The sequence below is a fragment of the Hyaena hyaena genome, unplaced genomic scaffold, assembly GCF_003009895.1.
Source record: "Hyaena hyaena isolate Hyena2069 unplaced genomic scaffold, ASM300989v1 scaffold_91, whole genome shotgun sequence".
NCBI lineage: Eukaryota > Metazoa > Chordata > Mammalia > Carnivora > Hyaenidae > Hyaena > Hyaena hyaena.
In genome coordinates, this window is record NW_024080725.1 from 362165 (window position 1) to 433075 (window position 70911).

At 51.8% G+C, this 70911-nt stretch overlaps 1 protein-coding gene across 1 annotated transcript; it reads right to left on the reverse strand.

Annotated features, from left to right (window-relative positions):
- Positions 1–44363: 44363 nt before the first annotated feature.
- Positions 44364–49296, reverse strand: EN1 (engrailed homeobox 1). Its single transcript, XM_039234911.1, has 2 exons — positions 48432–49296; positions 44364–45391 (listed from the first exon to the last, which is right to left on the reverse strand). Exons 1-2 carry the CDS (start codon positions 49294–49296, stop codon positions 45075–45077), a joined length of 1182 nt encoding a protein of 393 aa, XP_039090842.1. The 3' UTR covers positions 44364–45074.
- Between the last annotated feature and the right edge of the window lie 21615 nt (positions 49297–70911).

The following is a 70911-nucleotide window of genomic DNA, read 5'->3' on the forward strand; positions in this document are numbered from 1 at the left end:
ATGAGATTTACAGAAATGGAACTAATGATAGCTACCCTTGAGGAGGTGCCCCTTCATCCCAAGCACCGTACAAAGTGTTCTGCATAGTCTGTCACTTTGTCGCCATGGCAATCCCTATTAACCTTCGTTTCCTAAAAGAGAGGTTCAGTGACTTGCCCAAAGTCATACCTTTGGGATTTCGAGCCCAAACTAACGCTATTCTTTCCTAACCCGGACCACCTGGCAACCCCACCACCTCATGTTTATGTAGTACTTTTGACTTTTCTAAGACACAGCTTCTCACTCCATTATTAAAATGGAGTGTCTGTTTGGAACTAAATGGTGGTTAAAAGGGTCAATCTGATATCTTTCCTCTGCTATGTCGGTGGCAAGGACGGCGGGGGCCAGGCAGGGGGACAGGGGGCAGTGCAAGAGGCCGACACAGATAGCCTTGCAACTGTTGAGTCATGTCAAATTTGGGAGCGTACGTAAGACCCACCAACAGACACGTCTGTGCCTTTTGCAAGACTTCAGACATTCCAGGCCACCCGGCTGATCAAACCAATTTAACGGGGCTAGGGGTTGAGCAGGAGCTCAGATTTGCTCAACGTTAGGCTGTGTCTGGGCGTGCAAAGTAGTGCATTTCTCACTGACTGGTCGATACTGCTGCAGCAGGGAGAGAATTATGGAGAAGTGCAGAATAAAAACTGCACATGTTGCTGGTGTTAGATTCTCCTGCTGTTTGCTGGTCTGTTCTTGTAATAGATGATCTTCTAGAACCTGCTCTGCTGGCCCCAATTGTAAGGGGAGAGCCGTTCTTTGATTCAACTTATCCTTACGAAAGTCATTTCATGCCAGGTGTGCATAGAGGAGACACTAAACGTGATCCTTGTCCTGAACAGACGTGGAAATACAGACCGTATTCTGGTTGCCCCTCTAGAGCTCTGAATGAGGAAATTGAGTCCCTCAGCCACTAGCTGTGTGACTCAGACACCTCAGACACCATTCTGGGACTCTCCTTTCGCCTCACCAAAATGGTGACAATACAATACCTACCTCAGAGGTTCGTTGTGAGAACCTCACTAGCTGCCAACAAACATTAGTTCTTTTTTTTTCTTTTTTTTAAATGTTTTATTTATTTCTGAGAGAGAGAGAGGCAGTGTGAGAAGGGGAGGGTCAGAGAGAGAAGGAGACACAGAATCCAAAGCAGGCTCCAGGCTCTGAGCTAGCTGTTAGCACAGAGCCCAATGCGGGGCTCGAACCCACGAACTGAGAGACTTGAGCTGAAGTTGGACACTCAACCGACTGAGCCACTCAGGCGCCCCAACAAATGTTAGTTCTTATCTTCCTAATCAAACGTAAAGCTTTTGAGAGCAGATACGTCCCTTGTGCCCCCAGCTTCACCCAAAGAAGCCTCACACCTTGGTAGAGCCAAGGGACACTCAGATAATACTCATGTACTGGAAAAAGGAAGGCTACAGAGACCCAAGATAGAAGCATCCTGAAGGGAAGACTCTAGAATCTGCAAAGCAAAAGAGGAAGGCCCTTAAAACAGCTAAGGGTGGGGGGGGGGGGAGGAGCGGGGAGATTCAATAGGCTTTTGCAAAGGACTTCCCATCCAGAAGGGCAGATAGGGCTTTTATTTCGGTTACACATAATCGTAATCGTTTCTCGGCCTTTTGGCGAAGATCAAGCGTCATTCAGTTACACGTAGAGTTTTTGAGTGAGGGCCTCCCAAGAAGTCAGGGTGGGAGTTACAAAGATGAATCCTATCCTGCCTCCTCTTCTCAGAGTGTTTATATTAGTCAGAAGATCTCTGGGGGCTAGGCTCCTATCAGTTAGCCTGGTGCCTTGTTTATCATCTTGAGGCCCAATAAGGAATTGATAAAGGTGCGACCTCTGAACGTCCTAACATCAAGCATACTCTTCAAAGCCCACCCATCACCATCCCAGCTCCACTGTCACACAGCCACCCCACCCTGAGGCCACCCTTAAGCCCTCCAAACCCTTCAGACCTCTTAGGTTCACCATCTATACTAAATGCTTTGGGACCAAATTACATTCTGCCTGTACAGATCTTCCTCAATCTTGCAGCATACTTACATCCCAATAAACCCCTCATAAGTTGAAAACAGTGTGAAGTTGAAAACGCATTTAATACACCTACTAAACATCACAGCTTAGCCTCGCCCACCTTAAATGAGCTTGGAACACTTACATTAGCCTTCAGCAGAACAACAAAGCCAAGTGCTGAACACTCCATGTAATTAATTGGATACTTTACTGAAAGTGAGAGACAGAATGACTATCCAGGTACAGACTGGTTTGTAAATGGATCAGCTCTTTGTCCTGGGGATGGCCTGGCTGGCTGGAAGCTGAGGCTCACTGCCCTGCCCAGCCCAGCACCACAAGAGAGGATTGCCCCGCAGAGCCCCGGAAGAGATCCGAATTCAAAGTTCAAAGCACGGTTTCTGCTTGAATGGGTATCACTTTCACACCACCATAAAGCTTAAAAGTCTGAAATTGAATCATCGTAAGTCAGGGACCATCTGTATTGGGCACTAACTGTTATTTGCTGAGCACACAGTAAAAGCACAACAAAAATTAATGAATTAAAGTTCCCTGAAGGCAAGAACCATTCTTTTTCGACACGCCAGCCCTAGTTTATATGCTAATAAATTCTTATAGCTGAGTTTTGCGATCGCCACTGACTAGGAACATGTGAATGGCTGGGGATATGGAAGAGGTTTAATGTCAATAAGTGGGCATCCGAGCACTGGCATTGGTCATGTGTCCCAGGGCACGCGTCCAGGGCAGACCTATATATCCACACACAACTGCTAAACAGCCTGAGTGCCTGTTAAAAAGACTAGTCCTTCGGTTTATTCCCCAGCTCCGAACCCTGGGCCGCGCCTCCCCTATCTGCTCAGCCACCGCCCCACAGGAGAGCAGAGCCAACGTTCTCCTGTGAGCGATGCTGAAATCTGAACTAGCTATGTGTAAAAAGCCCCAAAGTGGAGAAAATGGTTGCTTGCTTTTCAAACAATGCATTCAAAAGTTTTCATGAGATGGGTTAGCAACCTTTAGTATCTTCATTCTTTGGATGGGGGTGATAAGCAATTCAAGGAAAGCATTAGTGTTTTTCCCAAATCAAGGGGTTCTAACCTGTTTAATTAATTAGGCAGATGAACCTGACATCTTCCCGGTGCACACGTTTAAAGAAGAAATGTGAAACAGTCTGGAGATTGGCACCGATTATTTTTCAGGGAACCAGGAAGATTTATCGCTTCAAACCCAAATTCAAGCAATTTAAGAAATTGCACGTTGAGCCCCTCCGGGCCGAGTTTGGTCTCAGATGACTTCCCTGCTTTGCGCTCGGGTCTGGGGAGGGAAACATCACATGAAGAGGAAGAAGCCACGGGCTTGTTAAGGCTGGACGTTCCTCCCACCCGAAAATTCTCTTCCGAGCTGTAAGTAGCCGAAAACCCAACCTACATTCTTAAATTCTAGTGAAAAAGAATACCTCACCCTGGTCGCAATAAATCTGATACATCTGTGCTCTGTGCAATATGTGTGATATATGTAATCCACATCAAAGTGTCTAATCCTAAATGTAATATGCATCCTGGAAAGAAACGCGAATTCTTTGCTAATCTTTTAGAGTTTATTGCATTTGCTGTCTGGGAGTCCTCATTTCTCACAAATCCACTTCTGGCCTTAAAAATCACTCATGGGCATTGTTTGTCTATCTCATAATGTTATCAATGGAGACCGGCTATGTGAGGAGGAGCCAGAATTGTCCGACAGGACTTTTTTCTCTGCTCCTTTAACAATTGCAGTAACTAAGTCATTATTCAGGAAACGAAACTCCCATTCAAAATGAATTTTAGATTATGTCCCTGTGCTTTCTGCCCATTGAATTGAAAGTCCATGAGTTTTACGACACGATTGTGAGGGTGCAGACGAGTTCTGGGAAGGGTCGGGAAGATCCGAAATCCACTGGATTGTCATACGGAGAAATAACTGTATAAAATTTTAATTATCCATCTTGAAGTAATAATAAATGTTTGATGAGATAATAATGAGACATGCAGGGAAATGTTAATGAATGTGTGGAACATAAAGAGTTTAAATAAAGGAAGAAGAGGAATCGCTCAGGAATCGGCCGTTGCTATTCATATATTTGCAACAGCGTTCCGTCTGGAAGTCCACTGGAGGACACTTCATGGGTCACACTGTAGTCAGGATAATATTGTGTTTGTTTATGGTGGAAACAAAGATCTTTGCATAGTTTTCCCCTGGCAAAACTGCTACCAAAATAACTCCTGAATTTCAGTGGGGATCTGGAGCCCTGTCCTGAAGTTCCATTTGCAGATTTTCTTGTCGTCTGTCCGGGCTGGCTCCCATACCCTTGTTGCCACCGTCCAGAGGGGGCACATACAAGAGCAAGGACAGTATCAGAAGCCTCAGGGTCACGGACGTCGTCGGCAATCATGGTGCTGGGACTGCTCGCAACTTAATCCAACAAAAATTAGAGGTGGTTTTCTCTTTCGGGAGGGTTGTTTACTTGGAAGAGCACCATATAATTAAAACCATTTTATGAGTTGTTGCAAGAACAGAAGTGATGACTCAGGCCTCAAGATCTGTCAGTGGGGGTGGGCGCGGGGGTTCTACTCAAGCGAGAAATAGAAAGTATCGGCCAGATGGGACGTTTGCAAATAGTTTTTATTTTCTCTTTACGCTCATTGAGGCCATACGCCAGGACTCCAGGAAGGTGTTTGACAGGAAAAGCAGAGTCAGAGATAAGGAGAATGTGAGAGAGCCTTAGGTCCATCTCAGGACCAAGCCCCTCTGCATGGATCCTGAAGCCAGATCGGGGCAACACCAAAGTCTTTGCATTTGGTGGGAAAGCACGGTGGGGGAAGATAATGGCTCAGAGCTGGCTCCAGTAACATGGGAGTAGCATGTTACATTCTGAGTAAGTCTTGTAGTAATAAGGGACAACATCCGAAAGGCACTTACCGTGTTCTAAGAGCCCTATTAAGCATGACGCAGGTATCAGCTCATGGGGTCCTCAGAACCCCGAGAAATAGACACACTTACCCCCTTTTGCAGATTAAGAAACCCAAGTGTGGAGAGTTTAAGAATTTGCCCCAAATCTCAGCGCCAGTAAGTGGTGTACCCAGGAACAAATCTTAGTCTCTCTTAAGTGGTCTGTGGGTTCTCTTTGCACCGGGTGACAAAGCCCCCCACCCCCCGCAAGGCCCTTCTCTGTGCCATCAGAGTGACACATTCCACGTGTCAGTGCTGAAGGCACATCGAGTACCTGCTGTGTCACCAGCCTTTCCAGACTCAAGTGGACACGTGTGGCAGAGGCTGAGGACAGACAGCCACCTGGAGTGTCAGTGGCTTCGAGGAAGCTCAAGGACCACTTGGAACAGCCCTTCACCTTTCAGAACAGGATATAGAGGCCTGCTGGGGGCAGGGGTGGGAGGGTGGGGATAGAACTGATCTCTTTGCTTAGTGCTGGGTTTTCGGGACCCAATCATTCATACACTTTCTGGCAGACTTCATAAACCAACACCCCCAAAGCACAATGTGTCAGAAGCCTTTGCAGTTTAAAGCACCCAGGTGGGGACTTGGGGAGGGGGGGTAGCAAGGAGGAAGGGAGAGAGTGAGAGGAACTGAGTGATAAAGAGAAGGAAAAAAGAAAAAAGAAAGAACAGAAAAGAGGAAAATCCGGGCCTGAATTCAGAACACATATTCTGTCTGGACTGAATTGTTTGTTTGCCATGTGTGACCCACTCAGCATTTGGGAGGATGTACCTACGTTCTCCCGAAACTATGTCAGATGCAAAATATACCATCACGACTTCATACACACCAGTATGTAATCTGTACTTAACAGAGAGGTATCTGGGACCCTCAGCCTCCTCCCCACACCACCCCTCAGATTTCCAGCCTCACGCTGGGAGGGAGGCCTCTGTGCACCTTTGTTTTCAATCTTCTGATACTGGTGACAGTTGGGACCGGCAGCAAAATTGATCAGTGTCCTCTGAGGTCCTCAGGGACACCCCCCCCCCCCCCGCACTGGGATGCTGGTTCTTCTGAAAAAAGACCCGGCCCAAGAAATGCTTCCCGGATTCTGGAATGAGCCCCCAAGGCCCAGAGCCCAGACAGAGATGGGGAACGGTGCACCCCACACTCTTCAGCAATAGAGTTACTGAATCAACGTAGGCTCCTTGTCTCCTCTGTAAAATCAAGGCTAGCCTGGTGGAAGCTGTCTCTGATGGTGGCCAGAGAGGCTGGGTCCCTTCCCAGGCCTGCTCAGTTCTGCCCAAAATGGGTTCGTGTGTCTGTGCAGCTCCTGGCCAGGCTAGACATGAGGGGCCTTGCACAGACCAACCCCCCCACCCGAGGATCTGCAGCACAAGCTGGGTGGTGGTGAGGACATAATTTAAAACTGTTGCCTAGTGTTCTCCTAAACCATGCCCTACTTTGAAAAAAAAAAAAAAAACCTTCATCCTTCATGCAGCAGCTGGAAGATTTGGCTGAATAGTGTGGCCTCAATGTGGAGGGTCACAGGGTACTGATCTAAGGGCTGAGAAGTCTTGCTCACCCAACTGTGGACACTCAGTAAACGGGACAGGCGGGGCCGGTGTGGGCATCTGAGGGGGAAAGCCCCCACCCCACCCCCAGCCAGAGAAAGAATAGGAAGCAAGTTCTATTCAAGGTTCACAGGGGTCCCCAGTCCCCTCCGCCCCCTGCCAAACCCACCAGGCCCTTTCCCTGCCTCCAAGTTACCTTGTATTATAACAGGATTAAAGTATATTTAGCTCCTGTATTAGCATACTTTAGCCCCATTTTGGCCTACTTAAGGCTTCCGGCTGGCTTTGATCAGTTTTGCGTTCTACTGGCCAACAGGAGAGCCCAGCAGGCCAAAAAAAAAAAAAAAAAAACCCCACAAGTGGGGGTGGGGAGTCAGACTGAAATTATCCTGATGCTCTTTCTCTTATTCCCAATATTCCCTTGCTTCTCTTAACCGGCCCAGTGGACACCCAGAGTGGGCAGGAGGAGAGGTAAGGTGGCAGGAACCAATAATAATTAGGTCTTAGTGGGAAGACGGGAGAAAGGGTTTGAGCATCTCCGAAGAAAAGGAGGGGGGGATCCCTATAATTTCTACAGTGTCTGCCTTTTTATTGCTTGCATTTGCATATAAATTAAATCCATATTGTAGCTTTAAGGCAAGCCCAGGCTTAGAATTCCACACAGCTCGGGGTCCCATTGTCTTATATCCCGTTCTAGGCGGCCTCGAAATGAAAAGGGAGGGCGCGCAGAGGAAGGAGAAAGTCAGCTTTGTAGCGTTTTTAATTGCCTGTTTGTTTTCTCCGCCAATTACAGGCAAATTAATATTTAAACTTGGGGAGACGGTGAGGAAGTGCTTACAAAATAGGTTTCAGACTCCAGGGTGCGGGGCCTTCTGCTTTCGGCCGTCCTGGGGTTGAAATTTCCTGGTGGTAAAATGAAAAATAATCATCGTAATTAAGTAACCGCTTGGACCTCGATCCTGTTTCGATTTCTTCTCTCGCGGTGCCAAGGGCACCGCGATTATGTGGTGCTTCTGGAATGATCAGAGGTTGCCGGGAAGGGCTTTGGCTGGGTGTCCCCTGTCCTCATATTTTCTATCCACCAGAGGTGGGGCCCAGAGCAGCTCTCCGCCTGAAAAGTGGCCTGGGATGACATTCTCATTCAGTAGGCAGTCTCTGGACTGCCAGAGAGCAGTCCAGCCCAGGGCTGGCCAGTTTCGGAAACCCACATGCTATCCTAGCAAACACATCAAGGTGAATGCAAGTGATCTGACAGGTCTGCATGAAATATGGGAGAAAGAGCCCCCATGCTTCTGTTTCAAAAACATTCAGAAGCCGTGGGGAGCAGTGAGTTTCCCCCTTGAGTTTTAGCCTGGCCCAGCCATAGGATGGAAACACACTTTAGGAAACTCCTGAATCAAGAAGCAATCAGTTACACAAAGTTCTAACAAAAACGTCGGGGCAGGCAGGGGGCCCTAGCGAGGCCCAGGTATCCGTTCTATAGCGTGTGCTGTCTGGCTTATTTTCTAAGTTAACATAGATACCTTGCGTCGAGCCACCCACTCCTCTCGCCTTCCGATAACTAGTGCGGCGGAAATGTGTCATCCAATCTGGGAGGAGACGCCTAGTGAATTATTGTCGCTACTAAACCTCTCCAACAAATCTCCATTCTGATATGACTTCCATACTCAGTTCCACAGTGTCCCTGTTCCTCTGTGGGGTTCTCCACCTATGCTAAGCCCCCTCAAAGCCAGTTTCTTTAACGTATGAAATCGCCCACACTTTCCCAGTTGTTCTGTCTGGAGGTTTTCTGCCTCTATCCACTTTTGTCCCCCTATAACATTTCCTTCCTGGAAAGAAAGTCCAAAATGCTGCAGCTTCCAAAGCATGGCTTCCCTTGTCCCTGTACTCACACTCTCAGAAAAAAATCCAGCTTCCCCCACGACGCAGACACCACCCCTACCCTCCACCGGAGCCTTGTGAATTTCATTTCCTTTTTTTTCTTTTCCCAAAGACCATTCCAAATGCTCTGTGCTCCTCGCTGAACGGCAAGGGATTTTTTTATTTATTTGAAATAAGCCCTTTGTGACTCTTTCCTGACCTGGTGCCATGTGGGCACGGCCAGATGGGAGGCAGTTTCGTGGGAAGTCTAATTGGGTGCGTTTTGCCCCTTTGTGTGATCTGTATCTCTGGAAAATGTAAGCTGCCCGCACTGGAGATGCTAATTTCAGCACTTCCCACTGTGGGTCGAAAATATGAGAAAGTTCAACCTCATAACGACACTTTTAAGACCAGTGATCAACAGACTAGATTTATCAAGCTGTTCCAAAATAATAACGATGATGATGATGATGATGATAAGAATGATAGCTAATATTCTTGATTGTTTATTCCAAGTCAGGCTCGGCGCTAGGTATTTTATGGCACAAGTAAACGCTCACTTTTATGCTCCTAACGACCCTAGATGGACTAGATACTATTATTATCCCAATTTTACAGAACACAGAGAGGTTAAGTAACTTACCCTAAAGCCCACAGCTTATAATTTGCACAACCAGGATTCAAACCTAGGCGGCCTGCCTAAGCCCACTAATTAACGTAGCCATCTGCCATGGTCCACCAATGTCACCTTAGGCCATCAGGCCACACGGGCGTCTGGGAGGGGCTCACACCGTGCGCTGCTTCCTCACTTGCATCAGCCCTAACGACAGCCCTGCAGAGTGGGTTAAGATGATCCCCATTTTGCTGATCAGAAAAGGAGACTCTGAGAGCTTACGGGTCATGCTCCTATCTATTGCTAAAAGATAAACTGAGGCATATTGAAGTGTTTAAGAGCTGGAGGGAAAATGAATTCAAATCAGGCAGCACCAAACCAAAAGGGGTTAGGAGTGCTCTCCCTCTAGGAGCTTGGAGACAGATTTGTAAAGAGAAACTGAGAAAGCAAAGAAAGGACACTCTTTGATTGGCTATAGTTTACCGGCTAGCTGGCTGGCTGTGACTGGCCGTCCTTAGTGTTTTGATTTCATAACCTTGAGGCATTTCCAGGCTTAGATTTTGGTTTCCTTATGTAGGCCGCAACGGCATTACAGCCCCCTTGCTTAATTAATTTAATGCTATAATCCTCATATTTGTAGCGCCCACGCTCAAACCCAGGTCAGCGTGACTCCAAATGCCATGTTCTTTCTGCTCTACCCCCTGCCCCCAGTGGAGACCTCACCTCGGAGAATACGGCAATGTCAGATAATACCCACCCACTCAACAGACAGCTGACTTCATCACCGTCCTTCTAGATATCTGCAGACTTGTGCTCAGTTCTGCTCAGACAGGTGACTGCAAGTCACCACGGACTCCGCGAAACACTACAAAACCGTCCCTATCCTCACAGACCTTACTCTCCCGGGACGGGGAGGAGCAAAAGTCAGACAGACACTTGGAACTGGGCCTGCCGTTTGACCCAACTGGCCATTTGTTTTCAAGATCACTGGCATTTCAAGTGCCCGATTTTGATCCCAGTGACTTTGGGGATCCTCAGACCTGCTGAGCCAGCCTAGCTCGCCATCCCCCCTCCCCCCGCCCCAGGCCTTCGCTGGCCCACAGTGCATCTGTCCCAGACACGGCCTCACCCCTGCCCTGTGCCTCACCAAGGCCATGATCACCCAAGGTGAAACTGTCATGATGGGTGAGACTAGCCCCAAGGCTCTCCTCCTTGAATCTTAGGTAGCTGAATTCAATGTTTATCATTTTTTGAAACCAGGAATATGCATACATGTTACAAAACTCAAAAGAGACAAAACAGCATACTGTGAAAAGTTTCTCTCCACCCCACTCTCAGCCATCCAATTTTCCTTCCCAGAGGCAACCACCATTATTATTTTTATCCAAAGATCATCTGTGCACATATAAACAATTTTAAAGATGTATACACCTATATAGATACACATATACATACATACATATACATGTATATATATACACATACACATATATATACTACTCTTCATGCAAATGGTTACAATTTGTTCTGCAATTAGTTTTTTCACATAACAATACATATTAGGGATTATTCCATACCCACACAAAGAGCTGGTTCATTGTTTGTAATGGCCATGGAAAGGCTTATTATACAGATATACCGTAATTTACCTAAGAAGTCCTCTATTTAGGTAGGTTCTTAATTACTTGACTCTCAACTCTTTTGCGGTTGCCAGTGTTTTACTGATATTCCTCATATGTGCCCACTTTGCAAGTGTGCTAACGTTATTTATGGGAAAAACTCCGGGAGGTGGATGGGAACGTGCATTTCTCATTTCAATAGTTATTATCAAATCGCTCTTCACGGAGGTTTTATCAATTTCTGCCTCCACCAACGTTGCATAAAAGGATCTGTGTCTTCACAGCCCAGGCCAGCACGAGGTGATGTGAATCTTTTTGATCTTTGCCGATCAGGTCTGTCAAAAGCATTGCCTCATGTTTTAAATGTATATTTCTGTTTTATGGATGAAGTTGAACTACTCCGCAAACGTTTTAAGAGCCATCTAAACTTCCTATACTATAAATGATGTATCTTCTTTGAAAAATTTTCTGTTGAGTTGTTTGTTCTTTTCTTTTTAATTTATATGGCTCTTTATATATTAAAGAAATGCTCTTTCCCGGGAAGATGAGCTGCAAACATAGTCCACAGATTTTCATTTCATTTTGCTTATGGCAATAGTTTGTTTGTTTGTTTGTTTGTTTTCCTAAGTGGTCTTTTTTCTGTAGCCTGGATTCTAGTTTCAACCCTGTCCCAAACTGTGGGTCACTTAATAAATACAGTAGTGTTAGGGGATTGCTGCTACCATCCTAAGGGATCAGAGATGGTTAAAATGACTACTGAAATTGCAATTGCCGGGAATTTAACAGCTCCAGACCAGTTTCCCAGCCTGTGGGATGAAGAGGTTAGAGTACATGATATAGAAGTTCATGGTCAGCTCTCACACCTGAATCAGAAGTAGATACCCCTGGGCCCAGTGTCTTGCTGTCCATGCTCCTTGTGGGAGAAACCATCCCTTTCCAGAAGCTTCCCCCGGCACAAGGGCGTTGACCACCCTGAGCCACAAATTCTTGTCCCCCACCTCTTGGGCAAGCCCCCTGCTCTCACCTCCACCGGGCAACCGGGCAGGTATACAAATTCAGACCCAATACCCTCTGGCCTCCAGAACACAAAGAAGACAGGAATCTGAGTTATCGCACACTGCACTGAATTTCAGCCTTCCTGCCAAAGCCTCCAAAACATCACCTTACATATGGATAGCCCCCGAAGCCCGCTGGCTCCGCCCTCACGGTTACAATTTAGACCCATGCTGCAATAATTGTGGTTGTGCACGAAAACGTACATGTGTATTTATCACCTGGATAATATACACAACATAGGCTTGGTGGGGAGCGGGGGGTGCTGGGCCAAGTAATAGGTTCCAAAGGATCTGCACAGGGCCGGCTGCACTGGCCTTTGGTACGGCCTTTGTGGTTTCCCGGACAAATGCTGATTTCCTTTAGCCGGTCTGTGTCCTCCCCTGGGAAATTTATATTTCTTCCTGGCATCCATCCTACATCTTCTCTGGCTACCAAGGAGACAAAGAACCCCTACCCTGGCATTGAGGACGGCTTGTTTTCGTCAAAGAATTCCTCTCCAGCCTCGCGGAGAAGGTATAAGAAGTCCCTTTCTCCCTCCTGCCCTGATCCACAACCTCAACTGACATGTTCTGAGGTCCGAAACGTGTCTTCTCAACAAAACCCCAACCCCACCCCCCCCCCAACCGGGCTTCACAGCAAAGGCTTGTCTCATGGACACTTCCATAATTTAAAGAGCATGAGGGTCCTTGGAAAAGGGAATCTTCTTTTACAACCCCTCAGCCGGCCAGACATTTCTATCTTCAGTATCGCTCTTTCGGATCAGAAACAAGTAAGACTATTATACCCAAATGCTCCAGTAAAATTGCCTGTTTGGAATGCCCCGGGCCGGGGCTGGATGCTGAGGACAGAGAGAAGAGCAGCCCCGGGGCCCCCCAGAGTCCCAGTGCAGGCGGCTAGGAGAGCATAGTAATGTCTAGAACGTGCACAGCATTCACGGCCCTGGGAAAAGAGCGCAGGGCAGCCGACTTGCTGATGGTCTCCTTGCTAGACCCACAGAGCGTGTGACCTTGAGAAGACAAGCTATGGGGCCGGGTAATTTCACGGCAATGACAGCTGTGTTTGTGGCCTCAAGGGGAGCAGAGAGGAGGGGGCAGCGGAAAGGAGGGAGGAGCCCAGAGCCCCTTGGCTCACCTCCCAATTTTGCCAGAAGTAAAGCCTGGGTCCACCCTTGACACCACACGGCTGCCAGAGCCAGACCCCAACCTGCCTGGAGACAAGCTAGTGCCGCGTCTGTGCCGTGTGCCCAAAACCAGGTTGTGTGTTACATCACTTAAGCCAAGCACTCCTTTGAGGGAGACGAAACAAGCTTGTATGAGTGGAATGATTTATCCAAGGTCACTCAGCGAGGAGCTAGAAAAGAGGACACTAAAACGCGGGTCTGGGGGCACCGGGGGCGCTCAGTCCATTCAGCTTCTGGCTCTTGGTTTCAGCACAGGTGGTGATCTCACAGTTAGTGAGATCGAGCCTCGCACCAGGCTCTGCACTGATAGCATGGAGCCTGCTTGGGATTCTCCCTCCCTCTCTCTCTCTCTGCCTATCCCCCCAACCAAACAAATAAATAAACTTAAAAAAAAAAAAAAGTGTCTGTTCACCCACTTGCTTCGTGGGATGAAGGCCAAAGGGACACAGAAGGCTTTATCCAAAACAGACAGGAAGCAGACCTGGACCCCAAAGACAGACCCCCCCACTGCATGTTTGAGCTCCTGCACAGGACGCAGATTAGGGTTGGATGGGACGTCCAAGACCACCTGTTTCATAGAGGTTCAAGTGCGCTCCAAAGAACACAGGAGACCCTGAGGCGTGGCCGGCACAGCGTCCAGCCAAGGCCGCCCACCAGGCTGCAGGGAGCTTTCCATCCTCAGCCAGCCCAGTGCCACTGTTGTCTCATTTAACTTTTGAATAAGATGCTATTTCTTAAATGTTTTTTAATGTTTATTTATTTTTGAGACAGAGAGAGGCAGAGCATGAGCGAAGGAGGGGCAGAGAGAGAGGGAGACACAGAATCTGAAGCAGGCTCCAGATTCTATTGCGGGCTCGAACCCACGAACTGCGAGATCATGACCTGAACTGAGGTCAGACACCCAACAGACTGAGCCACCCAGGTGCCCCTGAATAAGATGTTATTTAAACAAAGGAATCCTTGGCCCCAAATGTTTACAAGCCACGAGGAAGTCTGAGCCCCTCATAGGGCCCAGCAAGAGCTCACACACAGCGTGAATGCCATCCAGGGTCTACACATGCCACACCAGGGCCTCTGCGTGCCCGTGTCCTGGCCAGCCAAGCACGGGTTTCCGTACATGTCTAAGTGACCTCGGCCTCTCTGGGCTTCATCGTCCTCAGCTCCAAAACAGGGTTCATGCTATCTTCCCTGCAGGATCAACACTCACTCCGGGACCTCGTGTGCCTCGGTTTCCCTGTTCATAAAAGGGGCTTAATAATTCCCCCACCTCATATTCTCCCCGGAGTCAAATGACGGAATATGTGTGGAGCACCTAGAACAGTGCCTTGCTCACAGCCAGTGCTTACACATGTTAGCGGCTGCCACTGTCACGGCAGGTCATGTGAAACCCTCGTGGCTGCGTGGGGGTGCCCGGGCGTGCTCTGCGGCTCTGGCGGGTAAGGCCTTCATCTGCTGTGCTGCTTGGGGCCCCGCAGGGCACCCGGGTCACTCTTCAGCCCACCTGGATAAGCCGGCACCATCGTTCCTCTTCAGCACCCTCTCCCTGCGCACCTCTCACACGTCAGTGGGCACTGAAGTCACGCAGGGTCCCAGAGGGCCCGGCAGAAGACCAATCCTACTTTCAACTGGCCGAGCAAAAATCATAACTGTGACCACAACAGCCGGACGATGTGGGCCAAATTCAGGAGCCCCTTGACTTCCATAGAGGGTTCAAATGACGCTTTCTAGAGAACGGCCTCAACACCCCCCCACCCCCCAGTCGACCAACGAGAGAGAAGCAGGTGGCATCTTTTCTTTCTCCCATGCATAGAAGCCCCATGAGGATGTGCTGGTTCTGGCCGCCAACCTGCCTTGGGCCCTCAGCCCCTCCCCCTCCAGCAGGCTCAGAGGTGGGGGCCCTGGAAGCAGCAGGCCCCAATCCTGGGCTCGGACCCCTGCCCAGCTGCACTGGCACTGTTCCTTCCGGCCCTTTGTCTCTGGCTGTCTTCTCACGCAGCTTCCCGAGGCTTCTAAGATGCACCCTTCTGAGTGTGGGCCACCATCACGTTGCACATGCAAGTGCACATACGCACACACACACCCCACTTACCTCTGTCAGACTCATTTTCACAGCCCCCAGCCCCCCGGCCTGGGCTGCAGACCGCCTTGGCAGGCCTCCACTTGCCCCCGCCCCCATGCCCTGGCAACCCCCGACGGCCCGTGCTCCCCCTCGGTGCCTGCCCCTTCAGAAACTGTGGCCATAGGGCTTTCAAGCTAGCACTCGTGGAAAATCTGCCACTTCTGGAGCTCCATCCCCGTCCTGTCTGCCTCTGGAGCAGGTAAGCCAGCGCCCTCACCACGACGGCCCAGTTCGCTTTTACACCCATGGATTGCGCAGAGCCCTCGAGGCAGCCCGGCCATCTGACAGGAGGTGACCTACGCCATCCCTGCACGTGCCTCCGCCACACTGACTGGGTGCTCGGGAAGGCCAAAGGGATAATCCACCTGCCTCCGGGCAAGTTATCCCTGGCTCTCGGCTGTGTTTCCAGAAACTGAGACTCAAATCCCATGCAGAATTTCAGAGCTGGGTGGTCAGTCTTGGCAGTACCAAGTTACCTGTTTGTGACAGGGCAGGAGCCCAGACTTGGGAGTGAGCATGACCATGACCACGGCACGGATTACTGGGCACCCGCTACAAGCAGGCACTTTCAGTCAGCCCTACCAGGAAGGCTCTATCAGCTTCGCCCTCTTAAAGATGAGGAAACTGAGGCACACAGCTGAAGGAACTTGCCCCAGGATCCCTCAGAAACATGGATTAGGGAGTCAAGGCCAGGCAGTCCGGCTTCCACACTCTCAGCCACCAACCTGTGTGCCCAAGTGGGATCAGACCCAAGTCCTGGCTCTCCACTCACTCACTGTGTGACCTTGGGCAAATCACTTCATCTCTGAACTGCTAAGATGATGAGAACAATACTTACTTTGCAATAGTTAACAACAAGGCAGAACCGACCTGCCTGTAATGAGGGCTTCGTCAATGAACCCATTCATTCTCGCCTAGTCCTGATGAAACCTGAGTAGAGCCCACCTCTCACCCTAGTCTGGTTTTATATGGTTGCTACCCATGTTTGCATAAATCCATTATTAATAGGAACTGGTTCCCTAGCTGTAACATCCAGCCTCATGACGGAAGGTGGCCTGAGTGCTTGTGAAAAGGGAGGGCTCTGCAAGGAGACTTTCTCAGGGTCACGGGTGGGCTTGCCTATGAAGTACACCCCTAACCTGGACTGTGTACTTCATGTGCGATGCCTTCAAAGCAGCCTATGACCATCCACTTAAAGCCTCTGTGCATTTGCATATGCTACGCCTTCTTCTTGAATCCTTCAAAATTCAGTGTGGGCAGCACCTCCTTCAGGAAGTCTTCCTTGACTGCATCCATGTTCACCACCCCCCCCCCCCCACTCTGGGGGTGTTTCCTGAACACCCTGTCCCAGCCCACAAACCCCCCATTTTCTTTTAGCACTTCCCACTCCATCGCAGGGAGCTACTTCCTGTCTTCCCACTCAGGCGTCCTCAGCTTTCCAAGGGCAACTATATCCCCTATGCAGCTTTTTTTTTTCATTTTTTTAATGTTTATTTATTTTTGAGAGACAGAGACAGAGCATGAGCAGGGGAAGGGCAGAGAGAGAAGGAGACATAGAATCCGAAGCAGGCTCCAGGCTCTGAGCTAGCTGTCAGCACAGAGACCAATGCTGGGCTCAAACCCACAAACCATGAGATCATGACCCAAGCCGAAGTTGGAGCCTTAACCAACTGAGCCACCCAGGCGCCCCCAACTTTTTAAACAGACACATGCTGAGGTCGCCTCCTTGAAGCTTTGAGATAGGTGGGTCTAGACCATGGAATCTGGGTTTGAAATGCTGCAGGGGTGGCTCTGCTGTGCAACAGGGAGCCTTCAGGGCCCAGCCTGTATCCCGGTCTCCATGGTAACCACAGCATCTAACAAGAGCTGAACCAGTTAGCACCCAACAATTACCCATGAGGTTAACAGGTTTCTGCCTCTGTTCCCCCTATCGCCCAATTTGTACCACTACCCCGATGCACAATTTTGAGAATACAGAGGCAGAAGGGGAGGGAGGTGGTGAGGGAAGAGAGGGGAAATAAGGAATCTGACAATCACCTGGCTAAAGCAGGCCGCCGAGTTTGAATCGAACTATTAACCACCGTAATCCTTTTGTAAATTCCTAACAGAAGTATGGTTGATACACAGTCTTAGCTTCAGGCCTACTACAGAATGACTCGACAATTATATGCCTTATGAGATGGCTGCCACAATGAGTCTAGTTACCATCTGTCAGCGCCCAAACTTACCACAGTATGACTTTTTAATACTTATTTATTTATTTAGAGAGAGCATGAGTAGGGAGGGGCAGAGAGACAGGAGAGAGGATCCCAGGCAGGCTCTGAGCTGTCAGCGCAGAGCCCGACGTGGGGCTCCATCTCCTGAACCGTGAAATCACGACCTGAGCCCAGACCAAGAGTCAAACGCTTAACCGACTGAGCCCCCCAGGCGCCCCTTATTACAGTACTATTGACAGTCTTCCCTAGGCTGTGCTTTCCATCCCTGTGACTGACTTATTTCATAACTGGAGGTGTGTATCTCTTAATCCCCTTCACCTCTTTTCTGCACCCCAATGCCCCTCCCCTCTGGCAACCCTGTTTGTTGTCTGCAGTTATGAGTCTGTTTCTATTTTTTGTTGTTGTTTACTTATCCATTTGTTTTGTTTGTTTAGATTCCACTCTAAGGGAGATCATATGGTATCTGTCTTATTTCATTTAGCATAATACCCTCTAGATCCATCCATGTTGTTGCACATGCCAAGATTTCATTCTTTTTTATGGCTGAGTAATACTCTTTTGTATGTGTGTGTGTATATAAATATGCACGTATATACACACACACCATATCTTTTTTTAATCCATTCATCTACTGATGGACACTTGGGCTGCTTCCATATCTTGGCTATTGTACCTAATGCTGCAATAAACATAGAGGCACATGTATCTTTTCAAATTCATGTATTCCTTCCCTTCGGGTAAATACCCAGAATGACAACTGTAATCTTAATACCCTTGCTTTGGTGGGTCTTGACGATTCTCAAAAGGGGTTCTGCCTATGAAGGAAGCAGGGCAAGGATGATTAACCCCATTTCACAGATGGCCTCAATGATTTTAGAGAAGGCAGAGGTCGAAGGGATTTTTCTGGGGGTATCCCGTTCATTTTTAGATCCGGAAGAGAGGCCCACGCAGAGTGAGGGAGCTCCTGACAGCCAGAGTTAGAACTCATGTCTCCAGATGTCCTTTGTCGCTGGAGGAGACTGTGTCACTCAGCAGTCGAGGGGAAGGGAGGCCAGCAGTGCTGCCAGCTTGACAGGGCCCCTTTCCCACCACTCTGCCCCCGCCTCACTCTCTTCCTTTCTGGCTCTTGATGATGACACGTGGAGAGGGAAGTCCTGGAAGCTCTTTGAGGCTCACTGGTCCACTGAGCCAGCAGCATGAAGTTCAGCCCCCGCAGCTCTCTGGAGGTCCCAGATCTCCTCTCTGGTTAGATCCTCTACTCAGCGACATGTGGGACACAGCAGGCTATGCCTCTCCCCTGGCACTTGCCCCCTTCCCCCGGCTTCCAGGACCCCCACCTCACCCCCATCCCTGTGTCTCTGCCTCCGGTCCTCCCTTGCATGGCTGTGCTTCTCAGGACTCTCCCCTGGGCCTCTTCTTGACCCCCTGCACCCCCCAAGTCCACTTGTGCTCCCACCCATGCAACAGACCCCAAACTTACACCTCTAACCCATACTGTCTCCCAGACCTGACCCAGGACCATGCCCGACTGAAAGTCTCCCTGCCACCCAAACTCAATACGGCTGTGACACATCTCTCTCTCGATCTTCACAAAAGACAAGTCTGCCCTCTTCCTGCATTCCCAGCCCCTGGGACCCCACTCCCAGACCTGCCCCGGAGCCTCAGGCTTCATGGCCACTGAGCCGCACACCGGTCCTTTCAATTCAGGGTCATAAGCATCTCCTGACTCCTCCCTCAGCCAGCCCACCAGACATTGCCAGCCTCACCCCTCCACCCACCCTGAGTCAGGGCACAACTAGGCCACATCACCCAGCTCCAAGAGGGTGCAGGCTCCCCACTAGCCAGTATTTCCAGAGCACGGGCAAGCAGAAAGGGCTTCTTATACTGCCCGTCCCAGTGCTAGACTACGAAATAAGGTTTGTGGTGCCTTTCAAACATTTTTTTTTGCCACAAGTCACAGTCCAGGCAAAAAATTTACACTGCAATCTAGTACATATATATACCTATCTATTGGGGCGGGGCGGGGGGGGGACACTCACAAAATGATACTTCTCTTTACTATGTAGGACAAACAGTCTCCTGTTTCCCATTCTGCTCGGTTCAAATTTATCTACTGCACTTGTTTTGAAAGTTACTTGCAACCCGGGGGATTGAGCTCAAGACTCACGAAGGGGTCATGGGCCACAGTTTCAAAGTCACCCGTCTATGGAATCTGCATTTCAAGACCAGTGGACAGTGCGTTGTGTCCAGAACTGAGCCTCTGAGGGAGAGTCCAGGAGCCCAAAGGTGTGCTGGTGTGGCCTTTCGTGCTGAGAGTCTGGATGTGAGCCCATCAGATGAGGTGCGTTGCATGTGACAGTACACGAGTGTAGACAGACATCTGTGGGGTGCCAGGGTCTGGTGAATGGGGCTTGTGTGTCTGGTGACACACCTAAGGGGATCTGTACGGGGACAAGAAGCCACTCGGGTTGATGTGACCGGAAATGCCTGAGTATGTGTACACAGGTGAGGTGATAGCCATGCACTCGCTCTGAGAGAATCATAAAAGAATCATAGCAATCCAACTGTGTTTCTCAGCTTTCCCTGGAGATGTGAGCCTTCTTACCTCCATCCCTTCTTGGCAGAGACGGGGATGGAGAAGATTCTTGAGAGAAGCAAGAGGGCCAGGCCCTGGGAATCCAAGGAAGGTCATGAATGCCTGGGAGAAGGTACGTCAGCCTGAGGCCTGGGGTGTCCGTGGGCACAGGTCATTGAGAGGGGGTGCCACACCAGAAGGAAAAAGAGAGGCACCCAATGCCCAGTGGACCCAGCCCACCACAGCCCCAGCATGTCTTTTCCCCAAGCCTCACTCACTGTCCTCCACCCGGGCAGAGCCCAGACACCTCCCCAGGTCTCCCCATAGCCTCACGGCCACAGAAACATCACAACTGTGGTGTCTCTCCCAAGTGTCCTGTTGGCCGTAGCTTGTCATCTACTTACACCAGTTCACAGTCTATGTCACCCGGAAGACACAGCCCGTGTGGCATTCCCAGACAGACCCGATCGCACCTGGGGCTGCTGTTCACTACTTGCCGCTTCATCTAAAATATTTTACGGCGTGTTAAACACCTAAAGCCTGAGTCAGACCCCCAGCTCTGCTCAGAGTCCTCCGGTGACTCCCTGCACTGGAAATCAAACCCTAACAGCCTCTTCTCTGACCCGCAGGCCTGGCTGCTCAGCCTTCCGGTGCCCTTCCTCACCACCCCCTGCCCCGTCTCCCCACACCTCCTGGAGAGCTGGCCCTGGCTCCACGCGGCTTCCCCCAAAACTTCAGGTGCTGGTTCCCTCTCCTAGTGCAGAACTTGGCTCAAACACTAATTGTCGTCTCAACGGTGTCGGACTGGAAGACGGGCTTTGGGGGAAAGCACACACGAGCTGCTTCCTCTCATAAAATCCTAAATGGCTCACTCCAAACAAATACTGCAAAGAAACTCCGAAAGACACAACCAAACAAACTCCCAACATAAGAAAAAAAACATTCTGAGACAAACCCTCTAGACTGCCTTCCAACCAAATATCCTTCCAGACCCTTCCATATAAAATTCAGCTGCCTCCACTGGCCTCCCCGTTTAAGCATCTGTTATCCTTTTACAGAACTAACATGATAGGAAATTCGTATCTTTGTGGTTACCTGGTTTTTTGGTTGCATCTCAGACTAGACTGTAAGGTCCATGTTGGCAGAGGTATTGCCCATCTTTTCCAGGCCCATATTCTGGAGCATAGCAGGTGCGCCACAAGCATCTGCTGAATGGCTGGGTTGACCATTTTTCTCCAGGCCCATAGCCAAGGCCTCCTTACACGGAGATAGCTGTATTCATCAACCTCTCTGAACTGCTCCAGACCACCTAAAGGAGAAGGAAAGAAAAGAGCAGCAAGGGACCTAATGTTTATTGAGTGCTAGACACTTTGCACACAGGATCTCGTTCAATCCTCCTCACTCTTGCAAGAAATAAATGCCAGCCATCCAGGCAGTGGATGTGCCACCCCATTCTCCTGGCTCCCACCAGCCACCTATACCCCCAAGGCATCAGTCCGTTGACTTACTGCCCATCCTATCCCCCTCCCCAGGCAGCCCAACCCCTCTGTGCTCTGCTCCCAGTCTCTGCCCACCTCCTATGTCCCCTGGCGACCAGATCAGCTATAAAGGAGCCCCCCAAAGGAGGCAACTGGAAATGCAGCCATGGTGACAGGTTTCTATCCATCAGGGCACCCCTGGGCCCAGGGGGTGTGGGCAACCATTGATCATCTTGCGATCACAAAGAACAGTGTAGGAAAAAAAGTTTCTGATTCAAAGTCAAAAGAAATAAAAGGTTGATTCTACCCAACGTTTACAACACCATGTGGATGTGAACGAATGGAACCAGAAAGGGCTGTAGGAAAGCAAAAAATGGTGGTTCAGGAGTACAGCAGTACAGCTACTCTGTGAGTGATTTTTAATTAAGTTTTATCATTGCTTAAATGCTAGTTTTAAAAAGTAAATATTAGGAGGGAGAGAGGAAAAGAAAGAAAAGAAGGAAGGAAGGGAAGGAGGGAAAGAAAAAGGGAGGAGGAAGAAAGAGAGGAGGGGAGGGAGCAGGAAAATAAATCCTCTGCCAATTTTTCCTGGAATCTGACTGCTGTCCACAGAGAGGTCCTCAGTAACCAGAGAGAGGCAGAGCCAAAGACCTGGGAAAGAAACAGGTGTCCAACCATGTCACTTGTCCCCAAAGTGGTAACCATGGTGGCATCCGTCTCAACCTGACCCTCAGGGCAGGTCAGCCTTCCACCATCACCCCAGAACCAGCAGCCCAGCTCGTGCCTCTCTCCTGTACACATGCTGTCCCTAGCTCAGTACACAACCTACCCTTCCGTCCCCTGCTCCCTGTACCCTCTCTCCTTCAGTAGCCAATTTAAAATTCTCTTTTTCCTGGAAGTATTTCTGGATTCACTTTCACTCTGTGACTCTTCAGACACTTGTTTTCATTTTGTAGGTGATTTCATAAGATTGCAGCAAATCTTGACTATTTAGAAAGCGCATGGGCTTTGGGGCACCTGAGTGGCTCAGTCAGTTGAGCATCCAACTTTGGTTCAGGTCATGATCTCGCAGTTCATGAGTTCGAGCCCCACATCGGTCTCACTGATGTCAGCAGAGAGCCCGCTTTGGATCCTCTGTCCCTCTCTCTCTCTGCCTCTCCCCCACCTATGCTCTCTCTCTCAAAAATATAAGTAAATAAATAAATAAATGAAGAAATGAATAAATAGAAAGGAAGGAAGGAAGGAAGGAAGGAAGGAAGGAAGGAAGGAAGAAAGAAAGAAAGAAAGAAAGAAAGAAAGAAAGAAAGAAAGAAAGAAAGAAAGAAAGAAAGAGTATGGGTTTTAAATCCCAGGTCTGCCACCTCCTAGCTGTGTAATCTTGGGCAAGTTGCTTAACCTTTCTGAGCATCTGTGCCTGAAATTATCAAAGGGAAATAAATACTGGGGCACCTTACAGGGCTAGTCTAAAAACTCCATGAGAAAAAAAATAAATAAAAACTCAGTGAGGTAATATATATGCAAATATTGCAGAGAGTGTTTGGCAAACAGGACACAGTCAACCAATTGTCGTTCTTATTATGAGGTATGGCATAAAATTCTATGAAAGCAACCTTGCAATTGGATCCTGAATGACATTACCTCAACATGAACTAGATGTGAAACTCACTGAGGAACCGAACTGTTCCTTCTAAGTCTCACGTCTCAGGGGCACCTGGGTGGCTCCGTTGGTTAAGCGTCCAACTTGGCTCAGGTCATGATCTCCTATTTGTGGGTTTGAGCCTCACAACGGGCTCTGTGCTGACAGCTCAGAGCCTGGAGCCTGCTTCCAATTCTGTGTCTCCCTCTCTCTCTGCCGCTTCCCCACTCATGCTCTGTCTCTCTCTCTCTCTCTCTCTCTCTCTCTCTCTCTCTCTTTCTCTCTCTCAGAAATAAATAAACATTTAAAAAAAAATTTAAGTCTCACGTCTCTCCCTAATCCCCTCCCATCCCTCTTGTCACCAGAGCACGCGACCTTCAGTGAGCAAATAGTCAAGCAGCTGGACTCTCAGGCTGTTGAGGTTTCAAGGTCCAGACTGTGGTCCCCCTGTCCACTCAGCAGTCCGGGGCCAACTCAGAGCTAAGATGGCATTGGGAGAAGGGTGGGTTCTGGGCAAAACAGGGCTGGAGACTCTGCTCCCCGAGGTTCAGGGGCCCCACAAGCCCCCCCTCCCCCCCTGCCCCAGGAGCCTGCAGCCAGCGGAACCAAGACCGTATTATTTCCTGGAAAGTTCTAGAAACCAGCCACCTGGGCTCCCAAACATCTCCCCATGAATGTCCCTGCTACGGTCTACCTTTTAAGATCTCTTGCCAACCACACAAGTTATAGTAATATTAATGATAATGATGAGCACAGCTTACTAAGGACCAACAGTATGCCAGGTACTTACAAATGTTATTGATTTTTAAATATTTATTAGATACCAGCACATTCATTGTCCCATTATTAATCAAGCACCCGGTGTGGCTGCCAGCCAGAGGTCCTGGTCAGCCTGAAACAGCATCCACAAGCACAGCGAACTGCTTTTCCTCGAGCCCAAAGCAAGGAAACGTCAAGTGTGATTGGGAAGGGCAGCCTTAGCTAGCGGGGTACAGGGGTCCTTCCAGCCTCTCCTGACAATATAGGCCTCTCCTCACCAGGACACTCCTGTCCAAGACCTCAGGTAGGGGACTGCTCGGCGAATCCGATCAGTTCATCTTGCAAATGATGGGCTTCCATCCAGAGATGACAAGTGTACTACTTAGGATCACACAGCCGGTGGCAAAAGCTGGCCTCCTGACCCCAGCATGGTGTCCTGTGTTGAAAAGAGCAGCCTAGCTTCCCAGGGTCGGTGGCCAAGACTGCCAGAAGAGTTGCCCCTACGTTACACCCCTCCAGCGGGGAGTCCCCGAAGCCCCGCCTCGGCCCCTCCACGCATGCACACAGGCACGCACGCCCCTCCGGGGCTTTGACTCCTGGCTCCTCCTCCCACGCACACAGCCTAGGGCTCCATCAGGCGCTGGCTGGATTAGGGCACCCACAAAAGCAAGTCAGAGTACAACAGCCCTACCCAGAAATGTAGATATAACAAAACGTCAAATATCAGACCATTCCCCCAAATTGTTTGAGGAACCCTTGCTTTACCCAAGCCACCTGCTCAGACCCATCAGGGTGTATTCTACTCCCTTCCCAATTAGCCCTCTTCCAGCGTCCTTGTTTGCAGTAGAAAGAGTGGAGCATCCTGGGGCTGCTTAAAATATATACATATTACATTAAAAAAATATAGACATAACATATATATGTAAGAAATGCTTGAAAACAAAAAAAATATGCTTGCTGAGGATTAGAGCTTCTGTCACCAACAATGTATTCTCAGAACATGCTTCATGGCTAATGAAGTCTTATACATCATTGTTATCTGCACATCTGTATCTCTGTATCACGGTGAGAAGTCTTAAACTTGGAAGTCAAGAGTTTGCTACAAGACATACCGTTGCCAGTTTCTCCCATTTCACCGTGCCCTTAACACCAGGCCATTTGATTTGCCTCTGAGAAACCTGCGCCCTACCTTGCTTGAAATTCAAATAAATACTTGCTAGTTCTCCAGCGAGGCTCCGGGCTGGCTTGGTGGGGCGGGTTGGGGTGGAGGATGGCAGATCCCATGGCTACGTTGTTTTGAGAATGGAATTTTCACCAGCCCAGAACTTTCACATCCAAGGTTGTATTTTGTCCCCTTCCAAGAGGCACCCAAGGACTCGTAAGTTTATTCCAAATATACTGCCATGCTTAAACCCCACTAAGAACTCTTCGGGAAGTGTGTTGGAAATCCCCAGTGGTAGAGAAGTTTCTTGCTTCAAGGAAGACCTGAATTTGGGAAAGAGTCAAGTCTGATGAATAAAGTGAGTGATCACACCGGGAAAGGCCATTTTGAGCAAGAGTGAAGTTTGGATGTCAAATCACAAGGCCGCTTTCGTTTGTCTGGGACAGGGCATGTGGCTGAATACGTGATCTGGAAACTAAGTCATGAAGGTAATTCTGGAAGAGGGGCTCTTCACAGATCATGAGTAGTTAGAGTATTGTGGGAAGAAGGACATATCTGTTCGAAATCATTGCTTCAAAGAGGTCAACTGTTCCTGAGAAATACACACAGAAGTGTGTAAACCCAGGTGTGAGTGAGATCATCAACCTTGGAACCCACTTGGTGAATGAAAGCAGAGATCGCATCAGAGCCTGGAGTGGAGTCCACTTGGAAGCCAGGCCCTGGGCTGCACACATGTTGCCCTACCCCTCGGGTGGTGAGGCTGGGTTGGGGGGGTGGGGGAGCCAGGCAGCCCCTCCTGCCGGGGCTGCTGGCTTGTCTGCTCTGTTCTGAATGACACAGCTAATTAAGGTGAGTCCTACTGCCGCTCTGGGCTAAAATTGCCTGAGCAGACCAGCCTTCCTTGTGTCTCAGCTTCCAGATGAATCCATATTTCAGGGGTTAACAGCTCATCTGTAAATAAAATAAAATGTCCTCTGGGCTGCAGCCAAGTAGCCCGGTCCTGCCTTTGGCCTGAATGTGATTAGCACGTTGGGGTGGAGGCAGGGAGAGGGTGAGGGGGTCAGTGGGAGGAGGGAGTCAATACGAGACTTTTTTAAGACCTCTGAGAAGTGACTTTGGTGATTGATTTCCAAGACGGGTTACACACACTCACACACACACACACACACACACACACACACACACACACGACCTCCCTAGCGCCCAACTTTTGAAATGAAGGGACAAAACCTAACATAATATGTGAACTTACTGCTAAAGGCCCCAGAGCAGAAATGCCAAGGCAAGGGCACCAGACAAGCCTTGGGGGAAAAAGGGGAGCCGTCGGGGTCTGCCCCAGTTATTTGTCAGATCTCAAAGGTGACACGGAGCAGGACCCAGCAAGCTAGCAGGGACTGTGTCACTAGATGCAAAAGGGCTGGAAGGGAGGTGAAGTGAAATCACAGGGGTACCTCCTTGAAAGCAATCTATCAAAGCTGTGCCTTTGACTAAACCTAGCCATTTTGTGTAAGCAACCGGCTATTTGCATGCACTTAACTGTTATTTTATTTTCTAGACTCATCTTGTGTGTGAAGCCCGTGTGTGTCTCCTTCTAGGGAGATGGGTGCCCTCACGAAACTACATAAACTGCATCAAATCCCACCTCAGAAAGAAAGAAGCCTTCTGCCTCTGGAGAATGAACTCAGTGGAGGTAAACCTGTAATTGTGACAATAATCATAAAAATAGGCACAGTCTCCACCACTTTCCTGTAACCCTCAAACTCTTCAAAGACACAAAGTTGCTTAAAAAAAAATAAGGTGACATCACTTAGGTATAAGATATGCTTGTCTCGCAAATAACCAGCAGTCATACTGGGTTATGTTTTGTTTCATTTCCCAAAATACTCTCAGTGTGTGTCCAGGTGATATTTTTATGTCTATTTTATACATCTATCTATTTAGCCTCTTTAATAAGCTTGGGATGATGGCACATATGGGTTACATTAAGAGCTTGAAAAGTTTTCTCACTTCCAGCAACACAAGAAATTACTCCCACTAGATCTAACGTGTCTGCCTGTCTGCTCCCTCGTGAGTATTCCAGCCACCTTGCCTTTCTTCGCCCCAATTTCAGCATGTGGTGAAGGCATTAGCCAGGTCACAACACATTATTTCCCGGTTCCAGTTAGGTGAGGAGGAGAGTTGACTATACTTCTAAATGTGCAGTCGGCTTTGGAAATTATGTCCTTTCTTCCTTCCTTCCTCTATCTTTCTTCCTTTTTTTTTTCTTTCTTTCTCTCTCTCCTTCCTTCCTCCTCTTTCTTTTTTTCCTCCTCTCTCTTCCTTTCTCTTTTTCTTTTTCTTTCCTCCTCTTTCATTGTCTCTTTCTTTCTCAAACAGTAAGAAGCCTCTCACTTCTTAGCCTATCGTAATACTCTTAAAGGTCCAAATATTTATCAATTGCTTTCTTTCACATTAGCAAAAAAAAAAAACAACCCCACAAAAAAACGAAAACAAAAAACACACACATGCACAAACCCACAACTCAGCCTTGCTATTTCTGATATCATCTTCAAAATATTTCTAACAAATTATTCCTCCGTTGGGAGTTGCAAAGGAAAAGTTACACAGGGCAGGGGGTTTTCTGAACATCAAAACCTGCAGAGGAGCTTCCTGCCTCCGTGAAAAGGTTTCTAAAATGTGCACAGAAAATGAACTTCCAATAATTGTCTCCACAGCATTAATGGGTATCTTCTGTTGGGAGAAAATCTGTAACCTCATCAAGGAAGAGAATTCAAATAAATTTTCATTGTCCCACTGCACAAAGCTAAGCTTAGGCGAATCCTAATTTGTTATTCATTCTTCTTGTTTAATTCATAATTTGATGCTAAATGTGGTGACACGGCAGCGTCCCACAAATTCGATCGCATCTGTCCTCCGATACATTTCTCGCAACTACATGGGTTTGTGTTTTTACTAAAAATGGTTTTAAGCTTACAGATGTGCCGCATAAAGGGAGAGCGAGGAAATTATATTTCCTGCGTGCAGGGAGCCAATGCTGATTTCCCTCTAAATTCACTTTTTACTTTGTTTACTCTTTTTTACACTTTTGTTTTCCATCCGGGCTAATTGTGCTTCTCGGTATTGCCCAAACCCTTATGTGAGGCAAGAATTCATCCTGACAAACGCTTGGCGTTTACCACGAATGCTTGCCTCCACTGGGTAAGTGCCGTGGATATAGCAAGGCTTTTGCAAAATATTCCACAACTTGATTTTTAATTTACTGCATCAGCAGCTACTTTTATGATAATATTTAATCTACTGAAACAAAACCAGCCTTGGGGGGAGGAAAAGGCAAACAAAAAACCACAACAAAGAGAAAGAGAGTTTATTTTTAGCACCCCGTCCTCAAGGAAGGTGGCTGGTAAGAACAGAAACAGATTCACCTAAGAGTACTAATTCTCTCTCCTTTTCCTTTCCCACTGACTTTCTTCCTTCTTTCCATTTGTTCTCACCTCTCCTTTTTTTCTCCCAGTGGCTGAGCTAATCACGTTAAAGGTTGTATTTCACTAAATTCAGTTAACAAGTCTCAGTAAGCAGAAGGCTCCCAGAAAGAAACTATCCACTCCCCCCAACAAAAAATGTATAGCGTGATGAATTGTGCAAACATAGTCCCCCACGGCCCAGATGTGCAAAACCCTGAAGTAAGGAGGCGTTTAGTGAGTGCATCCCTCCGTGAGGTCAAGTTTAGAAAATTTGGCTCAGGTGCTCCAAGCGCCCGGCCACGATGGTGATAATGTCATTATTTGTAAGTCAGGGAAATTGGGAAGAGAGATCATGAAAAGGTTCAAAATTCAGTGGGCTCCATTAAGCTAGGCACTTCAAACCTTTCATTCCAGGCCCCCTTGGTCTAGACCCCACTTGGATGAGGAGAAATCAGGGGTGTCTGTTTCCTGTGTCTGCAAAAACAAGATTTCCTGGGAGCAAAACACTCTAGTGGGAGACAGTTAAGCCTCACACAGTGCAGACGAAAATGCTCCTAGAAAAAAACTATGCCCTGAAGATGCAAACCGTAATGGAAACGGAGCCAAGCCAACAGCCCCCTCCCTGAAAAGGAACTACTCCCCATTATAAGGGGACCCTCCTGCCAAACCTCCACGGTTATAAGCCTGGCCTGTATTCGGCCACTCAAAGCCAGTAGAACGGGGCCCTTCCCGAGTGGGAAGACATTACTGGAAGTTTTTGCCTGTGTCTTTGGGAGAAAATAGGCCTTTCCAGGAGCGCTGGGCCAGGGACTCCCTGTTCAGCAAAGTAGGAAATGTCACTGGGGCGTGAGCCGTGACAACATGCCCGCACGTAGCCTTTCCTCGGCCGAGCGGCTGCGGCTGCCTCCAAGTGCAAGGCGAGCTCAAGAAGATGAAAGAGGCCAACAAACCCACATCCGAGGGGGCTGCCCGTCATGGGCTGCTATGAGAGAAAGTTCAGGTTCTGCAGTGTGTTTCCCTGGAAATGAAGGGGAAGTTTCCTCTAAGCTCCGTAATTAGCTTCTTCCAGAGCTGTCTGACTCACCTCCCTACCCCGATTCTTACTGTCATGAATTTTGCATCATTCCGTGCACAATAATGCACATAAAATTAAATAAACAATTTAATTAATTTAATTAAAATTAAATATTAAACATATTGTGTATAAGGAACCTGCGCCTTTGATTTAATTGGGCAGGAGTACCCAAAGCAGTTTGGGTAACAGCAGAAAATAATTAAAACCAACAAGTACGTTAGCCTCTGGGTACAAGAAATAGTTGGGAGCCTCCTCTTGAGAAAGGTTTATTTAATTAAAATTAAACTAATCTTTGGAAAACATTTGATAAGCATTTCATAATACAAATCATAATCCAAAAAATGAGGCTCAGCTTGCCTCTCCACAATACAGGAAAAATCATGTTAAATAATTTATCTCTGGCGGAAGCTACTTTTCTCCTTTACATACACACACAAACGCGCGCGCGCAGTAATTCAACAGACAACGTGTTTGCTAGGTTCGGATTCTAGGTAACATTGGATTCTTCCAGAATCTAGATAAACATTAGCAAAGCCAGCTGAGCCTAATGCATCCGTGGCAAGAACCGGGAAGACTTAGGGCTTGATTTTTAACTGGGTGTGGATTTTCAGAACCAGCCAGCCCCACCGAGAAACATTTTCGTGAATTTGCTTACAAGGAAAATGCAAATGTTTTGACAAGTCAATATCCTGGTCAGTACTAATATAGCCCTCAAGTACAGCACAACCTGGGTCACCCCCAGCCCACACCCCACAATATCCTCAGATACATTTAATCCACGAGGCATCGAGGTTAGTGCTTCATACAAGGAAAGCAGGACCATTTCTATCCCCAGTTGCTTCCTCTGGTTGGTATGGATCTACTACTCAGCTGCAGAGCATTCTGTAAGATTAGGCACAGACCACAAAAGAAAGACAGCCACCAGGCCCGTGTACATGCCTCCCCAGTGACTCTTCCCAGGGCCCCCGGGACATCCACAGTCTTTACCAAACCAAGGCCTGCTTTGACACCTCTGGCCTGAGCAGCAATATCATTAAACTTTGTTTTGTGGCCCAATTTCAAAGTTCCTGAATGCACGCATTTTGGCTGACAAGTGCCTATGGGCATACCTCTGAGCCTAAATCATGTGAATTCCAATTGTCTCCCTCATACGCATCCTGCACCCCTCCAGAAGGAAAATCAAAGTTAGACCATCCCTCCTCAAATACTCTTCACTTCTATTTCAGGATGTATAATAACTTAGCCTACCAGAGGAGTTAAAATAGTTCCTTACAGTCTCATAATTCATAATGGATAAAGCAATGATATTCATCTCAAAGATCTGCTAGGAGTATGTAACACTGTACTTTGTTCTGTTGTTAGAGCAAAAGATATTCTGTATGTGTCCTGACACCAAATCGTATGCTCTGGTGGTCCCGTGTAGCCTAAAAATCGCAGTGGACTGTAACACACCCACAGGTGTCATGCACATTAAAGAATCTGAATAAAAGCGTAGTCCTGCCTACACCAAGGTTATTTTGTAGTGTCTTTTTTGCTCTGCAAAGAAAGCTCCAGCAATGTACAGCACGCTATTTTATAAGCAGTCATTCATCACGGCAACTAATAATTATTCCTGCAATATCAAGCATTCCTCAAAAAATTCCACTAAGCTCTTCACCGCTTCTCTGTTTGGTTCAACTTTTCTTTGATCAGAAGAACAAAGTACCTTTGGAGACTTCCAGTTGGGCCCAGAGACACAGCGATCCAAAGGGTGGGCTGCCTACTGCCAGAGTAAAATTCAGAAACAAAAACAGAAACAAACAAACAAACAAACAAAAAACCTGGATATTTGGCAGAGCTAAGAAGGATGCAAGCAAAGATCCCAAAGCGATCTCCAGTTCAATTAACTCTTTCACATAATTATTGGAAAAGGGGGTTTAACCCTCTAGAAAACACCCAGCTAAGAGCCCGGTGCAACCCTGGCTTCCTCTGGCCCAGACCACAGCTGCAGAGGGCTTCTCCTCTCCATCCAGGGTTTGTCAATGGTGCCCTTCATTTGCATGTCAATCCTTTTACATGATTAATATGTATTTATTGACCAGGAGGCCTTCCCAACCTAGGACAAAGGGAGACAGGCAGTCCTCTTTTATAGGGCAGCCATAACTTTCCTAGCAGGACAGACAATTGTGCACGGAAATAATTCTCTTCCAGATAGAAAGCCCCCCACCATTCAGACACACAGAGTGATAGAAAGAAAACAGTCCAAATGGAGTGCCCAAAGCTCAAGGGCAGCCCCCACTCCTCTCCCCATCCAGTCATTGTCGGCATTTCCTACCACTTCAACTGGGGAGTAAGGACAGCCACTTCGAAGACAAAATTGACCCACGGGCCCAGGAGTCTGGCCGGCACCTCCCCCTTTTCACGAAGGCCTCTGAGGCTGAGGCCTGCCCCGAGTTACCTGAGGGGAGAGACCTGCCTTCTGACTCTAGAAACGGAAGGAAACTGCATCCAACCCGTCCCCTGATATGGTCCCTCATGAATCTTTTATCCACTCAAAAACACGTCACATTTCCCAGGTTGGCATGTGTAGTTTTATTTATTAAATGGCAAACTCCATTTTTAGTAAAAGACCCGCCTTAGGTCTACCGTTAAAGATGCCTGGAAATCCTCTCCTCCTGTAATACTTCTTTGCTCCCTCCCAAACAGGAAAATAAAGAAACAACAGACTCGATGGACAAACAGCGGCGTAAACTCCCCTTTTTGCCCTGGCATCTGCCTGTTGGAAAGTCAGAGATGAGATTCTAGGTAAGCAGAGAAAAATGGTGCAGGGATTGTGGTGACCCATTTGTCCCAATGCCAAGGATAAGGACTCCGATCGTCCGAGGAGGCTTTTTGCGTCTTGGTCCCGGGTGGTTCTGGAACTTACTCTGCTTGGTCATTGGCATATCCTACTTCTGTGCAAATTAAATTCGTGGCCCCACAGAGAGGCTGACAGCGTACTATCTAGGGTTCCCAAGGAAAAATATACAGAACCATCTCTTTTAGAAGGTCTTTAACTGTAGAAATTAATAAGGAACCAAAAGGGAGCTGATTTTAAGTTGAAGTAGTTCAAGTGCAGCCTCTGTGTAGACACTGTAACCTCTTGGAGGAAACACACACACACACACACACACACACACACACACACACACACACCTTATCAAGGGCCTAGGATCTGAGTTCCAAACTTGAATACCAATGAGATACAAGCTCATCTTTCAGTTCAAAGGCCACCTCTTGATTCCTCCCCTCCTCCCCCTGGCATTTAAGATCCTCCAACTTTATGAAAGGTACTTACTAGGGGTAAATTCACTTGATCTCAAAAGGGAATTAATTCTGAAGGGCCAGTCCCCCTCCCCGAATCTGTCCCCTACCTACACCCTATTAAACTCTAGGAAGTTGGGGGCACATGGTACACTTTGGAGAAAGCCTGGCCACAGGTGTACTCTCCATGCACAGTCTGGTCTGGGCAAGGTGAGGGAAGTGGTGTAAAGAGCCAATGTGTGTGTTTGACTTCCGCCAACTCCTATTTCACTGTGTCGTTTTTATTCAAACTGGTTTACGTGTATAGACTGTGCCTGAAAGAATCCCAGAAAGAGCCCTAGAATTCCAAGAATGTAAACTTCAAGGACGAGGCCTGTGATGGGGAACTCACCGCAAGCTATTAAACACGAAAATGGCCCCGGTAAGATGTTTCGAATTTCTACCCAAGTTTTGCCCATTCAGAAATGTGATGCTTCTGATGAAGAAGGTATTTTCCTTCGTAATAATTCTGAAGAACATTACCCGAAAATAGACCTGCGAGCCATCTGACTCATGCCCTTCCGGCTTCATCTACTTCACTTGATGACCAGGAACACAGAATCACCCTGCATCCCAGCCCTAAATGCCCTACTTCCAAACCCAAGGCCACACTTCTGAGAGCTGCTCACGACTGCTCTTTACAAACACCATCCCCAGAAACAGCCATCCAAAATGTAGGCACCTGTATGGAGAGCACCTGTCAAGGAAAAGCAAACATAACCTCTACATTCTGTAAATCCATGGTATATTCCACTAACTTCAACAGATTCTATGTGGTAGAAGTAGGGAAGCAATCTTTTTCTTTTCCCGATGCTAGGGACGTCATAAACTAAGGTAGGTGCCCCTTCACTGGACTTTTGTTTTCTATTCCACAGATCGTAAGTTTAGCTAAGTTAACCAACCCAAAAAGGTCCCGGAGGTATTGTCTCTGACATTCTTCAAGTGCGGAGATGGGCTCCGATTATGTTTACACTATGCCAAACACCCAGGCATAGACTTCAGGAACCCATTCGGCTAATCTGAAAATCTGGCTATGCTGCACTCCCACGGGCACCTGGACCATACGGAATTCTTCCCGCCGGTGCCCACGCGGTACAGCACAGGCACTCGGGTTAGGCCAGGCCGAGTGATTGAATAATTGATCGGGACACAGCAGAAGGTTTTCCTTCTCATGTTTGTCATCATTAAACTCCAACCTCTGTTCACTAAGGAATACCTTTTAAGTTTAATTTACTGACCACCACCTCAGGCGTTTTCTGGGACGGGCGGTATTGGTGGGGGGAAGAACCAAAACACCCCCAAAAGCCCCTCCAGATTTGAAAGAAAGGTGGAATACTCCTGAACACCTTAACTCTCTCTCTCTGGCCCCCTCTTCATCTAATTTTGCAGGCCATTAATCCAGAATGGGCAGTAGAGCATTTTGGTATCTGCTTTCACATTGAAGTGACTGAGTAATTAGTGAGAGTTGGCAACTGTTCATGCAAACCACAAGCCCTCTTACCTCCTTTCCCGACTCAGTGCTGTGTATTCACGTGTATTTCAAGTGGCACCCCCCTCCCGCCCCACCTGGGGGCCTCACCTTCCTTCAGTGCATCAGCGGAAACTCCCAGACTCTGTGGGGTGACCTGGTTCCCAGAATCCATTTCCAGCTGCCCCTCCTGACAACTGAGGACCTCTGTGGTGTAAGAGTCATCCCCTATGAAGGGCAGAAAAGGCACCTGCATAGGCCTGACTCCCTTGCAAGCTATAGACAAGTTCCCAACTGTATACTAAGGGAAACCACATTGTTTTCAGCCTGGTCCACTGACACAAGAGGGCAAATCTCACCCTCACTCTTGCATAGCGTTTTTTGTTAAAAACCAATCAAAAACCAAAAAAAGAAAAACACACAAAACCAAAAACCAGACCCCCTCTAAAACAAAAGCCGCACTTTCGCTCTCCCTGCAACCTGTGAGCCTTGTAAGGTGAGAGGAAGAAGGGCTGTGGGGCCCCTCCTGGTTATCCACACCCCCCCCAACAGTAGCTTTTGTGTTAGAGGGGCTCCCAGCCTGGGCTGGCCGGAATGTGGAGACAACACTGTGTTGGAGTTAATAACACAGTGTCACAAAGGAATTTAAGCCTGAACTCGGGAAATTCTCCTTGGAGAAGCATATACTTTTTCTTCTTCAAACTCTCCTGCTCTGCCTCCAAAGAGTAAGAACCCTCCGTCATTTTTCTCCCGGAGGCCATTTTACTTCCTTCCAACTGTCCATTGTGAAATGACCAAAGGGTCCCTGATTGTGGAGGACACAACCACCAGGTCACCAGATGAGGTGTGTATATCAGAGGTTGAAAGGTCTGGATCCATTTCCAAAATGACTCACCCTTTCCAGAAAGAACTGCCTGCCGGTGGGGCTGTGGGCAGAGAGCTGTCACGATGGCCACAGCCACTTGACCAAGCATGGGGAAGGTCACAAAGGCTGGTGTAGGGTTGGAATGGGAATGGGAATGAGTCCAAGAAGTGGCACATGGGCCTCCTGATTCTGTCTTGCAATGCACCCCAAATTCCACTGTCAATAGGAAATGAAAGGGAAATGCAGTAGCAAGGTGTAACCAGCATCTAGCGCTCGCACATAAATTCAATTCCTCACAGATCCTCAGGGAAAACACCCTGGCCTCCCCATCCCTATTTTCCCTGGTCCCAAATCTCTCAGCTCTCCAGCCAAGGGGTTGTGCCAGATCTTTATCCCACACAGCAGGTGACCGGGGTCAGGGACCCAGCAAAGCAGCTATTCCCTTCCCCAGGTAAGCCCACTGCAGGGGCTTTCCCCGACGACGCCGTCTCACAGCCAAGTGAGCTTGTGAACACGGAGACGGCTGAGGATCCGAGACAAGGAGCTCGCTCGCTCGGTTTTTCCCGGGCCGTGTTTGCCATTTGCGGGAATAAATGAAGCATTGGTAATCTCCATAAAAGAGCTTTCACGCTTCATTCTCTGAAACTAAGTTGGGGCTTAGACGGAAAGGAAAAAAAGGGACTTTTAATTTAAAGTAATGATCATGAGCACTCTGACTCTGGAGGGTCTCGAGGGGAGAAGGGGGTCCCCCACCCCACCCCGGGGAAGCTGCAGGGAGGACCAGGCCACTCCGAGGCGCCTCGCCAGGTGGGTCTGGAATTGCTTGGATTGGTGGGCCAAATCCAAACGGGCAGCTGTCCTAGGAAGAAGGCAGTGGTACAAACAATGGTCCCTGGGGTAATGGAGGGAGTGCGGGAGCCTAGGGAGGAAGGGATCCAGACTCTGTCCTCCCTGAGACTCCTCCTCCCTGAGAAAGGGACATGAGCAGATGCCATGGAGACCTCCGTTTTGCCAGGCCGATGCTGGGAGCGGCGGCCTGGCACTTCCTGCAGAACGTCCGTCCTGGGGGTGCCTCTCCGGTTACTTTCACTTGGTGGCTGCTTCTGTTTGGGGCCAAAGTCTGCAGGCCAGGTGCCCAGAACACAGTACCTTCTTTCCCTACCCTGCGCTCCCAGGTCCTGCTGGGTCAGAGGGCCCCAAAAGTTTCACTCCCCAACGGAAACTTCATATACTTTAGCTGGAAAAAAGTGGCCTCCGGAGGACTATATACTTCAAATTCCCCCCTCCCCCAACACTCACCCAGCACCTGCTGGGGGTGGGGGTCTCACTTCCCAGCCATTGCCGAACCGACAAGCACTAGATAGGCACCACCAGTGAGATCTGCCCTGTGAGGGCGTTTTAGACAATAGATAAAGAACTCAAGGCCTGATGAGAGTGGAACTGGGTCCGGCTGTCCTGTCTGGGGTATCCGCACCCCCATTCCCCATGGCTTCCGCCCAATGAGGACACAGCACTGGGAAGGAGCCCGAAGTGAGGAGGCCAGCGGTGAAGGCCACAGCTCAATCTGCAGGGGTGGGAACTCGAGCAAAGAATCCAAGGATGGCTTCCCAGCTAGGCCACGGCCTCCCTGCGCCCTCTTTCCCCGGCCTCGCCCTTCTGGATGCTACGCAGGGCCCCTGCGGACGCCTCCCAGAGAAGGCGCAGAGCGAGGGCAATTTGGCGCCGCTGGTTTTCAAGAAATTCCAAGTCAACAGGGAGCCCGAGCGGGAAACCACAGCTGTGCACGGGCAGGCGACTTGGCCAGATTATCTCCAGAAAAGGAGAAGGGAAGGTGGGCAAATGTCTGAGCCCGAAGGGTGCTCGCTTTTTTGAAGGAGGAGGCCGCAGGCAATTGGGCTGCTACTGAAACTTTTTCTCTGCCCTAAAAAGGATCCCGCATGGGGAATTTCGGGAGGCGCTCACCTAGTCCGGGAAAATTCAGCTGGCGGCCCTTCTGGGGCCGGGTCCTCCCCAACCATGCACGGAGGAGGCCGTCGCCGAGCCCTCCGACGCCGGGGCCCTCGGGCCGGCCAAGGGCTCGCGGGGCGCTGCGCCGGCGGGGCGAGCCAGCGCCCGCTGGGACTCCCCGTGGTGCGTGCGCGCGAGCGCTCCCCATCTAACCGCTCAGGACAAGTTGAAACAACATAAATAAAGTCGGATCTCCCAGCCTTGAGGTCCACCCCTCCTCCTTCCTGGTTTGACCCCAGGCCGGGCCGCTCGGAGCCACGGCGCGGCTCCTGCAGCCAAGACTGCAAGCCGCTGCGCGCTGCTACTGCCAGGGGAAGGGCGCCGCCCCCGCCCCCACCCCCAGCCACCAGCGGCCACGGCTTGGGAGCCATCGAGTCAGGGAGGGGCAGGGATGCCTGGAGAACCCCAAGGGGCAGCGGGGCCGCCTCCAAGGTCAGCGCTGGTCCCTTGCGCCCGCCTGGGCGTAGGGGACAGGAAGGTCGCAACGCGCCGGCCTCCCTCGGAGCAGCGGGGAGCAAACTGGGGAGCTGGGCCCGGGGAGAGCAGAGACGGAAGACGGGGAGCCCTAGGGACCCCGGGCACACCCGCAGCGGAGGCCGAGTTCGAGCGGCCGGGGAGGTTGGCCGCCGGATAATGGCCTCCGGAGCGGAAAACGGAAACCTTGGAGCAGAGGACGTGGAGGAAGGAACCCAGGGGCTCGGAAGCCCATAGAAAATGACGGAAAGAAACGCGGACCCGGCCTAGACGCAAATCGAAACTGCACAAAGAACAGTCGCTTGGGAGAACCCAGGGGGGCGGGGGGAGAGCCTGCGGCCTGAGCGCGAGTCCCCGTCGCCCGCTAGGAGGTCGGGCGCGAGGACCCGGCCGCGGTGGCCCTTCTCTTCGCGTCCCCAAGCAGCGGAGAGCACGAGCCGCTGCCCGAGCTGGGAGAGCAGAAATGGGGTTTCGCGGTGCCCGGAGGGAGCGCGAGCCCCGGAGACGTTCCCATCCCAGACACGCCACTCGACCGAGGGGCCTCGGGGGGTCGGGGCCTGCGGCCTGGGCGGCGCTGACCGGAAGTGCACTGCGAAGTGCCCGCTGGGCAGGGCGCTGGCCGCCGGGCCGGCCTGGGCTGGAGCAAGGCCAAAGTCGGAGTCGCTGGGCTGGGGCAGGACGCTTCCACCCACCGGCCTGGGCGCAGGTGGGAGAGGAAGGAGGCAGACACCGCCGACTGTGGAGGGCGGGGGGTCGTCTGAATGGGGAAAAGACGGAACCCCAGGAATTCCATCTGAGACCCGTGAAAGTGGGGTGTGAGAGCAGGAATTCAGCTCTGACTTACTGGCTTGGGGGGGAAGTGCAGGGTCCGAGGTGGGGGCTGAGGGCCACTCCTTCTTGAGATCCCAAATGACAGACTAGCCCTGAACCCGTCTGCGCCTCTCCCTACCGTATGGTGGAGGCTTGATACGGCGTCCGGTGCCAAGGCGAGTCAGCCTGGCAGTTTCTGATGCATTATTACAGTGTGAGTTTTAATGTAGTTCGGTGTGACCCTGGCAGGACGGCCCTGGACCTCACTTTTCTCATCTGTAAAATGGGGATGGTAACATCCCACTCAAAGAAGTGTGTGAGGTTGAATGAAGTAAATGATGCCAAACAGCTGGCAGTGTGAGTTAGCAAGTAAATAATGCTTATGTTATTATTCATTTTAAATTTCTGGAGGTGTCTTCTGAACTGCCTCCATCCTGTCCTCTGTACAAGTCCCGCTCATGGAAGTGAAGGGGAGAGGACTGGGAGAGCTCTGCTGAGGTGGTTTCTGGGACTTGCTTTGTTTTCTTCAGCCTGTAAGTTACATTCAGCTTAGACGGCATTGCAACTATTAAAGGTTGCTTCTCCCCAGCCCGTGGAGGCTGCCAAGCAGTAGCCCAGCTTTTGGGTCAAGTTTCCCATTGTGTGGGCTTTATCTCACAGACTGTGGGTCTCTCTGCAGAGTTTGTGGGTCTCTATCCGGGCTCTAGCCCACTCTCCCTGCGCTGTTGGCCACATTTTGAATATGCGTGGGTCCCTCTCTTCCTGGGACTCCTTCCATCTTGCCCACAGGGGGCTCCCTCCCCTCTGCGCTGTAACTGTGTTCCTCTGGCGCCTGTCACAGTCTTCAGGTCTCTGAGTTCACCCCTCAGGGGGGCTTCCAAACACCCACCAGTGTGCTTGAGAGGTGGGAGGGGGCAGGGAGGAAGCCGCTCATGGCCCTTCATCCCTGAAAGCTTGCTTGAGTTTTACCCAACCCCCAGCAAAGTTGAGGAGTGGGGGATGCTGGTGCCCTTCACCTCCTCTACACAACACTCCTACCCTCTCTTCCCATCCCGCCCCCCCATCCCACCCCCCCATCCCACCTCATTCTGGCTGCCAACAGCCCACTCGGGAGGGAAAGTTCTCGGTCCAGGATAAAGTGTATCTACACGCCCATGGTAAATCCTGCTTTTTACAGACTCACATATATCCGGTGTCTTCCACTGCTGAGGCAGAAATCTTCCCAAATGTCCCCAAAGCAACCCACTCCCACATCTGTGGAGAGAATTCCAGAGTCCCATCTCCAGAGGGACACCTCGGCAGGGGACAGATGGCATTTAGAAGGCAATTCAAGGAGCAAAGAGGGCCCAGGACTTACCATGCTCTCTGAAAAGCCTGCTTTCCGAAACCCTCCTACCTGAGGCCTGTGATATTCCCCCAGGAGGTGCACCCGGTGGGGGGGGGGCGCAGGGGACACTATGAAGATGGAGAGAGTTGTGCTAAGGGTGCCTTGTATCTGTGCCCAGGGCCGCCTGGACCCAGCTGCCTCCTGGGAGAGAGAAGGGGCCACAAGACTCCAGTCTTCCGGGCCCCCATCCGATCAACCCACTCCATCCCCCACCCCCACCCCCAGTCCTCCCTGGGGCCCTCCATAGAAGGGGAAAGCAGGTGTGTCCCGGGCTTAGAAACGAAGCCCCGTCCCTGTAACAGGCTAAATGTGAAGCGCAAGAGCTGGGGCATGCAGGTGTGGACCAGACACCCGTACGTGTACTCCTGGACCATGCACGAACATGTGCCAGACGCTTCCACACAGGCGACGTCCCTGTGCTTGCTGGGAACACAGCTCTATACATCAGCCCACTGGTGTTTTTGGCATCCGGGCGCGTGTTTTACACCCGTGCGCGTGTATATGCAGAGACGAATGGATGCTCGTGCTGTTTTGCGTGCAGAAACATGTGCACATACACTGCGTGGCGCTCTGTGTAGCAACACTGCCCACTCAGTGGCACACTGGCAAGAACGCGGGACTCAGAGGAAAGGGGGGGGGCGGTTTCCTCTCACTTGCTGTGTGCTTTTGAAAGAGGTACTTACTCTCTCAGGACATCCCCCCCTCCACCCCCACCCCTTCTCTACGCTCCCTCAACCCCCCACCCCTGCCTGTGCAATGAAACCTTTTGATTCAAGACTCCCCTAGGACCCCCCTCCAACAATGGGACTTCATTAAAAGACTGGCCTAAAGCATTTGGGGGAGGAGTGGGGGGTTGGCAGAGTCCCCTGCCCTGTCCCTCTCCGCAAGTTGCCACAGGAGCGTAGCCCTCTCACCTGAGCCCAAAGCGAGAGAAGGACAAGTTCTCTGGTGGGGGTGGGGAGGAGAGGGGAGGATATGTTGCCACCTCCCCGTGCAGAGACGGAGCAAAGTTAAGGGCTGCTGCAGGGGGTGGGGGTGGGGGGCCGCCCTGCCCCTACCGCTGCCCCCTGCGCAGAGTGGAAGGCAGCCTATATTGCCAGAGGAATGGGTTTTCTCTAACACAGAAAGGAAAATCTAGGCTAACCATTGGAGGAACCGATGAACATGCTAGAGAAACACAGTGGACACCAGGACACAGGATAAGGAATTGGACCAGGGCGTCTCCACCCTGGCCTTGGCCTCTGGCCTCCAGGGGGCAGCCAAGGCTCACCCCAGCCCCTAAAGCCAGGCCTTTTACTGAGGGTATTGGATGGGGGCAGGGAGGCGCATGCAGAGAGACTAGGACACAGTGACCTCCCTGGGGGTATCACCTCTGTCACAGAGCTGTGGGGGCCCAGGTAGGGGGTAGGCTAGCAGACCATTCCTTCTCTGTGCCCTGGGAAACTCAGCCAAGGGGGCCAGAGAACTGGGCACACAGGCACACACTCAAAAACACCAGTCACTACTGACATCCATATACCCCAAACACACACTTCCACCTCCCAAGCCTAAACAAATATACTCAATACCGCCCCTATACAAATACCCCACACACACAGTACAACCCCCAAACATATAAGCTTGCCCAGACACACAAGGCAGCCCCACACGCCCAAATATCTCCTCATCCATCCGCAGCCTCCTCCTGACCCTACTGAAGGAACAAGACTTTTGAGCAAGAAAACAGAGACCTTTGGCCCAGAAAGAGCCAGGGATCGATACTGTTTAGACTCGGCTAGCATGTATTTCCTTCTGGGCCGAGGAAGATTTAAGTTTATGGGTCAATCTGATCATTTTTTTTTTTTTAAAGGTAGAAAATGAGGAAGTTGGAAGCACACTCCAGTATTTATTTCGATGCATCCTCAGACTTTAATACCCAGGCGGCTCACTAAGCCAGCCTCATAAATCAGAGAAATCAATGCCTGTTTATGATTATTATTACTTTCTTTTTTCAGAGGGGGAACAAGAAAGAGATCCGACCAGAGTCCTCTCCCTCTCTCTCATCAGCCCCAATCAGGAAGAAAGGAAAGTAAGGATGGAGGAAGGCAAGAAGGTGGGAAAAGTCAGGGCTTTGGCCAGATGCCTGACGTAAAGTCAGGTGCAAAGTATAGATACGACACAGAAGATGCACAGCCACAGACAAGGCATGGACCAAATATTTACATCCTCAGAGCTTCAGATTCCTCCACTGGAAAAAGAAAATTATCTTTGCCCATAAGGATTGGAAGATAAAAGGAGATATGGGCAAGAAATCAAATTACATAATGATGACCCATCTATACACTTTGCTAGTGCAATCCTAGGGAGGGGTAAAGTCCTCCTCCCTCTCCCCCAGGGTTAAGAGGAAGAGCTCTTAGCTTTGACCTCCTGAGAGTGCTGAAAAGGTGCCTTAAGGAACAGGATAGTTTCTGGAGTTGCTGCTTGCATTGGCCTCTACCCCAGCTGCTAGATCTGGTGGTTTTGAAGGGGTTTAAAGACCCCAAGGGCCACCGTGAAAGAAGGGCAAAGAAAGGGTAGCCCCATTTCCAGGCACTCGAAGGATAAGGTTCTCTACAGAGCAGGGAGCCCCCTAACACCACATGTGGATGTGGCTAGATGTTCTGAGCTACATGGATGAGAGGAGGAAGATGACCAAGTCTCAAACTCTATAACCCGAAGCCCTGGAAAGTCTGAAGATCCCAGGCCCCCTTCCCCACCAAGTAAGGCAAAGGAGGTACTTCCAACCACCAGAAAATCATTCATCTGGGCCACCCCAGGGAAGGGCCCAGGCCTCTGCTTCCCTTTCTTCACTCAAGGATTGACTGAGCGCCCATTATGTGCAGAGATCAGTCTACACGCCCCAAGAAGGCGTGAAGGGGGGAAAGACTGACTGCAACGAAGTTGAGAATCCATGACAATACCACATCTACTGTCCAACTCCAGGCCACTGAACCTCAGGTCCCTAATCCCTTGAGCAAGGACCTGGAGCCTGCTAGGCACGGCCACCTCCCCAGATGTAGGCCCAAATCAGCAGGAAGTTTTTCAAGGAAAAGGGCAGAATGGCCAGCCATTCTCCCTTCTCACAAAATCAGTCCTGCAAAAACAACAGGAAGGAAACCCAAGGGAGGAACACGGAAACAGAGCTCCCATGCATGTACCTCAGGCCCACAAGCATACCTACGAGCACTCTGGTAGGTGTGCAAACACAAATGAACACACGCCATGAGCTCACAAACATCCAAGCATGCATCCGGTTACAGAGCCATGAACACACAGCGAGCACCATCCTTGCACATGCAGGGACACACAGGACCAGGTAGGTACCTAGAGATGTGCCTATCCTTGCACATGGTCACATATGCACACAAGTTTGCTGGGACACCTACACATCTAGCCACACGCGTACAGGCACATACGCATGTATTTCAGAAGACAGGAAGGAAGGAGGAAAGGAGAATCTATCATTAAAAACACAAGTCCTGGACAAAAAGATGATACCTCTTGAGGAGGGGCCCGTGGTGCCTCTTCTCAGTCCCTGAATATAGGGGGCCCAGTGCCTGCCCAGAAGGATAGGCCCCAGGGAGGGGAGTGGGGGGCAAGAGTGCAGACATTTCCCTCTGGGAAGTTCACGTGTCCTAAGGGTCCTGAAGGCTGGTGTCTGCGCCCCCCTCAGTCAGGAAGCAAGCCTTTGTTGGCATTCTGAGAGTGACCCCGCTTAGGTCTGGGGTCTGGCGCAGGCAGGCTTGTGCCCTCTTGGGAGTCAGGCTCAAAGCGATCCCCCCAGCAGTCCGCTGCTGCTTTGCACAGCGTCCCAGGATCCGGGCCTCCTCTCCCTGGGCTGTGCGAGACCATGATATCCATGAGATCCGCCGGCCGGGAGAGGATCCTTGGGCCGCCAAGGACCCGACGCGTGGCCTACAGAATCACTTCTCCTACGGAATCGCTTCTCCGAACTATTGGCGGTGACATCCAGGCGGCCGAGGGGCCAGGCCCAGAGGCCAGGCCGAGGAGGCGTCGGCCCCAGTGGGCAGCTCAGAACTGGGGGCAGCCCCTCACCTCTGCCCCGCCTTGGGCAGGCCTTCTGCTTCCGGAGGGGAACCCACCAAGCCAGACCCGCACCAGGCTGTGGGTGGGGGTAGGAAGGAAAGAAAAGGGAAAGGTGCAGGCCGAAGCGAGGAGGAGAGGAGCAGGTTGAACAAGAGGAAGCCAAAGCCAGGTTGGCCCTGGCCCCGCACTGGCAGCGCCGGACAGCCCGGCAGTGTTTCCGGAGTGAGCACTGAGGTTTCGCCCGTTAGGCTCCTCTGGACGCAATCGGGAGACCAGGCGTGGGCCTCCCTCCAGAGCCTCCGGACCCCGGACCTACGCGGATCTGGGCGGCCTCTACCGCCGCGCGCCCTTCCTGTCCCCGGGGCTTCGTTGTGCGCTGGTCGGCAGGCCGCCGGACCATCCGGTGCGCGCGCGGTGCGCGCGGGAGCGCCGGGCCCTCCGAGCCCCGCGCCCGCGCCCTCCCCGACCCCGCAAGGAGGAGGGCCGCCAGCGCCTCGTGAGCACAGTGTACACTTTATTTCAGACTACAGGTTTCTGAACATAATAAAATCTTTGGCTTGTAGCGGCGGTTCAGTCTCGCAGTCTGTGGGGTCGTATTTCTCAACAAGTCTCCGGAAAACGAAAGGGGGGCAGGACAGACAGACCGACAGATGGGGCTTGGGAGGCGGGGGAGAGGCGGAGGGCAGACACGCGAGGAAACACACTCTCACGCACACAAAGAAAAGTCCCAGAGAAACGAGGGCCGGCGATGCGGGGCGGGAGGCACCGGAGAAGCAACAACATTCAAAAGAAAAAGGCAACGAAAACGAAACTGGGCCGGGGGCAGGGAGGCGGAGGTGGGGGATAAAATAATTATAATAATTATAATAATTATAACAATAATAATAAAGGAGATTAATAAAAAGTCCAGCAGATAGAGATCGCTACACATATTTCTTTTTTCCTTACCTGAAATTAAATATATACAAGGTGGTAAGCGGTTTGGCTAGATAGAGCTTTAAGGAGTTCGCAGTTTCGCCCCTTATACCGTGAATAGAGAATAGATCTTATTTTTCGATAGCACCTGTCCGAGTCTCTCTCCCTTTTGAAACATGTTTCCTTCCAACGTGACTCTCCATTCTGAGAATCAATCTCTCTCTCTCTCTCTCTCTCTCTCTCTCTCTCTCTCGCCCTCCTGTGCGCGGATTCTTCTCCCCGGCGTGGGGCCGGCGAGGCGGCGGCGGGGCCGGGCCGGGAGGGGGCGCGGCGCGCGTCCGGGCCGCGCGGCCCCCGCGGCGGCGGCTACTCGCTCTCGTCTTTGTCCTGGACCGTGGTGGTGGAGTGGTTGTACAGTCCCTGCGCCATGAGGTGCAGCGCCAGGCCGTTCTTGATGCCGGTGGCTTTCTTGATCTTGGCGCGCTTGTTCTGGAACCAGATCTTGATCTGGGACTCGTTGAGGCTGAGCTCCTGGGCCAGGGTCTGCCGCCGCTGCTCCGTGATGTAGCGGTTCGCCTGGAACTCGGCCTTGAGTCTCTGCAGCTGCTCGGCCGTGAACGCCGTCCGCGGCCGCTTGTCCTCCTTCTCGTTCTTTTTCTTCTTCAGCTTCCTGGTGCGCGGACCTGCAGCGGCGGAGAGGGCCGGGTGGGGGTGGGGACGGAGGGCAGGGGGGAGGGGGGAGAGGGCAGAGGAAGCCGTGAGAATCGCAGCGCCCAGCGGAGATCGCGCCCTGCGCGCTTCCGGGGGCGTTTGCGGAGGCCCCGCTGCGCCCCCGGCTCCCTCCCGCCGGCTGGCGCCCTAGCGCGGTCGCCCGGCCGCTGGGGTCGCCAGGTTCCCTTCTGGGGGCCAGACGGGCCTCGGAGGAGAACTGGCCGAGCTTCTCTGTACGCCCCACACCCCGCTTCGGAACCAGACAGCCGCGTGCCAGGCTTAAATCCCATAATCCAAGATGGAGAGACATTTGGAGCCCCGGCCCGTGCATCCCAGACTTGGAGGTCAGGGGCCTGCTGTCTTCACAGCCCTGGAATAAAAAGAGGCTCAAGACTGGGCCAGTGAGGACACTAGGGTAGGGCTGCCCTGAGGGAACTGCCAGCCTGCAAACCGATCCTCCCTCCCTTCTGAAGAGGCGCACCCACACCCAGCAGGGACAATAAGACCCCATCTGCTTGTGGCTACTGACCCCAGAAATACGCGGATAAGGAGGGGGCCTGAGGGGGCTTGCCTCGATCCAAAGTCTTTGGTGTGTGTTCTCTCCACCTCTCCTTCCTCTTTGGCCTAAGGGAAGCCCCTTCTAGAATCCCAAGCAGATACTGGCCACCCCCTCCTCTGAAGAGAGAGACAAGGCCAGCTCACCCAGTTGCACACCTTACCCACATGACCCTGGCCCCAAGGATTCTCAGCTTCGCCCCCTGGATGGTGCCTGTGAGAAAGGGAAGACCCTCACCGCTCCTCCACCGAGCTCTCTCTTTTGCACACATGAGCTATGGTTTCAGGACTGAAAAGTCCTGGGTAACACAAACAGGCCACATATGCTCTCCCTGCCCCTCGAAGACTTCTGCGAAGACACTGCATCCTTCTTGACCCCATCCCTGAGCAAAATCTGGGCAGAGGGACAGGCACGGAGGGACAATAATAACAGAAATCTGTGCTTTGCCCCTTCTGCGGATATGGGAAGAGGCCCGAGCAAACCTCCCCAGGAAGGTGACGCCTCTCCCAAAATCTAGTCTGGGAAGAGAGCCTCCCTGGAGCCCAGGCCTGCAGAGACGAGGGGGAAAGAGAGGCAGCCCTGAAAGCCTGCACCGCAGTCTACCAGCCTCACACCCAGGTCTTCTGGAGCACCTTCGTGGTGGGCCCTGTCGCCACTATGGGAATTTACTGAGCCAAGTTAAGTCCCTGTCAGGGCCTTTTAATATCTGAAACTGTCTGGAAAGAAGGGTCTTCACCAGCGTCTCCAAACCCAGCAACAGAGGGTCAAGCTGGGCTGCTGGCTCCTGGGACAGGCCAGTGCCCGAGGTCGCCGGCCGTCCGTCCTGTGACAAAAGAGTCCGGGCCTGGCGAACCGCAGGGACTCAGGTCTGGGTTGAGGTTCATCTCCCTGAACTGCTCCTGCGGGAGGAGACAGGACCCTGCCTCCCCAGGCCCATAAGAAGGGAAGAGGCTTAGAACAAAGGCAAGGCCCACTCCTAAGCTCTGTGCAGAGACGACTAAAAGGTAGGGTGGGGAGGGAGGACGGCCTTAGTTTGGATTAGTAATTAGCTGCGCGGGCAGAGATGGCCCAGGAAAAGTGTACACCCCCAGAAAGGCCCGGCTGTGCGTTGTGCGTCCGGGTTGCTGTTAAGAGTGCTGTTGTGTATGTGTGTTCAGAAGCACAGACACTGGTAATAAAATCGTAGCCTCCTGGCCGGCCTGAGCCGCACAGCCTGACAGCTCAATCACTCTATCCATCAGGCGAGTCAATCAAAGCAGCTTTTCGGAGGTTCAGGGAGCCCGACGTGTCAATAACGGGGCTCGAGATGGCGGGGGCTGATAGCGCGCATCGATCCGCGCCCGGCCGGCAGCGGTGGGGAGGCTAGACACCAGCCGGACGAACCCGGACGCCTGCAACGCCCATCGTAGGCCAGGATGCCCCGCCGCCCTCATCGCAGGGCCCGCCGGCCTCTCTGGCGCGGCCGCCCCTGGAGGCGGGCAGGCCCCAGCCTCCTCTCCTCTCCTGGGGCCTTGGGCTGTCCCAGCGCAGGTCCCTTCGGCCTCGGGTTCTCTAGCGCAAGGGACGTGCAGAAAAAGGGCCGAAGGAAATCAAGAAAAACAACCTACGGCTGGCGGAAATGTGCTAACTGGCAGATACCGGGGAAGAATGGAGCGAAAGGAGGAAGGGGCCGGGCCGGGAGGGTGTCTGAGCCGGTGGCGCGGAGAAGCTGCGGAGGAGGAGGCTGCCAGTCATGCCCTGTGACCCAGCGATCGGGCCGGAGCCGAGCCGGACGGCCTCCTCTCCTCTCCCAGGGTCTGGGAGCTCTAGAGAACCAGGAGCCCGGGGCTCCCGGCACCGACCGGTTTTGGCAACCGCCTTTCCCTGGATTCTACCCACCCGGGGCAGATTCTCTTGCCTCCCAGGCCTGGGGAAGAGGGACAGCGATCGAAGGATTCTCTCTCTGTGTGTGTCCTCAAATCTATCTCCATGTAAAGAAACTCCACAGAAAATATCGAGCTGGGGTTTGTGTGGTAAGCACACAAGGCGCTGATTTCTCTGATCAGGGCGTTGCTCGAATTCGGCCTCCTCAGGACCCAGCTGGCGGGATTTCAAGACCCAGATCACTAGGCCCACCTTCCCGCTGCCTCTTTATCTCTCTCCCTGGAAGAAAAATCAATGACTGATTGTGTCTTTCCTAAGGATAATAAAGGCAAAACACAAAGAAGGCCCGAGGGGCTTGGAGTTCAAAACCAAAAGATCCAGCTTCTCCCGCCAGGAGTTGTAGCCTCTCTAGCTGGTGGCCGCAGAGGCCAGGAGCGCAGAACTGGGGGCACACCCGGCTGTGACTGGGACAGGGGTGAGGAGGAGGAAGCAGGCGAGAGAGGAGAGAGCGCCCGAGGCCGCGTTTGCTCTCCCCAGCACGTTGGCGGCTGAGAGTTCGCGGGACCAGGCGCAGCCCGGGGTTGGGTACTCACCGGAGGACGGACGATCCGAGTAGCGCGTGCAGTACACCCAGGCCGGCCATACGAGGGGCTGCTGCGAGTCAGTTTTGACCACGGGCCCGCCGTTGGCTGAACCCATGAGCAGGATGGCCGGGTTGCCGTGCTCCGGGTACTTGGCACCCTGCGCACCAGGGCTCCCCACGCCGCCTCCGCTGCCTCCGCCGCTGTCCGAAGGCTTGGCCGCCGCCGCCGCCGCTGCCACGGCTGCCGCCGCCGCCGCCGCGGGGTTCCCGGCTTTGGACGCACCCGCACCGCCGCCGCCGGCTGGCGGAGAGCCGTCGGGTGGGCCACAGTTCACGTCCGGGGCGCACAGGAGCGAGGCGGCGCCTGGCGCCCGCGTGCCCAGCGGGTGGACAGGGTCTCTACCTGCGCCGGTCTGGCCTCTGTCACGCTCGACCCGGCCTCCTCCTGCGCCTGCTCCGGCCGCCGCCGCCGCCACCAGGAGCTGCGGCGGCGGCTGCTCTTTTTTGCAGCCGAAGTCCGGCCTCAAGATGTTGTCGATGAAAAAGTTGGTGGTGCGGTGCAGCTGGGCCGCGGGCTGCGGCTGGTGAGCAGGCGCCGCGAGATGCTGCTGCTGCAGCGGCGGCGGCGGCGGCGGCGGCGGCGGGGGGTGCGGGGGGAGGTGCGGGTGGTGGGCCAGGGGCGGCAGGCAGGGCGCCGCGGGCGGCGAGGGGGGCGCGGGCTGCGGGGACACCGGCACGCTGTCTCCATCGCTGCCGCTGCTGCCGCTGGCGCCGGGGCTCAGGCTCAGGCTCAGGCTGCCCGGGGCCGCCGCCGCCGCCGCCGCGCCGAGGCCCGAGTCGCGCTGACTTTTAGGTTCCGGCTGCTGTTCTTCCATGCTCGGCCGCCCCGCCGCCCCGGCCGCCGCGCCGGCCCCCGCCCCCCCCGCCTCGCTCCCCACCCCACTTTGCCAGCGGCCCGTGGGGGTGCGCGGAGGAAGGAGGCCGGCGAAGCCCCAGCGAAGGCACGGGGCGGGTGCAGGAAAAAAAAAGACCAGGCGCCTGGCCTGGATCGCTCGCTCTTATCGAGCAGATAGATCTCGCTGTCTCTCCCTCTCTCTAATTTGTAGACATCCAGATATGGAGACACTTGGCTATTTCTTTTTTTCTTTCTGCAACCAGATTCAATGGTTTTAAATGGGGAGTAAGCCACGGCCAAAAAGGAGGGGGGGAAAAAAAGAAAGCAAGAAAAAAGAAAGCAAGAAAAAAGAAAAAAAGCTCCAAGAAATTTTTTTTCTTAAAGGGAAAAAAAAATAGTCTTTAAAGTCTAGCCATCTTCCCAGGCAGTAGTGAGGGGTTTGACTTCCCCGAGTGTCACGCTCAGCTGTGCCCAGAGCGCGAGGCTGGCAGCGCCTTTAATCGCCTTTGCTTTTTTTGCAGGGAGAGCGCGTCTCCGCCAGCGCCCGGCTGCCTTTTTTTTTTTTTTTTTTCCTCTCAAATCTCTGACAGCTCGGATCTTTGCACAAACTCTCTCGCTTAAAAAAAAAATCACCCAGGCACACTTTTTGCCTTCAAACCGGAAGCACGTGAGTCAGGCCGCACGTGTGCGGGGCCAATGGCGAGCCAGGATTCGCGCTGACACCCGGGCCCCGGCCCAATGGACGCGCGCGGGACTTTGCGGATAAATAATCCGGGGGTGGCGGCCGCTGGCGGAGAGGGGGCGCCGAGGCTAGGGCCCCGCGCGTCCGGCCCGCCCTCCCCCACCCGCGCCCGAGCCCCTCCCCCTCTTTCAATCCAGGACCAAGCCAGGACGGAGGAAGGGGCAAAGGGAGGGGGTGGATTTCGAGGTGTAGGCAAATAGAGAAGCAACTCCATAAACAACTTGTTGGAGAAATGCAGGATTATGGGTGCGTGCGCCCCGGGCATAGGGTCAGGAGGTAGGGGGGCCTAGGCTCTTTTACATCCCTTTGCCTAAGAAATGGGGCAATGGGTGAAATGCTCTGTGTGTGTGTGTGTGTGTGTGTGTGTGTGTGTGTGTGTAGGGAGACGGCTTGAGACGAAGAGGGTCAGAGATGTGGAATAGACCTAGAGTTGGTTACTTTGAGTTAATGAGTTTATTTTTCATAAATAACAAACCCCGGAGGCCAGCTGCGCCTAGCTAGCACCGTCTGTTGGTAGGTTTTGAAGTGCTTGCCGGCCAGCTATTGCGTATCCTTCGGTAGGAGCCGTACCCTGTCCGGGACCTTCGACAACCCCCGGGAGCTGTCCTGGCGCCATTAAGCCAAGCCCAGAGGGCGCGAGAGAGCCCAAGCGCCGGGCGAGCCGAGCGCCTGTTCATTCCCTGGCGGCCAGAGTCGAAGCCATCCGGGCAACGTTGAGTTGTCCTGGGCGGGCCCCTGGGCCAGGGTGCCTGCCGTTGGGTGCGCGACGCGCGGCTTTTGGGTTCAGGGCAACCTCCGTGTGAGATTTTCCTGCAAAGTGAAATCAAACAGATGAAAGTGCTGCGCCCTAAGTATTTGCCCTTAGCCAGCTGACGATGTGGACAACGACTTTGCCCTGTTGGCCCAAAGCTCCCTGGAAATACTCCCGACTCCCTGGAGGCCTCTGGCTCTAGCCCTGAGTGTTCTTCCCAAGCTTTGGGGGACCGCGGAGGTTCATGCCACTCCCACGCTCAGGAAGACCAGTCTCCAGCCCTCTTGTCTCTTTTTTGCGGTTTCCTGATCGAAGCACCCTAAAAGTTTCAGGTGGCCAGGGATGCGGGGAGGGGGGATGGGGGCAGGTGAGGCTCTGGACGCCGGCGGGGTTTGTCTGCCCAGCTGTTTTGGAAGGCCTGGCTCAGACTGTGTTCTGAAGCCTGCGGGCGGTACCCGAGAGTGGCTAGGGAGGAGGGCTCCGGCAACTTAGGCCTTCTCGGGAGATCTTATCTTGGAGCTCCAGCGAACCCGTTCTCCCTGCCGGCCATCCTCAACTGGGAAAGGCTCTCTGGGGATATTGTCCTATAGGACAATGCAAAATAATTCCCTCGTGCCGCCGAAAAGCCACAGAAGGTTAGGAGGAAAATAAAACGAAAATCACAACAAGCCAAAAACCACCGCAGGAGCCGAAGTTTCTCAGAGGGGCTGGTGGAGAGCCGGAGTTCTGATCGCTGGCTGCATCGGTCAGCCCAGTGGAAGGTCTTCCTCTACCCGAGGTTCTCAGAGCTCCTGGCTAGACGGGCCCAGTGGCCTGGGGGCTGCCAGGACCATTTTCCGGAGCGCTGCGCTAAGCAGGCCCGCCGCGATCTCCTCAATTCTCCCAAGCTGTCCCCCAAACCCCACCTTGGAGTCTACCAGCTCCTCTTCAGTTCTCCACCCAAGGGCGCCCCGAAATCTCCCGGCGCCCCCATCTTTTCTCCCCGAAATGGGGGGGGGTTTATTTATATTTAAGTTCGCAAAATTGAAATCTTTATCCCGCAAGCGAGCCTGGGTACTTAATTAAATTCTAATTAGGACACTATCAATATCCTATTTAGCCGCGTAGCTTTTGTGCGCCGCGGTCCCTTTCAGCGCCGTAAATAGGGTCTCGACGCCTTATCTCGCCTGCAGGAGACGCCTCGAGAAGGGCTGCGGAAGATAATTTATAGGTTTTAATTACTCTTCATTCCGCCTGATCAGCTTGGCGTTCATCACAGGCCTGTGAATAAAACCCTGGTCAAAAGCTCTGTCACATCGCGCTGGCAAGACGCTTAATCAAAGTGAGCGGCCCCGCGCGCCGCGCGGCCCGGTTCCTCCACGTAATTTCCAGCCAGCTGATAAAGCCAGCTGAATAATGCGGCGGCCCTTTGGAGACACCATTTACAGAAATGACTTTATTGACGGCTTAACGTCGGTAATTCATTTTACCTTTCATGTAGTGGAGCCCGGATTTGTTACAGTAATGGGATGATAAATGCACCCGCGGCCCACGAGCTCCGGCTGGATTAGGCGGTGCTCCCGCGCGCTGGCTGGTCCCCCCCCCCACCTCCCCCAGGCCAGGCCCGGCGCCCCTGACGTTCGGCACTCTGCACCCAGCGCCGTCAGCTCTCCACGACCCCCACCCGGGCCCACGCCCTGAAAATGAGCCTACCTTGCTAGCGGGTTGGTGTCCTGGCAAGCCGGGAAGTGAGATGTGTGAATGCTAAGAGTGAGCAAATGTTGGCTGAGATGGGTGTGTAAGGGGTCCAGAGGACTCGGAATGGGCTCAGGACTGGGCGTGTGGGTGAGGAAGTGCCGGCAGGGTGAGCTGTGAGTATGTGGGTAAAGGGGTTGGGTGCATATGGAGTGATGTGTGTGGACGTCTGAATACATCTGTGTGCCTGTACGTTTGGGGGTACTCATTTCCGCCTTTGAGAATTAAGGAATTTCTTCTAACCTGGTAAATATCCAGGTGGGGAGGGCCAGGAGGTAGACTGGAAGCAGGTGCGGGAATCTAGGAGGAAGAGAATGAAGTCCCTTTCTCCAATGCCCTCTGCTCCTGGGCCAGAGGTATGGAAGTTTGGGGACACTCAGTGCCCGCTTGCCTTGCCTTGAAGTTCTGAGTTGTACAGTTTACCCAAGGCAAGAGACTCCACAGAAGGCCACTGATCCAGCCACATCTGTGCAATAGACTGTCCATCCCCAAGTTCCGCTTCCATACCCAGCCCACATTAAAGTGGAGAATAAGGAAAAAAAATTTTTTTTAGTTTAAATGCTGAAGGGCGCGGGACCCTTATGATTTACTTCCCCTCTTGAGGGAAGGAGGGGGCCCAAAGAGAATTTCGATGGTGGGGAAGTGACATAAGCAGGACAGAGAAAGACTCCAACCCTTCTGACTCTCTCCCACTCCCATGTTTCCTCCATCTTCTGTGTTCTTTGCGGTTAACAGAGGCATCCACTGAGCGAAAGGCACCTGGCTAAACACACAGGAAGTGTGTTTGTGTGTTTGGGGGTGCAAGAGAAGGCTGAGGGTCATACAACAGGAAGACTGACAAGTGCTTCTCAAGGTGAAGGCTGAGAAATTATACCTTTGTGTCTCCTCTTTCCCATTCTTGCAAAAACCACTGATCAGCTTGCAGAGTGGCCCATGGCTGTGGGGGCCAAACCCCATATTTGTATCTATTTGCTTGTGTCTGCAAGAGCCACAAAGAGTGCCTGTTTGTGTCAATGTATTTGTGTGCACAGCAGGAGGCTTGCGTATGCACACTTCAGTGTGCACACCCACATCTGCCCCACCGGCCGGGTGGGGCTCAGAGAAATGTGTCCGCTGAGGGGTTGGGTGCACGCTGTGCAGAAGAGAAAGATCCTCCGCCAGCCTGCGTTCCCGCAGAATTCCAGATTTCGTTTAGGCAGAGACCGATATCATGGCCCTGCCGGCTTTCACCTCTCTTTTGAGGATGGGAGTGAGGAGAATCGTGAAGGAGACCCTTGCAGCCTGGCCAGGCGTGTGCGCGATGGGCCGAGAGTGCGAGCGTGTTGCATGCACACGGTGGTAATCGCATTTCGAGTGTAGATCAGATGGCGGTGGGGCCTCGTGGCGCGGGACATGAATGAGTTGTCGCAACACAATAGCGTGCAGCCTTCCTACGGGGACTGGGTGACCAGCGGTTTTGTTGGGAGTGAATGCGAGGAGATTTCTGCTACAAGTACCGCGGTATTATTATGAGCCAGAAGGTCAGACTATACATCGCAGGTCCCCAAAGCCTATAGATCTTGGGAAATGCGGGGCCTCGAGCCACGTCATTGTACCTGACAGTCCTTTCAATAGACTAATTCAATTAGCGCTCTTGGTTTTGGTCTTCATTTGGAGGCGATAATAATGTGTGGGGTGGGTGGGTGCAGGGGGATTCGTTGGGTATTGGTTAGGGATCCTAAGCCATTCTGCCCGAAGCTTGGAGTGGGGCTGGGAGAGGCGGGGGAAGGGAAAAAGCTGAGATGGGTGGGGGGTGCGTGGGAGGCAAACCATGGAAAAGAAAATGCTCTGTTGACTCTTGAAATTGGGGCGGCAGCTTTGTTTGCAGATGGCCCAGAAGGCTGGGGAGGTGGGTGCAGGGGGGCGCCAGGGAGAATTTATTTTTTGTGTGTTCATGAAATAAGCTGGTAAATGTCCAGGTTCCTAGTAATTTTGAAGAGAGGAAGGAAGGAAGGAAGGAAGGAAGGAGAGAGGCAGGGAGGGAGGGATGGAAGGTGAGTTGTCCCCTTTGGGGATTTCAATATCTGGATCTATATCCCCACCATTCTGCCTTCCCACAGGGCTTTCTCCCTTTTATCCGAGGGAGCAGTTCATAGCACGAACCTTTTTGTTCCAGAAAGGGTTTGCTTTTTTGTTTGGGTTTTTATTCCCCTCTAAAGCCTAATCGAGCTGAGAAAATTAAGCCCTTTCTTCACCTGACTGTGGGAAATGGGGGGAACCTTTCAGTGATTTCTGTCAATTGCACCCGGTGGTGGTCAAGATTGGGAGAGGGGTCCCTGGGCCCTGGTTTCCTTATTGAACCCCACGGACTGCAACGGGGGCCAGGGGCCGGCGGCTGGGACGCCAGCGCATAAAGCCCCCGACTAGTTGCTGCTGGAGGGTTGATGAGCCTGCTTAGGACTGCGCGGGGACAGACCCCTGGGCTCCGATTAGGAAAAGCCTTCCCCCTTCCCTCTCTTTACCCCCAAACCACTCTTGAGCTGGTACCGCACAGCTAGCCAGGCCCCTGCAACCGAAGATTTTAGAGCTCACGGTTCCCGAAAGGAAGGCAACCACACACACTCTACATATTTTTCTTCACTTTAATCAAACAGCCTGCTTTTCTCCTTACACCGAATTCCACCCAAACGCCAGAACCAAAACGGGAACACTGTATCCTCCCCCCACCCAAAAGTAATAAAATCCGGAGTAAATTCAGCGTCTACGCTGGAATTTTCTGCTCTCCTTTATTTTGCTTTTCTCCCCTCTCACCCCTCCCCCTCTCTCGGGGATGCCCTGAGCCCAGGCACCCCCTGTGGCCGAAGGGGCTCCTGGCCCACCCCAGTCCCCACCTGTCCAAGTGGCGGCTCCCACCTCGATCCTGCTAGGCGCGGGTCGGAGTCCACACCGGCTGGCCTCGAGCGTGTGCACGCTGGTGGGTACCAGGGTGGGAGCGAGTGAGGAGGGGCCAGCGCGGCTTCTGGGTTCTGTCGCCCCCTCGGCTCAGTCCATGATCCCCGGCAGGGAGGTCCGGACCCAACGTCAAAGTTGGGGACAAAAAAATAACTCGAGAAAAGAAGAAAAAGCACAGCATCCAAGTCCTCTGCATAGGAAGGCTCCAAGCCGTGTTCTTTCTGCTTGCCCCAGAGTTAACTGTCCTTCCTCCTTCTCCTTCCCTGGACTCCCGGAGGGGTGAGAGGTTGTCCCTGGGATCGTCTCCCCTCGACCTGGGAAAAGGAAGCCGAAGTCTGCGCCCCCAGCTCTCTCCGCTGCTTCCTGTCCCGCGCCTTCCCGCCTCCCTCCCCGGGGGCTCCGGAGCGCCAGCCTGGCCGCGCCCCACTTCCGTCCTTTGGGACGCAGCCTCCCGACCCTCATCCCCCGGAAGGTGCGGGACAGGCTCCCGGCTCCGGTCGAGGTCGGCGCTGCAGGCGGCTGGCGGGGAGGCGAGGGAGGGAAAAGTTTAGTCCGGAAGGGGAGCGGGCGGGGAAGGGAAGTGTCAGGAGGCCGGAGTGGAGAGGGAAAGGGGGCGAGAACCTTGAGTCGGCCCCCTACTCCACCCCACCTCCTTCTTTCCCAGACTGGATCGCGTGCGGGTGAGGCGGGAGGGGAGGGGTCCCTGCAACGCCGAGGCCTTCCCCAGCCACCTTCCCTGTCCGCTTGCTCCGTTAGAAACCCGGGTGAGGGACGAGTGTGCGCCGCGCGCGTGCGTGTTTGTACGTGACTCTGTGTGTGCGAGGCTCCAGGTGAGTGAGTGAGTGTGTGTGTGTGTGTGTGTGTGTGTGTGTCCGGGCGTGCATGGGAGGCTTGTGTGCATTTTCTGTGTCTGTCTAATTCCAAAGTGCTTGCGCTATGTTCGCGTGTGCAAGTGTTGTGTGTGCATGGGCGTACGTGCCTGTGCCTGTCGTGCCTAGAGTCTCCATGTGCGCGTTTTTGAGCGAGTTGGAGATGGGAGAGCAACTCCCTTTACCAAAGGCTTTGGAAGTGCAGTGTTAAGTGCTCCGATCCCAAACCAGCTGCTCGCCTCCCACCCCCATCCCTACCCCACCCCCTCTCCCTACCCCACAGCCCTACCCGGGAGTCAGGGAACTATGCAAAGGCAGAGGAGGCAGTTGTTTAAATGTAGAATCAAATAGTCACTGGCTTTTTTCTTCCCTTCCAAGACCAACCTATGCAACTCCGAATCCCTTCAGACGCAGGGTGATTGGGGGGGGGGGGGGAAGGAGGGGCAACACGTGGCGAGGTCAAGATCAAAGGGACTTCAGGGAGCACAGGGACCTAAAGCCCACTCCACAGATGACACAACTGAGACCTGGAGAAGGGAAGGGACGAGGCCAGGGTCCCACAGAGGCTGCCACTTGTCGTAGGGCCTGCCAAACTAGCTCAGAGCCACAGGCATCTGAGTGTTGTCCTGTGGCCTCTCCTAACCCTGGCTGCCAACCAATCCATTCATCTCCAAGTGAGGTTCGCTGTCTCCCCAGTACATGTGTTGGTGCGGGGAGGGGGGACAGTGAGGACCCCAAGGCAGGATCTCTTGGCATTGGGAATGCAGTGGGCAGGAGGGGGAGACACAATCCCCCCTCTTGTAGGGTCTCACTCCACCGCCCAAGGAGTCAGCTTCCTCTTTGCCCCCACTCACCGTCAGAACTTTCCAGGCGTGAATGGTACTGTTAGAGTTGGGGGGTTGGCTGGCCTCACTTCCCGCGGAGATGGGGTGGGATGGTAGAACACCGACCCCAAAGCCATTCCAGGCACGTCCCTCCCCTCCCGCGCCAAAGACGCCCGCCCCAAAATTGTTATGCAAAGGAGTCAAGTGTGTGATCTTCTGGTGATCAAAGCCTCAAAGCCAAATATTAGAGGAGAAGTCAATAATGGATGAGCAGATTAAGAAACCCATCTCGCGGACAATTATCGTCGCAATTGAAAAAGCACCCTCTTCCTCTAAATCTCCCTCCCCTCCTATATAAAACTAAAAATCAGATGAAGGATGGGAGTTGGGGATGGTGGTTGAGAAAGGCTGCAGCGGAGCTTGCTCGAATGAAAGCCTGCATGGACGTCTTTGTTGAGGGGAGATAACGCCCCCTAGGGGTGACCCCAATGGGTCCCGGTGTTTTCTCTGGCCAAGGGGGCAGAGCCTTGCTCTCTGCACCCAAGGTTCATTGCCCCTTAGACAGAGCTTGAAGCTTCTCAGAGCCGCGAGGCTAGAATCAGGGTTTCTAGGGATTTTCTCTTCAAACCATTGGGCACCCAGCCTGAGCTCCCGCTACACCCCTTGCTTTCCCCTTTCTCGGGAGAGGGACCCTAAGGCCGGTGGTTAGGGCAAGGAGCAAGGTCAGAGGGGCACCGGCGAATTCCCGGCCGGTTTTCCTGTGAGGAATGCGCCACCTGTCGGTGCTATCTCAGAGCTGCACCTGTGTGTTGCTCAAGGGTCCGTCAGGCTGCGGGGAAGAGGTTTGTGATTGAATTCCCTGGACCCCAAGAGCAAGAAATCTTGCCTCTTTCCTGTCAGCCAATGCCTGACTGAGGAGAGACAATGGGATCAGGAAGGGATCCTTCTTGGAATCCCCTTGCCTCATGAGAGCCAAAACTGGAGAGAAAAACCTATGAAGGTCTACTTCTCTGTGATTCAGAAAAGTAGAAAATACCTGAGACACGAAGGGGGGGGGGGGCTCTGCATTGGGTTTCAGGGACTGGGTTTCTTAGTCCCTTCTGTCCCCTCTGTCTTCCTATGTGACCTTGAGCAGGTCCCTGTTTCTCTCTGAGCCTGTTTCTTTATTCCTAAACTGAAGGAATCAGATTAGATAGACCCCTTCTTACCTCTGACCTTCAATCTGACCTTCAATCTGAGCTATATCTGTAGGACACGTGTGTCTTATCTTCCTTCTATTTCTAGCTCTTAATAGATCATGGATCTTTATATGCACTTATATCCTAATCTCGTATACACATTCAATATATAGCTGCTTTGATGACAGTACGGTTTTCTCAATTATCCAAAGATTTCATTTGACAGGGGTCAGGATGTTTCTTGGCTCGAATTATCTTAAGAAGTGCCCTTTTACTCAATTCATTCTTTTTTTAAGAAACAAGAAAACTGTGTTGACTTTGCAGTGTGAACACGTGGGGAGAACCCACGTCACGGGGCCAGTGAGAACATAGTCACTGTGCCTGTGGAAACCCACGAGAAAACCCGGGCCCCAGATTTCGGTCAGTGTCAGACAAAGGACCAAAGAAGAACCGAGGCTGGGAGAACGCTGTAGCCACGGACACTCTGAGACAACCGCCCCACCCCCCCACCCCGGGGGTCGGAGCTAACCAGGGGGCTCCGGATGGACAGTGTGCAGAGAGCAGAAAAGGCATCGAGACAACGAAGGGTAGCTCAAACCTCAAACGACTTCCCCTTGAACTCTCCGTGAAGTTAATAAAGCAGGAAAGCTGGAGGTGGGGACAATATTTTCCTTGAGTTACCGAGTTACCGGGAGATCACTTGCATATGCGAACTTCAGCTTGGAGTTCCGGGCTTGCCAGCTGGAGGGGAGCGTGGGTTCCGTGGGGTGGGTCCCTTCCATAAGGCCTGACATCCAAGCACAGGGCAGCAGGGCCGAGTTAGGGGACTTGAGCAGCCCCAAATGGCCCCGCGGCGGAGGCAGCAGCAGGCTGGCGCGCTAGCCTGGGCTTCAGCTCCCCGAGTGGCCAGAAAGGCCCTTTTGGCGGCTTCCTGGCAGCTGGGCGGAGGCCAAGCGTCCCTCCCCCAGGGAGTCGGAACGTCCCTTGGGGCCATCAGAGGAGCTGCCATTTTGAACCCGGGACCCTTTGCTTTCCGAATGGAGGGGACGTTTCTAGTCTTTCCGTCTGTGAATCCAAGAATCGTTCTGGGACTCCAGGTCCCCTCGGAGGCCGTGAATTTCAGCGTCTTGACAACCGGCTGCGCACATGTGCGATTCAGGCTTAGGGTTAGTGTTCCTATTTAGAGATGGGAAAATCGAGATCGGAGCTCTGGTTATTTGTTCTGTGAACGGCATTCTGAATGCAAACCAAGGCTTAGTTAGTGGCCTGGCCCTGATATCCCAGTGCTCTGTGTGGCTCTGGATTTTTCGCCAGCTTCCGGGAGGTCCAGTCCCACTCATGACCGGGGGGGTTGGCGGTTCTGGTTATCGGAGACTCACACCGCTTGTGACACCAGCGCTTTCCCAGCCGCTCAGCCCTGACCCAGGAGATTCTGAACTCTGTACCTTTAGGCCTGCGTGTAGCAGTCCTGGGGTCAACTGCCTCCCCACTAAGCCCCATCTGCCTGGGAAATTGGGAGCTCCAGGCCTGGGCCTAGAAAGGCAGGCACTCAGGGACCTGTGGGCAGCCCGGAGCGGGGCGGGAGCTGTGGGCTGAGCAGGGTGGACGCAGGGACACTGTCTCAGGATGGCCCCCGGGGAACAGCCCGGACTCTGTCTCTATCCTGTCTCCACCTAGACTCTCCCAGGCGGACCACGCAAGGGCATTCAGGAATCAAAGTCAAGATGCCCTCCTGCCCACCCTCAGGCAAGTGCTTTGCCAAGAGCTGACCAAGAGGCGGGAACCTTCCAAAGCCGGGGCAAAGTGGCTTGGGCTGGGACAGCGAATGCCAGCTCCAATTGCACTGTTTGGACCAACTTCGGCAGTGGGACTGACAAAGGAAAATGAACTGGCTTATTTTAAACGTTTCTCATATTTCACTCAGATGTTTCAGATTTACAAAGGGGAAAGCGTTAGGGAAAAAGAGACACAGGTAGAGATGAGGCGACGGAGGGAGAGGGGGAAGGGTTAGAGAGAGAGAAATACAGAGAGAGGAGGGTGAGTGAGAGAGAGAGAGTGCGCCCTTCCTCCAGAAAGCGATGGAAGGATGTTAGACAGTAGATAGCCAGTATACATCGGGTGCTTGCTCTGGGCTCCGCTCTCAGCCCTGTATCCGGGTTAGCTCTATCTTTACTGTAACCTGTTGAGAGTAATATCACCCTCTCCAGCTTACATAGGAGGAAACTGAGGCACATTTGGTGGGAAACCAGCCCAAGGGCTTGCCCCCAGGAAGCGGGAAATGAAGAACCTAATCTGTCCCCGGCTCTAGAGGAGCCAGGTGGGGAGTAATGGGTTCAGGGGCCTCTCAAATTCGCCCCGCAGGCCTCGAGGAAGGCAGGGATTCTGATCCCGAAGCACAGGCAAGGCGTGGGTGCTCCTGAGCCGCGCGCGCGCGTTTGGCTGCGAGGGTTGGTCTGAGAGCCCTCAGCGGGTACCTTTCAGGCTGGCTCCGGTCCCAGGCGGGACACCGGAATCCCAAAGCTTCGGCCCACTGCGGGGAGAGGACCTTCGGTGTCCGTCTCACGGAAGGAGCCCGCCCGGGAGCGGTGCGGAGGCCGCAGCCTCTCCTTGCTAGTATTGTCCGTGTTCACTCAACTCGCATCCAAGCGCAGGGACCGTGGAAAGCGCGAAGCTTGGGACTCGGCCTTGGTGGCCTGCGCCGTGTGACGGGGGGGGGGGGGGGGGGGGGGGGGGGGGGGGGGGGGGGGGGGCGGAAATGCTGGTCTGGGCAGACCCGCTGGCCCCAGCTCCCGGGGTGGGGCACGCTCGCCACTCCAGCCTCCCAGGCTCCGCGTCTGCTAAGATGATCGCCCGAAGCCAAGACTTTTTCAGACTTGCTTCTGGGCAGCGGGCGAGGACCCGGAATGGGATGCGCTTGGATCTCGGGTTCCATGGAGACGACAAATCTCCGGGCTTTCTCCAAACCACCCTTCAAGTATCCCTGCGCGGATAAGGGGTTGGGGGAGGGTCCCAGGGGCGATTAAGGCCCGTGGGGAACCTTGCAAACACCCAGCGTTTCCCAGCAAAGCCGGGGCGGCATCCTTCGATCCTTTCGCTCCCGACCGCAGCCCCACAGTCCGTCCTTGGGCACGCCTGTCACCAAGTCTCCTGGAGCACCCTCGACAAGGGGGGGAGTTGGGGATGGGGAAGAAAGGACTCGAAACCTGCTGGAGGGATGGAGGGGACCTCGGACCAATCTTGCCAGGACACAGCACTTCCTGCGCGTATTTTGACCCTAAGTCACAGGTAGGCCTCCAGGAAACTTCCCCGGGCCCCCCAGAACCTGCAGCGGGTCCTACGCAGAAGGGGCTCCGATTGGTCCACCCGATAGGTTCCATCCTGGTCTGGTGGAAGGAACTTTCCCTGCACGGAGAATGGAGGTGCCCGACTTGCTTCAGGAAAGCGCAGGTGTGCGGAGAGGGGGGACTGGCGTTGCCCCAGGGTGGTGGGAACCTCCACTTCCCTACCGAGATTTCAGTCCTCTTTCCTCAGTGGTCCTTGACCCCATCCCTCCCCCTTCTCTTTGTTGGAGCTTTCGCCTTTAAGCAGGGGAGCAGAGAGAGGCCTGTACCAAAAAGCTCTCATTGTCTTGAAAATAGAACCTATGGCTTCCCAAGGCCCTTCGGGCACTCTCAGGGGAGGAGAGCAGCCGCCAGGGCCTACTGGCCTGCGCAGCTCCTGCGTGTTAACAAACAAAATTAGAATTAGGATCTGTCAAATACTAAAACCTTCCTATCAGAGCTGCCTTGGGTTTGGGAATCACCACCCTGGGATTTTAGTTACTTTAATGGAATGATTCGGAAGGAGACTAAGAGTGTCAGCAGTTTTGAATAAGACTGAACTTGAACTTGACACAGGCTTTTTTTTTTTTGTCTGGACCTTGAGTCAAAATACATCAAGGAAGGGTTTCCACCCCCATCACACTCAGCGAAGTTACAAGTACCTTGATGGTGGGGCCCTGGGGATTTGGGGTGCAGACTTTCCCTGGAGTAGGGGAGGTTATCTTGGCTGGGTCCCCAGAGAGGATGAAAGCCAAGCAAGCTACTGTGGGGCATCCCCTCTTTCCCATCAACCTTTAGCACTTCTCTCTTCTCCCTGTCAGTCTCCCAGCTATCAAGTGTGGACTCGATAGGAATGTTGCAAGGAAAAACTAATTAAACGGCAGTACAATGCTTTGAAAATATTAAGTGTCATGTAAATGCCTAATGCTAATAATAATCTTGATGGCAGTAATTATGTGCCAGGAAGCACATCCCAGACAGCCCAGCACTGAGCCCAATTGTGCACGTCTAGGAGGAGCACAGGGAACGCCCATCCTTTGTGTGGTGGAGCCCAGGCTCTGAATGGCTGGGTGGCAGATGGGAGCTCAGGTCGCACCCCTGTCACCTGGAAGGCAAACATAGGTTGACCCCAGCAGGAGTCCTTAAGTTACTGCGCTCTCTGTGCTCTCTGTCGTTGTCTGTCCTGTGGGGAATTTGAGATCTCGGGGAAGTGCCCATATCCTGGAGGCTCTGACCGGCTCCGGTGTACTGTACGTTCACGTCAAGGTCTGACCTTCGTGAACTGAGTGCCTTCGGTTTTCCAGAGCTTGGTTAAGACATCGCTGCCCAGCCTTTAGGTGGATTTAAAGAGAAGAATGATCTCTTAGGGATGCACATCCCTCTCTTCTTTCCATGAACCCTGGGTGGGAGGCGGCATGGGGCTCTTGGATCTTCCCTTCAACATTTTTCTAGTTTGATGAGACACCAGGCCTTCCCAAGATTTACAGTTTCCTTATAAGGCAATTTTGCCACCACCCATCCCTCACCCCCAGCTTCTCTCTACGGAAGTGTTCCTGCTACCACTACCGCTGGCCTGGAGCTTTGGGGCCCTGATGTCTGCCAAAACCCAGTGGGGCTTTGAGGGCAGCAAATTACAGTGAGTCACTATGGAGGCTTTTGGGAATTTCCACCCCAGAAATCACTGGGCCTTTTAGGGGTTTTGTATAATCACCTAGATACTCTAATGATACTCCCTGCCCTTGAACTTGCCCTGATTTCATTTTTTGGTGCCTGGAAGAATAGTTACAAATTTGGGTTCCTCTAGGCGCCTCTCTGGGTCTTCTTCAATTTGTTTTGAGCTTTGGCTTTTACTGCTATGTGATGACACACCCCTTTCCTTCTGGGAAGTACATAGCTGACTTTTGAAATGTATTATTCCCAAGAAACAAATTCTTATCTACATTTATCAACAAAATGCTTTGTTTTGTTTCAGTTGGGCTTCGGTAACTCAAAAACACCTTACCTTTAAAAGTGAGCCTTTTTACATATCCTATAGGAACTGGTAGTTTCCCAGGTAACTTCTTTCTAAGAAGGCACTCAAATCCGAATGGTTATCAACCGTGGTAGTGTTAGGGTTTGGGGTTTAGGCCATGTGAGATTCAGTCACCCTTTGAGGAGGTTTATGAGATCAGACACTGACCAAACACACACACACACACACACACACACACACACACACACACACCACATACATTCTGTAGTTGGCATTTCACTCTTTCCTATCCAAATACAGATTTTGCTTTTTGTTTTTTCTTTATAATGAGAAGCCTGGTGCCACAATGCCCAACCTTCTCAGATCCGTTCCAGTTGGGAAATGGTAGAAGTGTGTGACATGCAAACTCACCCTAGCAGTGAGAAGCAGGTGGACTGACCTCAAGCCCATGCCCATTTACTTTATCCTCCTCCCTGCTGCTTCTCAGTGGAAAATCTGCATGCAAAACCCCTCACCGTTCCCAAATCGGACCTTCCGGGGTGACAATTCCTGCAATTCAAAATTGCCTCCCACTCACTTTCCCCAACCTCTCAAGCCATCTCGAAGCCATGCATCCAGGACCATGAGACAGTGAACCTGGCTCATTTTCTGGGTTGAAGCTGCACCCTTTTTTAAAAAAAAATGTTTATTTATTTTGAGAGAGCACAAGTGGGCAAGGGGAAGAGAGAGAGGGAGACAGAATCCAAAGCAGGCTCCAGGATCTGAGCTGTCAGCACAGAGCCCAATGCGGGGCTAGAATTCCCGTACCTTGACAACATGACCTGAGCCGAAGTCAGTCGCTTAACTGACTAAGCCACCCAGGCGTCCCTAACCTACACCCTTAATAATCACTTCACCCAAATGGGCGCTGTGGTCTGGGAAACCTTGGGGGAAATTGGAGCGTTAATCTGCCTCCTATCACTTTTGTAACTTCTTAACAAGTTTTGTTGTTGCTGGTATAGTCAGTTCCGCCCCGGATTCCCGCTGCATCATGAAGAATCGGTTTCCAAATCAGATAAGTCACCGAGGGAGACACACTGGATGTGGCAGATAAGTTTTTACAACAGCTGTGGGGTGAGCCTGTATGTTTTCATGAAGATACGGTTCGCAGGCAAACGTCCCCTCCTCCAGGAATTTCAGAGCTAATATTTTTGGTTCACTTTTTGGCATTTTGGTTCCCCTTGATTGGGGGGGGGGAGTGTGGGGTGGAACTGAGGTGATTGGGAGGGGAGCAGGTTCTAGATCATAGAGAGTAAGCAAAGAGAGGATAGAGCCCCGGAACAGAGTGCTGTAGCCAGAAACCCCAGGCTCCAGCCCCCGGATGCTGCCCTGAGGGGGGCAGCTGGACCAGCCGTCTTTGGTGTTTGTCACCAGCATCATACACAGGACCCCTCATCTTTATTTGACATCTGTGATTCTGTGCTGCCTGCTGTGCTTGTCAGGAGCTGTGGGAACCCCATGTGTTTTGTTTAATAATTTTGGTTAATTTCTTTTAAAAAACACTCTGGTCTGAGCAGGCTCCTTGGGAAATGGGGCTTCTATTCAGAGGTGGCAAGCCCTTCTCCTCCACTTCCTCCGTGGGCTGTCAGCACAATGCCAGACACTGAAAAATAATCCTTCCAGAAATTCAGACGCTTCCACGCTGGAGGCTGCTCAGCTCTGAGATCTGAAATGTTCAGCATTTTCTCCAAATAATACGCACGTTAGCAGGTCCCACAGTAGCCTGGGAGGTTGGGTTCACCTTCCACCCCCCCCCCCCACCTCCTCCACAGGAGTCCACAGAGCAGGTCAAAATTCTTAGAAACCATCAAACTAAAAGACTCCCCCAAACCTGTAGGGGGCAGGTAGGGGGTCGAGGATGGTGTGGCAACAGCTCCCGGAGATACTCCCATTTCTGTCCAATGGACACCGCTCCAACCTGCCTAGATGAGATAGCCAGCCCTGTGGTTGGGTCTGAGGGGATGCACCAGGGTCTCCCAAGGAAGCTAGTCTGATGGGAAAGCTGGCAAACTCAGCTGTTCTGGAGCATTCTCAGCGTGGAGTCAGGGCAGCTGATGGGGGTGGGGAGGCAGGAGTGGGTTACAGGGCTCCGAACTCGCTTTGCTCTGCCAAACCTCCAGAGGGCCAGAGAAACTGTTCCTCTCTTCTCTGAGTCTTTCCCATGGAGGGAGGACCTTGTGGTCCACGTGCTAATGTAAGCTCATATCCTGAGTCTTGGTCTGTGAATGAAAAAAGAGAAGAATGTGTCACATGTAGGGTTTAACAGATACGAAGCTTAAGAGGAGCCGATGGTGGAATTTCAGGCATTATCCAGTAGGTGGTAAAGAATCTGAGGAGTGCAAGCTGTCTCAGTGCTGGCTGATAAATCATCCTTACACTTGAGCTGAATTCGTCCGGGTCCCAAGATCCCTTCATTGTATGTAAATTGTTTCTCAGAGCTGCCGCCTGTGACTTCGTCTCTGCTCGGCCCAGTACAGTGGCCACTGAGACCTTGAAATGTGGCTGGTTAAATAAAATATATTATTACAATTCATTTCATCTGTTTCTTTTTATTTTCTTTTAATGTGCCTACTAAAACATTTACAATCATATAACTCAGTTCAAAATCGGGGCTCACATTTTATTTTTATCGGGACAGAGCTCGTCTAAGAAATCCATTCCCTTCTGAAACTACTTTGAGGACTTGCGCCTTGGTTTCTTTTGTTAGCCACATGAATGGAGACAGCTCAGAGCTTCAGTAAAATCCTTCCTGCCAGATAAGAGCTAAAGGAAGAAGTTGGGAGCCTTAGAGGAGTCACCTCCAAATACTGGCTTCTGGTGACATCGTGTGGTCACTTCTGGGTATTACACCAGCCACAGGCTGTGTGCAAGTCCCCAGTCCCCTCCTGGTGTGAACCTCGATGAATGAGCCAATAAATCAGGAAATCCTAAACTTGCAGATGGATGTCTCTCCCCCTTAATCTATCTTCTTTTTACTCTTCTCTACCTTTAGGTTCTGCCACATCTGCAATATTGGGCCTGACACTTGAATAAGTGGCAAAACTATCGTTCAACCGTTTCACCCCTTAAAAATATGTTACTGTGGGACACCTGGGTAACTCAATCAGTTAAGCTTTTGGCTCAAGTCCTGATCTCACAGTTGTGAGATCGAGACCCGAGTGGGGCTCCTCAATGACAGTGCGGAGCCTGCCTGGGATTCTCCCTCCCTCTCTCTGCCCCTTTCCCACTCCTGCACTGCTCTCTCTCTCTCTCAAAATAAATAAATAAGCTTTAAATAAATAAATAAATAAAATAGCGGCACCTGGGTGGCTCAGTAGGTTAAGTGTCCGACTTCAGCTCAGGTCACGATCTCATGGTTTGTGGGTTCGAGTCCCACCTCAGGTTCTGTGCTGACAACTCAGAGCCTGGAGCCTGCTTCGTATTCTGTGTCTCCCTCTCTCTCTCTGCCCCTTCCCTGCTTGTGCTCTGTCTCTGTCTCTCTTTATCTCAAAAATGAATAAACATTTAAAAACTTTTTAAATAAATAAAGTGTGATGCCATGATGATAGATACATGACACTACATACTTGTCAAATCTCACAGAACACCACAGGATAAAAAATGAACCTTAATATATATACGTTTTAAAAACCATTTAAAACCATTTAAGGAGGACAGTGGATCCTATGAAGGAATGCAGATAGTGAGAAGAGAATTGAACTGTACTGCAAATAAGTGAACAACCCCACTGAGGGAGATGGGGGTGGGAGTAGGTGCTGACCCAAGCAACTTTGGAAATAAATAAGACCGAAAGCAAAGGGATGTGCACACGAGCCCTGTACTCTGGTTAGTCAAGCTGTTTCCCATGGGGCAGGCAGTAGTTATTTTGATGTTGCTAAACATGTACGCCGGAAGCAAACAATTAAATAAATAGATGGCAGTGGTGGGAGACTGGTTTCTCACTGATGGAGCTGGAATTTACAGACAATCAAAGGGAGGAAGCTAGAATGATCCACGTGATAATGGGCTAGACTTGGAGACTGGTATGAACTCGTGTTTTGCTTCGTATAAATTCAGATGCTTCAGAAATATATATAAATTCAGAAATATATATAGGTATATGTATATATACAGATTAGTATACACAGACATATTTCCTGTTCTATCGGCTGAGAGAACCTAGAAGCTATGATACCCCAGTAACAATAAGCACACTAGCACCCACATCCTAATAGCCTTGTCCTACAGGGAACCAGGGCTCCTTGGAGAAATGGCTGATTCTGGCATGTGACAGGGCATCAACAAGATGAGCCTGGAGCATTGTATGGTGCGAGAAAGAAAGCCCTCAAAGAATTGTAAAAACCTGCATTGATAGAGGTATATCAAAGGGTCACAGAGGCTCTCTGCAAGAATGCCCAGTGGTAAAGCTGGAGCAATGGAAATTACAAAATAAGGATCCTAAACCCAAAGTAGAAAATAAATGCCGATGAGTCAATACTGATATAACTGATCGAATAAAAAGATGAATAGGGGGAAAGAGGCGAATGTCCCTTGCAGAAAATTTCCAAACAATTCATATCCAATATTTCACCCTCAAGGAATAGAACCAGACACCCCTACCCTGTAAGCACAGTGACTTCCTTCCAAAGACTGAAGCACGCAGGGCAGGGGGGCAGGGGAGGAATCACCTGACAGTTGGCCAAACTTGACAAAACCTCCCACAGCCAGGTGATCATGGTCAGTATCAGCAGAGCGAAATCATGTTAGTACACACCCTTGATAAAATGAAGGAAATGGCACTTTACCTCCCTGGTCTTCCTCCTTAAAATCCATACACCCAGTCTAGTCATGAGAAATACATCAAATAAATTCCTACTGAGGGACAGCCTGCAAAATATTTCACCAGTACTCCTCAGAACTGTCAAGGTCATCAAAGACAAGGAAAGTCGGAGAAACTATCACAGCCTCGAGCAGCCTAAGGAGATATGACAAGTGAATGGAATATGGCATCCTGGATGAGGTCCTGAAACAGAAGACAACAGGTAAAGGCTAAGGGAACCTGAATAAACCATGGGCTTTAGTTTGTAACAATGTGTGAATACGTAACAAACCTACCAGACTAATGTCGGATGCTGTTAATAGGCGAAACGAGGTGAGGGGTCACATGGGAACTCTTTGCATTGCTTTTTTTTTTTTTTTTTTAAGTTTTTGCTTATTTATTTTGAGAGAGAGAGAACACAGGCGTGGGAGGGGCAGAGAGAGAGGGAGAGATAGAGAATCCCAAGCAGGCTCTGTACTGACAGCATGGAACCCCCCATGTGGGGGGCCAGCTGAAATCAAGAGTCAGACGCTCAAACAACTGAGCCACTCAGGTGCCCCAGTACTGTGTTGTTGTTTTAAGTTTCTTTATTTTGAGAGAGAGAGAGAGAGAGAGAGATAGTAGGAGACAGGCAGAGAGAGAGAGAGAGAGAGAGAGAGAGACTCACAAGCAGGCTCCATGCTGTTAACACCGAGTCTGACACGGGGCTACATCCCACAAACCATGAGATCATGACCTGAGCCAAAATCAAGAGTTGGACACTTAGCCAACTGAGCCACCCAGGTGCCCCCTATATTCTTTAAATCAACTTGTCAAATTTTATCAAATGAAGTCCTCCTGGGAACTGACTGGGACTGCGCTGAATGCGTAGACAGGCTTGGGAAGAAGCACGTTCGAAATACTGAGTTTTCCTACCTATGATCATATGATACGTCTCCTAATATCTTTGTTTTATATAAGAGGTTCAGAGAGATTAGGTGACTGTCTCCAGGTCACCCAGATAGTTCAGTGGAAGAGCTGCTATTTCCACCCAGGGCCATTGTTACCCAGAAGTCCTTGCTCTAAAAACAGCTAGACTGAGCCATTGATTTGTCTTCTGGAGGCCTTTCTCCTGGACATTTAGCCCTTGTAGACAGTTGCTTTGATTGCCCTTGGTAGCGTGCCTGAGAGGTGGGTCTCAAGAATCCCTGACCAGTCACCAAAATGAATCTGTGAGCATTTCCCTGGAGAGGAGAGTGCCTATTGAAGGGAGAGTCTCTGTGCCCTTAGTTGGTCCATGGCATGGATGAATGGGTCTCATTTAAAAATTTTTTTTTTATTTTTTAATGTTTTATTTATTCCTGAGAGAGAGAGAGAGAGCATGAACGGGAGAGGGGCAGAGCGAGAAGGCAGACACAGAATCGGAAGCAGGCTCCAGGCTCTGAGCTGTCAGCACAGAGCCTGATGTGGGGCTCGAACTCACAAGTCATGAGATCATGACCTGAGCCAAAGTCGGCAGCTTTACCGACCGAGCCACCCAGATGCCCCTCTGGTTTTTAATCTCAGCACAAGATCTGTGTGGGAGGAGCTAAAGCTGTGGACTGAAAGGAAGAAGGTTGGGCAAAGGGATTGGTTTAGGATTTCGATGAGTCACACAGGTCAGCAGGTTTCCATCTGGGTCGCAGCTCTGCCACTTCTTAGCTGTGTGACTTTGGGCAAAGTCACTTAACTTTCCTGAGGCCCTGCTGTCTCATCTCTAAGGAGGAATACTTAACTTTTTCTCCCAGACATGCAGCTGTGGGGATTCAATTAGATCATGCCTGGCACCCGGTGTCCATGCAGTGATACCGTGATTAGCTTGTGAGCTCAGAGTGCCACCCCCTCCCTGCCACCAGGGAACCCAAAACTCACAACTCACCCACTTTAGAAAAAAGACTTTCATGGACAGAAGGAGCAACATCAAGAGGGCTGCAAGTCTGCGCATCCACCAGTGAACCTGGAGTGACCCAACGGCAGCAGACCGCCCCCCACCACCCACCCCTCCCACCCCACCCCGCCACACCTGCACTGAGTGTTGCAAAGTAAAGTTGGCACCACACCTCCTGCAGCTCAAGCGTTTGCTCTCAGCATTTTTTTTTCAAAAAAATTTTAAATGTTTTATTCATTTCTGAGAGACAGAGAGACAGCATGAGCATCAGAGCGTCTCTCTGAGGTCAGAGAGAGAAAGAGATAGAATCTGAAACAGGCTCTAGGCTCCAAGCCAGCTGTCAGCACAGAGCCAACAGGGGGCTTGAACCCATGAACCGTGAGATCATGACCTGAGCTGAAGTCAGAGGCTTAACCGACTGAGCCCCCCAGGCACCCCTGCTCTCAGCACTTTCTAGCAGGTTCTCAGGCAGGCAATTCGGTCTTCCCAAGGCTCCAGGGCTCTGGAAGCACAGTTGGGAAATCTGATCTG

What these genes read in the sequence shown, in the direction of transcription:
- EN1 (XM_039234911.1), bottom strand. Translation starts at nt 49,296, where the DNA reads ATGGAAGAACAGCAGCCGGAACCTAAAAGTCAGCGCGACTCGGGCCTC. An exon ending in CTCGGATCGTCCGTCCTCCG is followed by an intron (nt 45,392 to 48,431) that starts GTGAGTACCCAA and finishes CCGCCGCTGCAG; the next exon opens with GTCCGCGCACCAGGAAGCTG.